Source organism: Rhinolophus hipposideros (genome assembly GCF_964194185.1).
Source record: "Rhinolophus hipposideros genome assembly, chromosome: 9".
Taxonomy (NCBI): domain Eukaryota; kingdom Metazoa; phylum Chordata; class Mammalia; order Chiroptera; family Rhinolophidae; genus Rhinolophus; species Rhinolophus hipposideros.
In genome coordinates this window covers 87,465,525-87,537,613 of record NC_138055.1, presented here as the reverse complement: position 1 = coordinate 87,537,613, position 72,089 = coordinate 87,465,525, and positions in this window count along the sequence as shown.

Genomic DNA, 72,089 nt, shown 5'->3' with positions numbered 1-72,089 from the left:
TGTGGGCTGTCCTTCCAGAAAAAGGAAGAAGGACCCCGGAGGCAATTCAGAGATCATCAGGGCTGCCACTCCCACAACAGGCCCAGAGGGCACAGGCTGGGGGTCTGGGGGGAAGTGGAGGGTCAAGGCTGTCTCGACCTCTGTTTCAAAGGACAGGACCACTGCCCCCCAAAAAGAGCCACAGCATGGGCTCTCCCCCACCCCCCAGAGTGCTGCCACTGGGTGCGGCCCCACTGGGAACCACTGTGCCTTGGACAGCCTTGGGGATGACCTTGCCTCCCCAGTGGGCCTGCAAGGCAAAGCACTGAGCCAAAGAGGCTAATTCTCAAGCCCAAAGGTCTCATGGAATTTGTCTTGCTAGACCTTGGACTTGCTTGGGATCTGTTACCACTTCCTTTTCTCCTATTTTTCTCTTTTGGAATGAGAATGTCTATCCTTGTCCCACCATTGTATTTTGCAAGCTCATATCTTGTTTGGTTTCGCAGGTTCCCAAGTAGAGAGGAATTTTACCTGAGGGTAAATATACCTGAAATCATCTCATTCATATCTGATTTTCAGGAGACTGGACTTTAGATGTTAGAGTTGATGCGGGAATGAGTTAAGTCTTTGGGGGTCACTGGGATAGACTGTGTGTATTTTGCACAGAAGAAGAACATGATTTGGGGGTAAAGGGGTAGAATACTATGGACTGAATTGTGTCCCCCCTAAAATCATATGTGGAAGTCCTAACCCCTCCCTCGTGATAGTATTTGGAGATGGGGACCTTTGGAAAGTAACTAGGTTTAGGTGAGGTCCTCAGCGTGGACGAAATTAGTGTCCTTACAAGAAGAGAGCAGAGCACGTGCAGAAGACCTCTGCACGTGCCCTGGAGCGGATGCTTGCCTGGAACGGAACCTGCCAGCACCTAGATCTTGGACTTCAGCCTCCAGAACTGTGAGAAATAACTGTCTATTGTGTAAGCACCTACTTGATGGCATTTGTTACAGCAGCCGAGCTGACTAACACAATAACCAAAAGGGTTTTGCTGGGGGCATCACAGAGAAACCACTGGCTCTACAGCTTATAGTAGATAAATCAACAAATAACACAAACGGGCAGAAATCCACAAAAACAAGTGGATCCTCAAATAGAAATCAGAAACAGAAGTCATGATTTTATGCTAGCCTCTTTATAAGGGTCAGAGACTCTTATAAACTGAAGTACTTGAGTTTTCAGAAGTGCGGTTAGTGCCGAGAGAGCAGGCATCGCAGATGCTGTGCAAAAATCCCTTCCTTCAGGATGTCTTCCTTGGCCTCCCACTGGTGTCTCCTCGAAGATTTAGCAACTTAATCTTCAGAAGTATTTCCAGTGACAGCATCATCTACCAAGCCCTGTCTGTGCAGGGTAGGCATGAATGCATATCTTTTCCTGTCTCCAACTGAATGCCAGGGAGAGTAACAGCAAAATATTCATTTTCATCTCATTCCAGGCTACTCTACAGGTACCAATAAACATTCACACTTTTTATTGCACGTTATCGCCATTGATCCCCATAGCAAACCTTGTGACATGGTTGGTATCATCATCCCATTTTACAGACAAGAAAATTGAGGCTCAGAAAGATTAAATAACCTGCCAAAGATCATTCCAATCAATAAAGGATAGAATGAGGATCCCAGTCCAAAGCATCTGCCTCCAGAGGTTATACACTTATCACGACGCAGACCATCTCTCCAGACGTGTGTGCCCGTGTGTGTACACACGTGCACAAGTGACAGGCGTGTGCTGGGAGAACGGGGGAGTCATTCTTTCTGCCCACTCAAACTCTTTGTGTGAAAGTTCCACACCTAAGGGGTGGATTGCTACTGTTTATTGATATAATAATTTTTATTAATACTTGTGTTTATAAAATACTTCTTATTTTAAAAACTTCTTTCAGGAGTGAGGACTGGGGAAGGGGTAAGACACAGAGGCAGTGGCGTTGGCCATTGTCATTCCCATTCATTCATTCATGCAGCAAGTGTTCGCTGAATCCCTTTCCCATGCCAAGCATGGTGAAGGGACTGCCGGCCTCCCTGCACGTAAAACCTTGTCTCTGCACCCGCTGCCACCATGCTCAAGACCCTGCGCTGGAGGCAATCTTTCCAAGGCGCTGACTGGCAGTCTGTCAGGGCAGCCTCCAGCCAGGACTCCCTGGTACCTGTGCAGACAATCAGTGCAGCGGATGTAGTCTTTGCCCTGGCATTCAGCCGGCAACAAGAAAAGAATGTGCTCTCATTCTTCCCAGGCTCCACCTGGGCGTGGCAGGTGCTGCTGTCACTGAAAGGCACCTGTAACTAAAGCCTGGCTAATCTCCTTAGCCGGATGGGGGTGTCAGGCAGCTCAGGCCGCAGGAAAGCAGCACCATGCTTTAGATTCCCCAGATTGTTAGCGGCAGTGGGTGAGCCACAGCAGATCCCACACAAACAGAAGTGCCTGAGCCGGCTTGCCTGAAGAGGGGGGTTGAGTTCAGACTTTCTTCTTGTCTGCTGCTCTGGGCATGCTCTCTGAGGCTTCTTTACCAAAGCAGAGAGAGGCTGAGCAAAGTCAGTCCCTGGAGACGAGGCACCTGGGCAGCGTACAGGACAACCAACATCTCTGCTCCCACCCCGACTGGACAGCTCTCCAGGCTGACAGGACAAATCTGAACTCCTCAGCATGGCCCATGAGGCTCTCCACCGCACGGCATACCTGAGCTGTGTATTAGTGGGTCTCCGAAGCTTATGCAAATTGTGGGACTCTCTTTAAGAAAAGAATACAAAGTAGCTAGGGCCTTTCCCAGGGTCTTGGCAGTGAGAGGGGTGAAGCTTAAACTTCATTAGGGTCATGAAAAGATCCACTTTTGCCCACATCTATCTTTTCTGTCCTCTTTCTCCTGACTCCTACATGGGTCCTCCATTCCCGCCAACATTCTTATTCAGTGAGCACCTTCCATATCCTGTTTGACATTCCAACTTATGCTTCTGTGAGCTAAGTCTTTGTGTAAGATGACTGTAAGCTCCCTGAGACACTAGATTAACAATAATTGTTATTGAGCAACTATTTTACCGAGTGCCTCCTATGTGTCGGCACTGTGCTACATTTATATCCTGCAAGGTAGGGAAATATTAAATACTACTACTTCTGTGCTGTGTACTACATCTCAAAGATGTTACATGACCTGCTACTGCTTCCATGGCTGACATCTTTCTGACTCCGAAGTCTCTGCTCTTTTAACTAAAACAAACTGCCTTGATTCTTCTCTGTGTCCTCTGTAATGCCCCCCATAAAGCACGGTGTCAGATGTGATGGAATTATGGTATCCATAGTCACTGAACCACTTATACCTGGACGAGAATGTCCCTTCAAGGGAAATGAAGCCAAATATTTGCAAACAGTTCCCCGAAAATTCAAGACAATGTCACTGCCATACTACACCTTCTAAACATTTACTATTTAATGCTTATGACTTGACTGTTTTATCAGGCATCCCATTTCTGCTTTTCAAATGCAATCAGTTATGTGTATCAGTTAACTACACCACAGTGATACTATGGAAAAATCACCCTGACATCCATAGGCACACATTTAAAAACATTTGCTTCTTGCTTAGGTGTTCATCTGGAGCTCAGCTGACCTAGGTGGTACTCAGCTGACTTTGCCTTGATTTCTGTCTGCTCCTGGCATCTCTCATACTCCTTGGGTCAGTGGTTTCCCAGAGTAAATCCGTCTCAGGGCAGATGGTACCCAAGGGAGCCAAACCAACCGTCTAAGCATATTCTAACCTTTTTTCGTGTCATGTCTTCTAATATGCTGGCCCAACAAAGTGTTACGGCCAAGCTCAAAATCCAGGGCATGGAAGTACACTCTGCCCACCATTAGGCTATGGCAAGGGCAGAGGTGTATGGCGTCACTGTGGGGGCCGAAGAACTGAGACCAGGGATCAACCCACCGAAGTGTCGGGTCTAAGAGAAATATGCCCCCAGCTCATCTTCCAATCCACAAAACGGGCTTCCAGTCAATTCAAAGTGTGTCATGATACACTTTTCAAAACTCTTCAAATCACTTTGATTTCAAATGCAACTAGATATAGGCTGTGTAATAAATATTCAGAGGAGAGTAAGAAGGACATGGAAAGCATTGAAAAATCAAAAATGCTTCCAAGGAAAAGCAGGCCATGTAAGTGAAAAACCACTTTTCAACAGGACTATAAAGACAAATCTCTGAGAAGTAAGCTCAAGCTCATTTCCAGGTCTCCTAGCCTCATCCTGAGTAGGTCTAACCGTTGTTAGAGAAGAGACCCCCCACACGCACAAAAAGATTGTTAGGGAACTTTTCTAGTCATTTGATATCAAGAAGTGAGGAAGTGTGCATTCTTTCTTTGAATCATACTGTGATTAGAAGTTTGGTGTCTCACTTATTTTGAACTAACTATGTCTGTTAAATTGGACTAAGTCTAGCCTGGGGGAATGTCAGGTAAACAGAGGAAAGCAACTGGAATGCACCCACAATAAGACAAAGGAACAAAAAGTTGAAAGGCACATTGGATTTCTTCAGAAAGAACCCCATACTTAACTTGTCAGGAAATGCATTCTCCTTTTAACACTGTTTTGTCATTGTCACTTGAAATTAATGTCAATGAGCATTGAAAAAAATATTTTTAAAGAAATATGTGTAGCGATTATACATTTTTTAAAAGCCCAGAAATGGACGCACCAAAAATAGTAAGGAGACTATTTCTATATAGTGCAATCATAAGCAGTTTTTATTTCTCTTTTATTTTATTTTTATTTTGTTTCTTCTATTGACCGCATGCCAATTATGTGATTAAAAGGGGGAGGAGGAAGGTTCAAAGAAGAAAAGGAACACACTTAAAATTTTTCTTTTCTGGAAATGGCCAGTGATGGAAAAAGTGAGTTTATAAAGTATCCCCAAATATATTCTATACACACTGGTTCTCCATGCTGTTAATAGTTGCGTGGTCGTGGTGATGGGTTCCACAATGAATAAATTTGGGAAGAGCTGCCTTAGACAAAACTGAAGCCCTGGGATGGAGAAAGGATACGGGGAGAGGAGACAGAGCAGGTCTGTCTCCTCCTAGGCTGGGAACTCCAAAGGGAGCAGTGGGTCCTGTTCATTTCTGGCCTTGTATGATCTCTACCATGTCTGTGGAACAAATTTACAAATAGTAAATAAAGAGAGAGTGAAAGGACTGAGGTTAGATAGAGGAGGAGCCAATGCCAGATGCAGTCAGGTAGTCAGCGTCCTCAGTTGTCCTCCTGTCCTCAGTGACCCACTTTCCTGGTCTGCCCAGTCCCGCCTCTGCGACTAGCAGTGGCTGGTAGCAGAGAGCTGACCCCCCCCACACACCTCTGATGTTCCATCTGTGTGAAAGTACCTGTATGCGGAGCTGTCACAAGACATCCCTGAGTCCAGGCCACTCCATGTCCCCTCATGCACTCTATCACAGGGGAGATGGAGCAGTGTATTTGATTGGCAAGTTTGGAAGGAAAGAAGGGACAGCCCTTTCCTCTCTTTTTCTCTTGGGAGTCAGCTGCCTACACAAGCTTGCTTTCTGCCCTGCTCCTCCTGTATTACATGAGGTCTGCCCCCAGAGAAGGCAGCATGTCCCGGTGCTGCTGAGATTAAGTGAGTAGTCTGCCCAGTACTGGTGCTTTATATTAGTTAGCCCTCTTGCCCGTAGATACAAGTCACATTCTCCAATTTATCAATGATAAAAGGGATAATTTAGCCCCTCTCACTTCTCCTACATCTTATTTCTCTAGTGGTTCTGATTTGGGATGGGAGGGACGAGCGTTGTTTATTGAGCACTCTCAGAGACCTCTCCATGGATGCCTCCGCCATCCATCCTAAGGACCACCACCGTCTGGGCTGCCAGCATTGACTGGGTCACCTGTCTGTGACCTCCAGCTCAAAGCCTCACTACTCCTTGAGCTTCCACTTAAACTACCTATCTTTCTGCTTTAGTCCTTACTGGAAGATCTGACTCTCATTCTTTTATTCATGTATTTAATAAGTAAGGTAGAAAAGGTTCCTTTCCCCATGGGGCTTACAGTCTAATGAAAGTCAACCACAAGAAAGAAGCACGTTAGAAGATAATCTCGGAGAGTAATAACTACTATAGAAATAATATAAGAAGATGTGATGAACCATATCTGTGGGCAACTTCAAACTGAGTACCAGAAAATAGTATTTAAATGGAAACCTGAGTGACGGAAAGGAAGTAGTCATGCAAACATCTGGAAGAACATTCTGGATAGAGGGCACATCAACAAAGGCTCTGAGGTGGAAATGAGCTTGACATGTTTGAGAAAGAGAAATAAAGATGTTATGGCTGAAGCACAATGAAAGAGGGGAGTGTGATGCAAGTTGAAATTAGGTCAGCAGGGGCCAAATCACATGGGATCTTTGTGGGCTGTGGTGAGGACTTTGGAGTTTTGGTCAAAGTGCAGTGGGAAGCCTTTGGTTGCTTTCTTGACTGGAAACTCCTGGAACTTTGGTGTTCTTGACCTTAGATTAAGCTCCATCTACTTGGAACCCTCTTTTGTAATACATCAGGAAGAACCCAGGGCTTTTCTCATGATATTCACTGTTCTTGTGATAGGTCATCACTCTTGTCAAGTAGTAAAGTAACGTAATAAATCATTAAGAGCTCCAAGTTTAAGCTCCACCTTTTCAGGAATATCCATGGTTGCTTTTGGGGGGTTTTACTTGTTCATCTTTGTTTTGGTTTTTGATAATTACGGTAAAGGGTCAATGCTAAACCCAAAGAAGTGAGTCATGATAGAACAACATCAGGCAGTTCTGAGGAAAAACCTTTGAGATCTCTGTAGGTCTCTAGAGTAGGCAACCCCTCATTCTGTGTATGCATAATTCTAGAGTCAGGGACCAGCTCTGAGAAAAGACCCAGTATGAGTGGGAGGGAAAAGCAAAAAAGGAGTGCCAATTATTTCAGTTAAAAAAAAGAAAAAAAAGAAAAAAGAAACGGAAGTGCATCCCCCAAAGAGAGAAACACATTGCAACACTGATGGGGAATCCCCTCCTTAACCAATTGAGCACATTGAAAAGCAGACCTGAACAGAGAAAAGGGGAAAAACACATTGTCTTGAGTTCACTGTTCAGAGCAGATGTTGTTGGGGAATATGGGGGGGGGAAAGATTCTCATACTCAGCTGGAAAACATCCCACCCAAATGAAAATTTCCATTTTTCCCACTCTGTCCTGCCAAAAACCAAACTCCAGGCACTGCAAACACATGGGAGAGAGGCACCCACCGGGAAGCCCCCAAACCCTTAAAGCAGCCACAGATTAGCTTGACACCTCACTAACCTGATTGGCTGTAGAGCCTGCAGACTCACTTGTCACTTCCTGGAGATGAGGATGAGGCTTTTGTTTCTAGTAACCTAGTCCCCTAACTGGGAGAAAGCTTCAGAGGTCATAGTCTATCTCTGTAACAAGACAATTGGAATTTCCCCTGATCTTAAAAAGTCCCAGGATCACGGGGGTCTCTAATTAACACATGTTCAGAGAACCTCAGTGAGGTGCAGTCCCCTCTTCTCTAAGCTACTAACCTTCTAGATTCACACACTTTACAAATAGTTGTTGTGCCACTGGAGGCCAAAGGTTTCAGTAGTATTTGGAGCACTTCTTCCTTTGATCTGAGTGCCATGCTATCAGCAGCAGAAATCAGAAAGAAACATTCTGCTTTGCTATGCAGCCAAATGAGGAACCACTAAATCCCCTGGAAGGCCCCCCTCGCTTTCAGTGCCAGGGGGGCAGCTTGGCAGGCAGCCCAACAGAGGAGGCTGTTAGCTTCATCTCCACTTCAAGATCTCTATCTACACGTTGCAGTCTGAAACCTGCCAGGTAGAGATAGTGAGAGAGATAGAGCTCCTGGGGGACCTGGATAAGCCAGGTACCAGGGCAATCAACAGGGAACAAAACTATTATGAGAAGCAAGGGAGGTATGCAGGAAAGCAAGAATGTCTCCTCCTTATTTGAGTTCAGTTCCTGTCTGGGCTTGAGGAAGGAGCAGGATGGTGTTTCTGAAAATGCCCCCTTCTTGTCCTCCTTTCCAAGTTCAATTCATTTCAATCCAACAAACTTCTATTTAGTGTCTGTGATGTGCCAAACGGACTCTGATATGGTCTCTGCCATCACGATGAGGTGGAAGAATCAGCTAGTTAGAGCAGGGGTTGGCAGGGCCAACCAGGCGAAATGTGGCCCACGGCCTGGTTTTGTACAGCCTGCAAGCTAAGAATGGTTTTCATCTTTTTCCTTGGCTTTTTAAAAATAAAGAGAGGAATTACCTGTGGAATGTGAACATCTTCCGAAATTCAAATTTCAGTGTCCATAGATAAAGTGTTATGAGAACACAGCCCTACCCTTTCATTAGTCCTCAGCTGCTTTTGGCCCGAAGTGGCTGAGTTGAGTAGGCCACATGGCCCACAGAGCCTGCAATATTTTCTATCTGGCCCTTGACAAAAAAAAGTTTGCTGAGGCCTGGGCTAGCGTTGTATTCCCAGCAGCTTTTGCACAAAGGGTAATAGATGTAAGGTCATTTCCAAAGTTAAGAAAAAATTTCATACTACCAAAGCATTCTTGTGTATTCTATTATTTATTACAAATGACTTAACAACTTGGTTTAACTGCCACTCTTCGACGTTTGTATGGAGGTTTTAATATTCTGGGGTGGGGGAGATCCTCAGGCTCCCCTCAGAAGGTTCTGAAGTGATGTTAGAATAAACATGGGGTGAAGCAGCGAGTACTGGAGGTGACAGAGCATCACGGGTGACACTCAGAGTTAGACCACATGGGTTCAGATGGGAATTCCACTGCTTACAGCGTGTGACCATGGGCAAGTGGCTTAACTGTCCTGTATCTTAGGTTCATGATCTATACATTGGGCATAATAAAAATATTTATCTAATAGATTTTCCCTAATGATTAATGAAAAGACATAAAACACCTAAAAGGGCACCCATTCTTACTAGTGTTCGTCATTATTACTAGTGAGAAATGTCACAACTCTTACATTCTTTAAAGCTTATGTACGTGCACACACTATCATTTAATGGTTAGTGATAAGTGATGCTGGCTAATGTTTATGGTGCTCTCCTAATGAAGTCGGATTGCTTGTTTGTTTTAAAACAATCTTTGGCAGTAAGTTAAAGGGAATTTAACTGGTTGTAAAATAAAGCTGAAATCTCTCTAGAGAAAAACCATCACAAAGACATGACGTAACTTCATTTTCTAGAATGTAGACACAGATATGGGCCATCTGAGAGCTAAACCCAGCGAGATAAGCAGGATGTGTTGTTCCATGGAACATTAAAAGAAGATTCTTACGGCAGCAAATTATACAGCAGAGGGTTAATAGAGCTACAGACACATTAACCCTGACAAACAACCACAATAGAATAGAAAAGCTAGTTAGTGGTTATTAAAAATAAATCTGGACACCACCCGTCAGTGAAAATTTTATTCAGAACTGTGTGATAAATGTGAAATTAAATAGCAAGATACTTCATGTTTTCTCTTGCATCATATTATTTTCAACTTTGATCTAATTTGCACAAGTAGAAATTACAGAGTGACTTAAACGGGTGTTAAGAATTTAATAAATGGGCTTCTGGCCAAGATTGTGGAGTAGAATATTATATATGCATAATTGAAAACCTGAAAATTACTTTTAAAAGAATGTAATAAAGAATTACATTTTTTGTAGAAATTTCACTGAAGAGCCAACCCTACTTTTTTAATATAATTTTTTTTTGTTTTTTAATTACAGCTGACATACAATGTTATTTTTGTTTCAGGTGTATGTCATACTGATTAGACACGTATATACTTACGAAGTGATCACCCCAATAAGTCTACTACCCATCTGACACCATATGTAGTTATTACAATATTATTGACTATATTCCCTGTGCTGTATTTTACATCCCCGTGACCAGTTTGTAACTACCAATTTGTACTTCCTAATCCCTTCCCCTTTTTCATCCACCTCCACAACCCCCCTCCCATCTGGCAACCATCAGTTAGTTCTCTGTATCTATGGGTTTGTTTCTGTTTTGTTTGTTCATTTATTTTGGTTTTTAGATTCCACATAAAAGTAAAATTATGTGGTATTGTCTTTCTCTGCCTGACTGATTTCACTTGGCATAATATGCTCTATGTCCATCCATGTTGTTGCAGATGGCAAGATTTCATTCTTTTTTTTTTTTTTTTAAGATTTATTGGGGAAGAGGAGCAGGACTTTATTGGGGAACAGTGTGTACTTCCAGGACTTTTTTCCAAGTCAAGTTGTTGTCCTTTCAATCTTAGTTGTGGAGGGCGCAGCTCAGTTCCAGGTCCAGTTGCCGTTGCTAGTTGCAGGGGGTGCAGCCCACCATCCCTCGCAACTTTGTGGTTGAGACCCCTCGCTCCAACCAACTGAGCCATCCGGGAGGCAGCTCAGTTCAAGGTGCTGTGTTCAATCTTAGTTGCAGGGGGCGGAGCTCACCATCTCTTTGCGGGACTTGAGGAATTTAACCAGCAACCTTGTGGTTGAGAGTCCACTGACCCATGTGGGAATCGAACCGGCAGCCTTCAGAGTTAGGAGCATGGAGCTCTAACCGTCTAAGCCACCGGGCCGGCCCCAAGACTTCATTCTTTTTATGGCTGAACAATATTCCATTGTATATATGCACCACCTCTTCTTTATCCAGTCATCTATCGATGGACACTGGGGTTGCTTCCATATTTTAGCTGTTGTAAATAATGCTGCAATAAACATAGGTGTGCATATGTCTTGTCAAATTAGCATTTTGGGTTTCTTTGGATAACTACTCAAAGTGGGATTACTAGGTCTTCTTTGTCTCTTGTTATAGCCTTTTTTTAAAAGTCTATTCTGTCTGGTATGAGTACTGCTACTCCAGTTTTTGTTATTGTTGTTGTTTCCATTTGCATGAAATATCTTTTTCCATCCCTTTACTTTCAGTCTGTGTGTGTGTTTCCATCTGAAGTGAGTCTCTTGTAGGCAGCTTATGTAAGGGTCTTGTTTTCTTATCCATTGAACCACCTTATGTCTTTTGATCGGACCATTTAGTCCATTTACATTGAAAGTAATTGTTGATAGGTATGTAGTTATTGCCATTTTATTACTTTTTAAAGTTATCTTCACCTGTAGGAAAAACTTGAGACCTCTAGACCCCTGGGTAGGCATCAGTGTTGTCTGATGTGCAAATCCCCTGAACACGCAGAGACTGCTAGCAAGAATTCATCAGCTTCTACAGGGCTAGCTTTTAACTGCAATCTTTTGAGTGACTGTCAGTATCACAGTGTGACAAAGAGGGTGAGGACTCCTGGTTTAGAAGTCATGAACACGCGATCTTTCACCAGGTGCTTGTGTGACATTCAATAAGCCACTTTACCTCTCTGACCTCAATTTTCTCATGAAGAGCAGACTGGTTGAACTTTAGGTTTCCTCTGAATTATTAGATACCATGACCTTTAAGTTGCAAACTGGCAACATGACTCTGTCATCTCTGTTACTATATTTGGTCAGCTCTTGAGGGTCTATAGCAGGGACCGGGGCAGGTGCAGGGGAAAAGAATGGGTAAAATGACAATTTACAGATATTCTAAAACTTTATTTTCTCCTTGTGTGAAAGAAACTCATAAGAAACCAAGAGCATTGGTTTCAATGTGACCTTTTTACCTTCTATTAAACATCTGTCATGGGCCGAGATGAACATGGCGTGGTCCCTGATGGGAGAATTGAGCGTAATTTTGTCTATGATGATTTTCTGTATTAATCAATTGCACGATGGCCAGGAAGGAAACAGGGAGCACCTGGGAAACCCATGAACAGATCCCTTCAGTTATACAATCTGTGGCATTTATGATTTTTGGTTTTGGAATCACAATTTGGCATACACCATTTCTGTTCCCATTCTCCTCTCTTCCTGTTTGAAGGGCAGACTATCCCCCCCCTTCTTCCACCACCCCTCCCCCACTCCAGTTCAAGCCCTAGTTTCTCAGTCTAGTTGTGTAGGACACAGCTCCCTGGCCCATGCTGGTATTAGGAGCCTTGTGCTCCCCTCCGACTGAAGCAGTCGGTCGCCAGTCGCCGGTCGGCGGCTCACAGCAGCTCACGGCCGGCCGCTCTCGCTGGCTACTGGCTGCTCATGGCAGCACACGGTAGCCCACAGCAGCACTCAGCAGCACTCAGCAGCACTCGCCAACCTCCCGCTGCTCATGGCAGCCCAGCTCCAGGGAGAGTCCTTGTTCACAATCTTAGCTGTAGAGGGCGCAGCTCACTGGCCATGTGGGAATTGAACCAGCGACTTCGGTGTTAGGAGCACGGTGCTCCAACCACCTGAGCCACCGGGCTGGCCCCAGACTATTTTTTTATACATTAGGACATGACATTGACCCTGTGGGGACAGAAGGAGACTGGAGCCACCAGTTGCAATTATATTGCTTTAAAAAGACAATAATAAAGAAGTGCCTTTGGGTAGGCGCTTACTATAGTCTTGTTAGAGCTGCATTTCTCAGACTTGGGAAGCCTATCACACCTCTACTTTGAAACAAAAGAAAGAAAAAGAATAAAACTACTGCCTCCCAGATTGTGTATTGGGGGCAATAACTGCACAGGGTGAAAGTAATCAAAACGCAAATCAGACCTTTAAAGGTGAATTATTATTTCATAAAAGAAATGGAAAGTGGAACTTGTATCCCTGAGGGGAACAGTTACCTCTAGAAAAGGGAAGATGGGCAGCTTAGTGCAGGACCGTCCTCTTTGAAGAAGGATGGTACTTCACCCTCGATAACACTTTTAAACCCTATCCTTATTCTGTCCACTCCACAAGGGCAGGAATTTTTTTTCTCCTTTTTTTTTAGCTTTGTATTTATTGGTATTACCCAAATGCTCAGAAGAAGGCCTGGTATATAATAGGTGCGCAGTACGTTTTTTTGGCTGGATAAATAATGCTAATACCCAGGAAACCATCTCTTTGAGTTCATCTGAGGTGTGACAAAACCCCAAGTCACATGAAAGAGAGTAAGGTGCCAGCAGATGCTGCTCTTTCTTGTGGACCAGTCCCTGGGTGGTGTCTTAGGTCAGTTCTTCAGGATACACTCTGAGATGGAGGATTACAGAAAGTTTATGGCAGAGTGATTGTGGAAATAGTACTTGTGGAGAAGGAAAGGAAGTAGGATAATCCCAACAGCCTCAGATAATCCTATGGGGAGTTCTGGGACTGAGATGGCTTCTGGGAGTTGTCCTGCCCTGAGGAAAGAGGACCAGGCTTGTATATATCTCCAATCCATCTGTCATTGGATATAGACTGCCCCCTGTGGAGTATGTGACTTAGGGTAAAGTGGCTTTCTTCAGCAGAGGGCGATTGCTAGAGATGGACCAGCCACCTACACTTCCAGCAGGTGGGAAAACCATCCTGAAGGTGGGTTCTGGGCAGGTATCATGCATCCACACAGTGAGTTTTCCCTGTGAGTTTGGGGAAAGAGAGATTGTCTTTTCCTTTTTTTTATTAGTTTCAGGGGTACAAAACAATATGATTATTAGACATTTACATCCCTCACAGAGTGATAACCCCCCTCCCCATCTACTACCCCTCTGACATCGTATGTAGCTGTTACAATACCATTGGCTCTATTCCCTATTCTATGTTCCACATCCTGTGACTATGGAAAGGAGAGATTTTCATCATTTGTATACCACACACTGGAGGTGGCTGTTTCATCTTGGGTTCCTTAATAGCAGGCCACAGAAACCAATTCTGGCTTATTTAATCTATCCATGGGACAAGATGGAGGTCACAAAAGCATAGGAAGCTGCAAAACGAGGCATGGATACACAAGAGGGACCAGAACTGACATCAGAACAGCTTTTAGACACCAATTCTGGCCTCTGACCTGGGAATTACTGTACTGTAAACTTTCATTGTTGTTTTTCATCCTCCCATCACTCTGTTCAAGGTCTGAAGAATTGGGAGAGAGAATCTGATTGGCTTATTTTGCTTTACGTGCTTATCACTTAGCTAGGCTAGACAAGGAATCGTTCCACCAAAATTGCCCACAACCGGGGAGGGGTGCCATGAAGAATGGGAAATGTATGTCCACACATGTCCAAAATAGTGGCTGGTAATTAGCTCACAGGATTCATCCATTTCTCCCACCTAACTGAAAAAATATGATCAATGGACTCAGCTACCACTCTGGGGCACAGAGAGGGGGTGAAACACACCTCACAAGAATCACATCACACCTCCAGGTCACCAAAGGAAATGACATTTTAAAATTAGCAAGATGAAGGTCTAGTAATCTAAAACCTAAAATCCTTTCCTACAGAAGGAAAAACGGGCAATGTCTTCTGACTGGGAAGATTCACACATGGTTTTCTGAAGAATGAAACAAACAAAAAAAGTACTTTTTTAAGGAAAGTTCACAGATTAAAATGAGACTTTCCCAGCAATTTTTTCCATGCCCTTTTCCTTTTGCCTTGTTCGCTGAATTATCCCATGGAGGTTGAGACTAAGTAAGGTGATAAAAGTGGTTGGGGTTTCTGCTCCTTGCTCACGAGTGACAGGCGGGCCAAGGCTCGCACAGACATGGTCTTCAGATCACTTTTTGGATGTTGTAAATTCCATTTCCTGCAGGTGTTGTCCCAGGAAACAGAGACGTCATCACCAAGCCTAGCATAGTGTCAGGCACACAGTAGGCCCTCAGTGTGTGTGGAAAGGAAGGGAGGGAGGAAAGGAGAAAGGGGCAAGGAAGGTTACCTGACTTGCCACCGCTTAGATTGCAGGTGGAGCACCCATCTTATTCAGACATAACCTGCTCTGACGCGTGACCCTGTGATGCGGAGAGGGAGGCAGAAGTATGGAGGAGTTTCCTTCTGATTAGCAGAAGAGTATGGGCTTTAGTCAGGCAGAGGGCAGGGCTTGCTCTGAGAGTCTTCAGAAATTGGTGACTTATTCAAAGAACTAATTATTGAAAGGCTAACAGTTTGGATGGGGAAGATGTGGAATAATAAAAATTTATCAACCACTTCTAGTGTGATGATCACTTCTGGCCAAAATGGAGTATCAGGGAACACATTTACCGTCCCACACGAAACAGACAAGATCCCTCTGGATCAACATTTGCTGCTCTTTTTTTTTCAAAAACCAACTGAGGAATTGAGAGCAGGGCTGGGCCTGGGGTGAGGCAAGTGGGACCTAGTTGCGTGACTCTGAGGGCAAGTGCCTCCTTAAATCTAGCACCTTTGGTGTTTTCCCTGCCTCAAGGGGAGCATTTTGTGTGCTTGACAAGAAGCTCCAGGTAAAGATGTAATGATCTTAACTGAATGCTCAGAGCTCCATTTCTCACCTGCTTTGTCTTTTATGTGGTTTTGGCTTGGACTCTCCCTACCTTTGGTAGAAACGTACACTCACACCAGCCTCCCTGGCTCTTCCCAGGCCTCCCCACACTCATCCGCTTCTGCTCAGCTGCCATCATTCAGACGCCCCAGCTGTGGTTGGGGTCAGCTCCCCGACACATTGTCCCGCTGAAACTCACTTTCCTGTCTTCCTGGAGCATTGACCACCTCGGCTGTCCTAGAATCTGTCCTACGTCTCCCCCCACCCCCCCAGCATTGCATATTGTACTCATGGTCCCGGTCATTCCTGTCAAAACTCTGCCTTTCTCCTTCTGCAGCAAGTACACCACGTATAGAGAAATTCCGAGCAGATTGGACTGGACTAAACTTGTCCATTTTTCAGAGACTATGATGTGAGCTGACCGGGTGGAGTCTGGGAAAGGTGTGAGTGGAGGGAGTATGCTAAAAGGCAAGCCCAATGCCACTGTGCTTAGAAGCCTGTTTTCTAGCAATCATGGGACAGTGAGACTGCCCCTCTCTGCAGAAGTCAAAACAACACTTAGAAAACCAAGAGCAAATAGCCTTTCTGTCCTGTATTTCCCAAGGCCCCCTACTGCTTTGCTTATAGCCCAAGTACGCCACAGATCCTGCTTTCTAGCTGGTACCCTGGGTCACTACTCCCCCCAGATGGAGGGTGACCAGATGCTGTTCCCTTATCAAAGTCAAGGACGTGACTTATGATTCCAGAATCTTGGGTTGGGAAGGCCCTTTAGGGTTCATTTCCTGCATCCCCCTGCCTCCAGCTACGTACTTCTCTGCAGACAGAGAGTCTCGACTGTCTACCCTGCCCTGTCCTGACGCAGCCCCTGCTCTCTCACACTCATTCCAGTGGTGGGCAACTCCATGACCAGGGGACAAGTGGGGAACACCTTTTTGAGATTTGGGTTAGACATCATTATATGCTCTAATGTAAGACCAATTTCTCTTGTCTTATCTCTTGTGAAGAAGAGAATGGAAAAGGCAGCAGGCTGGAGGAGGATCAGAGGACCAGAGGGAGGAACAGAAGTGAAAATTAAGACAATTGAGTCCGAGGCTGGGGCACTTGGCTCTGTCTAAACCCTTCCTCCTCAATGTATGGTGCATGGACCAGCAGCATCAGCTTTACCTGGAAGGTCAGTAGAAATGCGGAATCTCAGGCCCCACCCCAGACCTACTCCTTCTGTATTTTTATCAAGGTCTCCAAGTGACTCATTTGTACAATAGTCTCTCCCCTTCTCCATGGTTTCTCTTTCCGTGGGTTCAATTACCCATGGTCAATCTTGGTCTGAAAATATTAAATGGAAAATTCCAGAAATAAGCAGTACATAAGTTTTCAATTGTGTGCTGTTCTGAGTAATGTGATGAAATCTCACACCATCCTGCTCCATCCATCCCAGGACATGAAACATCCCATTGTGCAGTGTCTCCACACTGAATATGCCCCTTATCCCTGCCAGTTAGTCACTTGGTAGCCATCTTGGTTATCAGATGGACTGTCCCGGTGTCACAGTGCTTGTGTTCCGGTCACCCTTACAGTAGCCTAACACTACGTCAATGCCTGTGTCACTCACCTCACTTCATCTCAGCATGCAGACGTTGAATCAGCTCACGTCACCACAGAAGAAGGATGTGTACAGTACAGAAAGATATTTTGAGAGAGAGAGAGACCACATTCACGTAACTTTTATTAAGTGTATTGTTCTAATTGTCTTATTTTATTATTAGTTACTGTTAATCTCTTCTTGTGCCTAATTTATAAATTAAACTTTATCATAGGTATTATGCATAAGAAAAAACAGTATCTATATGGTTCAGTATTATCTGTGATGTTAAGCATTTACTGGGGGTCTTGGAATGTATCCCCCACGGATAAGGGGGCACTACTGTATATTAAAGTTTGAGAAACACTAGTCTAAGGCTTATTCTCCATTACTCACTATGAGCTTTGGGGCAAGAACCTCAACCCAGAGCAAGACTGGGTGTTAAATTGTCCGAAACTATTCCTATACCACACACTCCTCGGCTCAGCTCCAGGATTATGCAGTGAACCAACCCCAACCCTTTGGCTTTGAAAGAGCCAGGGAAGTGTTCCTGCAAGTGGCTTGATCTAGCTGTCTTTGCTCACCCTAGAGAAGCCCTCCCTATGGACGAAACTATGGCCCTGCTGGCCGCACCTCCAACACCACCCCACTTGAGAGCTCTTTTTGTGCTTAATCCAGGGAACTTCATTTTGTTGGGTGGTGATGTTTTTTCTTTATGTGTGGATTGCTTGTTTTGTTTTGTAACAAGGGGTGGTTTTTGTGTCTCTGAATGACAAACTGGTGGCCCCCCCCATTACTCCAGCCCCTCTTTGATGCAAGGCCTCTGTTTTTCAGCATTAGGGTTCTGCCACCCAGACCTGGTGAGGCATATTTAAAGCTGTTTAAATTGACAGACCAGGCAAACAGGATTAACTCTGTGGGCCCAGAAGGGGAGGTGGGGGCAGGGGGAAGACTTGCAGAATGGTTTACATGGATGAGCAGGAGGACAGCCGGCTGGGCTGGGAAGGGGCCTATCCCTCGAGCCAGCCAAGAATTCTCGATCTGGGAGGTAGGCAGAGAGCTTGCAATCTGCTGGTGATTGGATTAGACATGGTGTGAAATTCGGAGCAGGGCTGCACGGCTGGGGCTGGGGCCCAGGCTGCCGAGGCCCTGCTGAGGAGACTGTGTGGGGATGGCTGTCCCTGCCCCAGCGGGCCTTGGAAACAGCCTTAATGCCGCAGCCCTGGGAGGCTCCCCCACTGCTAGGCCCCAGCGTCTCCCCTACATTCTCAGGGAAAGTGGGGGCGGCGTCAGCCCCTATTCACAGGGATCCTGTACCCTCGGCCTCTCAGCAGCAGCCCTCGCTGCCTAGAAGTGAGAGCCCTCATCTTACAAGTCTCTGGGTCCTGCGCAGCTCTCTCTCGTAACTTCCTTCGCCTTTTCTTTGTCTCTTTTTCTGGTCTGCCTCCCTTTCTCTGTCCCTCTTGTGCAGTCTGGACCATTCCGCTCCATCTGGATTTGTTCAAGAGCCCGATTCAACTTGTGTTCTCCTCTTTCTCAGGGATTTGGAAGTTCTGATTAACATCTTTGAGGATTTCCAAACTTCTTCCTGAAGCCCAATCAGGCAACTGGGGCTGGGGGAGCGGGTGGGTGGGTGGGATTCATCATTGCTGAGAAGTTGACAAGGTTTAAGCCTCTCTGGCAAAGGCAGTAACACCAGGTGCTGGACTAAAAAGGGGGTGGAGGACTGACAAGAGGAAGAAGTTGTGGGGATGGAAATGGATTGTAATGGGTATTCCCAACCCCCACCCCGTAAAAGGGGTTGTTTTTGTCAGGAGATTCAGCTTCTGGCTGGTGTTGGTGATACAAGCTGCTGGCCACCTGGATCCCGGGCAGACAGCTAAAACTGGTCATCTCTTGACCTCCCTCTGACTCTTATCATAAAAAGCAAATTAAAAGAAAACAAAATCTCTTCGCCTTCATGCCCACCTGGAGAAGTCTTCGGTTCTAACTGCCTCCTTAGTTACTGCCCAAACACACCTTTGGTCAAGTGTTCTTTTCTTCTCAGTCCCCGTTTCACCGTGTATGAAGCAAGGAGGTAAGTGATCACATCCCCTTCACCTGTCTTGAAAAGTCACCAGTCACTTGATATAGGAAAGACCTCCAAAGTTCATCTAGTTCTATGAGCATAGCATCTTAGAGCTAGAAAAGGTAATAGAAGCAAGCTCCATGACATTACCTTATGGTAATGAAATTGAAAACCCTTGGGCTCAGTATCACTTTGGAGTCCAATCACCTCACCAGCTTCCCCTACGAATGACTCATCCTCTTACTGGTTAGGGGAAAGCTTGAAATAGAACCAGGTCTCATGCTTCCTATGCGGTCTGCCTTCCTCTTCTGCCTGCTGTGTCTATGACTCTGCCTTCAAGGACACTTGAGCACGGTTCCCAACAAACCACAAAGCACCCACCTGTCACAAGGGCACCTTTCTCCCTCCCACTCTCCTCCATTCTCTCTTGCTTTGAGTGCATGCTTATGGCCTGACCTTGCCAGGCCCAGGTGCAGCCAGACATTATCCCTAAGTAGGAGACAGTGAGGCCTCCTGGATGCCTTTTAGAATGGATAGCTAGGACTTGTCGAGAGATTTCAGTGCATGTGCCAATTTGGATCCATCTGTGTTTTCTACCCAGGTTCTGTGTTAAGAAGAATTCCAAGCCCAAATCTGGGTTTCACAAGGGAAGAGCGTTGGCACTGGGTGAAATGTCTGTGGATGAGGGAAAATGGCAACAGTTAAACTGTCAGCCCTGAACTCGAAAGAGAAAGAGGCAAACTGATATGCTCCTGGAAGAACATATATCCCTAAATCTGCTTGCACTCCACCCATGTTTCCAAAGCCAATCCCTCCTTTCTTAGCAGGCTTCTTCCGTCTCTTGCTATAGCTGCAGCAAACATACTCAGGGCTTCCCCAGCTTCTGCATGGCCACTGGGATGAGTGTTTTTCCAATGGACAGAAAGTTTTTTCAACCGTTCAATCCCCAATATATAAGTAAGTAAGTAAGTAAATAAGTAAGTAAATAAATGGATAAATAAATAAATAAACAAACAATTATAAAGAAACTGACAGCCCGGGGGCTTTATTCAAAATGTCCCCAAATTCTGTGGGCATCTTCTACCCACAGTGCTCAGTCCACTGTTTGTGGCAGCAAGTCTCCAAAGTCAGCCCCAACAATTTCCCCCTCCCTGTACCTGCATATGTTCCTCCCATCAAGACGGGGAGACAGAGTTTCTTTTCCTCCCCCTTGATTTGGGCTGTCCTTTGATTTACCTCGACCCGTGGAATTTGGTAAAAGGAACATTCTGGGGCTTCCAAGCCCAGGTCTCCAGAGGCCTGGTAGCTTCTGCTTCCTCTGTCTTTGGGGTGTGTAGGAAGTGCAGCTAGCCTGAGGTCACATGTGATGAGAAAGCCCAAGGTAGCCTCCTAGAGACATCCCCTAGAAGAGCACCGAGGCACCAGACACATGACGCAGATCTTCTTGCATTTTGCAGCCCAGCCCAGTGGTCGGCAGAATGCAGCCAAGTGAATGACCCCAGAGACACCTCACGGTCAAAAGAACTGGGCTGAGAGTCCCGCCCAAATTCCTGACCCACAGAATTGTGAAAAATGATAAATTATTGCAGTTTCAAGCCACGAAGATTTGGGACAGTTTGTTACACAGCAATAGATAAATTGAAACTTTGTCTTTTGTTTTCATGGATATGGCCCAGTATGGGTGGCAGCCGTCACCTCTTTAGCCATCTTGTTTAGCTCTCATCTGGGTAAGGAGCTGGGGACTACCTACAAAAAAACACACAGGTGTTAAGCTGAGTCCACAAGTCATCACAACTTGTTTAAAAAGTCAGTTTACCACCCAAATGCTGCACAAACTGCAAACTACCAATGTAACAGCTCCCATCCTTGGTGCTCAGGGAATCACGCAGCTGTCCTGACATGGTGTAGAGAGCACCAGGATAGTGTCAGAATGCTGTGGCACAGCTTTGGTGGAAAGGATACATGGGTCTATCACATTTCTTTTAAGCCCAGTGCCTGATGTTGTTTCATTCATGTCTCATTTCTTTTGTTCCTTCACTGCTCGGGCTTGTATGCCTACCCAAGCACCCTACAGTTTCAATTACCTGCAGGTGATTTCTAGCTCTTCACCAGGCTGTGTCTTCATCCATCCTCCCAGAAAGTCCCATCATTCTTCTCAGAGGTGTTCTGGAGTACAAGCTCTCTTCACTGTGCCAGCTGCCAGAGTCAGAGCAGATCGTGTCCTCAGACGCGTGTTCTGCTCATGGCCCTGGAGAGCTCCCTCCTGCATTGGCAACCCTGGGGATACTCACAGCGCATTTAGCGTGCAGCTGACACTCAAGAGGGAGTCCCCAGGAGTGGCTGCGGTGTGTAATAGGCAGGTACCGCCAATGGGTCATAACACCATAGTTTTTCTTTTTTAAAAATTGAGGTATAGTTGACATATAATATTATGTTAGTAATATTTTTTCTACTATTTATTTAAACAGTATTCAATAGTGGCTAAGGCTTGGGAGAATAAGGAAGCAAAAATATTTTACTAGTATGAGTTCAAGAAAGCTTATTCTAAAAACCTACTTTCCTTCAATAGGAGAAGGAAATTGTGCTTATATAAACCACAATGTTATCATACAATAGAATGATAACGGTTATAAAAAAGAATGAAGAAGTTTTAAAAATGTATTGATATGGAAAGTTATCCGATGTATACTGTTATGTGAAAAGAAAAGGTTCAAAATATATACATAGTGTGCTTCCTTTTTAGCTAAAGGGCAAGGACAATAATAATGTATATTTACATGTACTTGCACTTGCATAAAGAATTACTGAGAGAACACACAGGAAATAAATAACAACAGTTACCCCAGGCAGAGGACAGAGGACAGAAGGACAAAAGGGTAGATCGGTGACATGGTAAGTTGAAATTTACCATAAGCTTTTTTATTGTTTTGATTTTTGGACCATGTGAATTACATTACCTAATCCAAAAAAATGTTGGGGGTACATACTTTGACAAAGGATACATACTTTGTTCATTTGATTAAAGACTAATACGAAGAAAACAAAAAACAAAAACAGGATCAGAAGCTTTGCAAGGAACCATGCCTATTTAAGTTGCCTGAAAGAATCTTGGGATGAACAAAGAGCTTGAAAATCATAGGAAGGAGGCTAGGTGAAAGGGACACTTTATCATGGTTTCCAAGAATCCGAAGAAGCCAGAATGGTGCCTGAGGTCAGAGGTGGAAGAAACAGCCTTCCATAACCTGTAAGATACGTTAGACTGTAAGAATGCTTAGAAGGGGTTTCCACCTGGACTTGAGAATCGCACACTGACTTACTTGAATTTTGACTGACCTTTCAGACCCGGGATTCCACGACAATTATTCCAGCCCACGTGTTCCTTAACAGTAGGAAAGTTCCTTTTTCTTGCTGTGTTTCTGTGTCCTCATTGAAGGTACAAAATGGTAGGTCTGAAGCTGTGCTCTGTAGTTCAGGGGGGTTGTGATTTGGGTACTACACCTGGACGTGGTGAAACGAATTGTGCTCATTAAATTAGCATTTCTTTCCCCCTTTTAGGAACATGATAGAACTTCCTTGAAAGCAGAGGCAGAAGCATCCTACCCAAAATCTCACTTACTACCTGTCGAATAAATGAAGTAATGATTTAAACCTATGAGGCAGATTTTACGTGCAAGTTGTCTGAAAAATTATTTGCACTAAGTATTCGAATTATTTTCAGAAGCAACAAAGGCTCCCGGCGGTTCCTCTCTCTGGAAAAAGAGGCGCGGTGGCCAGTAGAGGGTAGTAGAGCCTTTATCCATCCGTGAGCGTGTGCGCGCACGTGCGTTCGCTGGAGCGCAAACTTCTCTTTTCCTGCCTTCCAAAGTTAGCTCCTTCCTGCTGTTTCTGTCAAGACAGAATGACCTGCTTGGGTCAATCCATACACTTCAGTGATGGACAGTGGAGGTCATGGTCCTTGACCCACGAAGCCCCCTTGCCTCGACTTGGCAAACCCACTGTGCGCTGGAATGAACTTGAATTCTGCATTAATACCTTCTTAATAACATGCAAAAACCGTGGGGGTTGTTTTCTGGGACAAGAAGACACCGCCTCCTCCCCTAGGCCCCTCAGGGCCTCTGACCCCGCTTTATCTCCTGACAGGCACCGTATCTAATCACCGACTGAGGGGTAGACTCAGCAAGACCCGGGCTCTTTCCGGGTGGAGGGAGCAGGCAGCGACAAGCACTGGGCCATGATTGTAGGCTGCTCAAATATTTCAGGGTACAAAGAAGCAGCTGGCGAGCACTTGTGCGCTCGGGGAGGGAGAAGCAAGTCAGACTGATAATTAGCTGCGCCGGTCTTGTCCTGAGGACTTCTCATCCCCCGGGGCCCCTCGTTTCCAGACCTACTGCATTCAAATCTGCGCTCCACGCGGTGGCTTTCCCCTCCATTCCTTTCCTCCAAACTCGGGGAAATGAGACTTTCTGCTCTAGAGTAATAAATGAGTGCTCCATAGACCTTGGCAAAGTCCTTTGACCCTGAGCTTTTTTGAACTGCCCGTTATTTTATCTGATAAATGGGAGAACTGGATTCACCAATTTGTCACTTCCAAACCTGATAACGGATGTGCGAGGCCCCAGTGGTGCACATAAGTGACCAAATCGACTGGCTCCATGCGCCTGAAGGGCACAGATCAACAAACTGGTGAGTCACGTGGTACCTGGCAGAATGCAAATGGGGACACACAAGACCACTGCTAATAATTCCAGAAAGTCAGGTATATGTAAAGTCGGATGAGGCTTAATGAGCTGAGTGCACTCTGGGACATAACGAGGGCATGAGAGAAGCAACAGAAAGCAAAGGGAGAATTATTTCAGTATCTAAATAATAACCATCCTTTACATCTGTGTAACTACTTACAAAGTGCTTTCATGTCCAGCACCTCACTACAACCTGCCTGGGTTGTGATGTAGAGAACCCCATTTTGAGAGAGGAGAACCCCATTTTAAAGATGAAACTGGTACAAACACAGGGTCAGCAACCTCCCTATGGTTATGCAGTTTGCTTATTTCAGAGCCAGTTCTCCTGTAATGAATGGGTAGAAGGCACTTGTGCAAACAAACAAGGTTCCCCTGTTTCACAAGAGATGACAAAGCTCAGTTGGGGGGGATCTGAGTAAGGCCTTCAGGCCCCTAGAGGCACCCCACCACCCTCAAACACTGTGGATGGGAAGGTAGTCACTACCTGTAAGCCTGTGCTGCTGCAGAGCTGAAGAAAGAGCCGGAGAGGAAGAAGCCATCAACCTTGCTTTTCAGGGGTACAAACTGAAGGCCACTCGGTCTTAGAGCTCATTTTACTTAAACATTGCAAATGGCTACAACCCTGTATGTGCTGAGCCTAAAAGACACTACATAAAGGAGGGCCAGGTACAAAGCAAGTATCGTCTACTGCCCTCCTACCCCCCAGCAGTGAAGAACACCTCTCCTCTTCTTGGTGTTAGATTGTCCTCACCAACAGTCATGATTGGGAACCTCTAGGATTATTGCTGGAAGCATCTGCTCATGGTGACCTGGGAGCTGGAAAGGAGGAGAGCCACTGAGAAGATAGGTGGAGTCAATGTATAGGTGGCTGCTGCCAATCTCTGTCCTAAGATGTTTCAGAAACACTTTAGGACATAATTGCCTGGGTATACCACTACGCTCAGGTAAGACATTATTGAAAATGGTAATAATTGTATTATCATGCCTTGATAAGACCTTTCTTAGCTAAGAGTTTTCTTATACATATTATCTCATTTGATCCTCCAAATGCTGAAACACATATAAGGCAGGAATCACTCCTGTTCTTTTACAGATGAGGGAGCTGAGGCCCAGAGTATGGAAGCGATTTGGCCAAGTTATGCAGCGGTGCATCACTCTCCTGAACCTGAAACATGGGGCTTTTGACTTCATGAGACGTAGTTTTCCTTTCAGGATGAGTAATGTTGGGAGGCTGGAGAGCCAAGTGGGCAGCAAGGGCCTCTAGCCCTCTGTGAGTGCCCTGTGGGGTCCAGATCCAGTAAAAGTAGGACTGCTATCTGCACAGGCCGCGGCAATGACAGAAGCCCTCCATGACCTCAGGGAGCCTGGCCGCTGCCCTGGAGCAGGAGGAAGAGGGAAGGAATGGTTGGGGTGCTGGGGCAGGAGAGGAGTATGGCGAGAAATGAGAGAAAAAGCAGTCGACTGAGAATCCACGGTCTTGGAGTTCAGGCCAGACTATACTTTAGCTGTAGCTTGGGGCAAGTCACTTCATCTCTGAGTCTCAGGTTCACCCTGTGTAGAATACGGTATTAGAGCAAAAGATTCGAAGGTCTCTTCTACTCGCTCTAAAATGTTAGGGTTAAACATTCATCTTGTTCATGCACACACACACACACACACACACACACACACACAGATGGTGACTGTTAGCACTGATGAAGTCATTATGTAGTTATTGAATGCCCCTTCTATGCAAAGCGTTGGTAGTGCTCAGTACTGGTTTACAGGTGAGCATACGCCAGACGCGTATTTGACTTTCACGGTAAACCCAGCCGTGTGTGTTGGTATATCAGTCTGTGTGCAGCAAGAGGAGGGTTGGACATTTAGGATGGGTTATCAGTGATTCGGACTTGCGGGAAACGCTGAGTCCCCACATTCATGCCAGCTATTAGTAAGCTAACAGAGTATGTCTTGTACAATAGCTAAACCATCTATCTAGGGGTTTAAAACAGTGAAGTTTAAAACAGTGTTTAAACAGGGTTTAAAACAGTGAAAACATAAAACAGTGAAGCCAAATGCATAGGCTCAGTGAACTATCTCACCTGCCAAATTCCCCAACGAGCGCAATTTGCCCTTAAGACACAGATCACACTAAAAGATACTATATAATCTGAACTTTCTCCTGCATCACTGCAACAAAATGATTGGAGAAGCTGAGAAGGGGTTAATAAGTGGTGGTAATTTGCTGGTAGAGATGATTTTCAGAGCCCTGGCAGGGTAAACATCTCTCCTGCCCACTTCCACTTAGTGTCACTGTGAAGTGAGACAATTCCTTCAATTTTCCAATTGCATCTGCCCTCCTGATCCCACCACGGGGTGGAATCCAGGAAGAAGAGAGAGCCAGTTCACCTAAGACACAGAGAGGTTAAGCCAATTGTCTCGGCCCACACAGGAAATCAGATGCAGGGACCCTGGCACAGCCCTGGAATTCATGAGCAACGGGCTTTGCTTCTAGACAGATGTTTGTGTTTCCTCCAATGTTTGTTTAATGGTAGAAACATTTCAGTAGAAACCAGAGACCTGGCTTCCCTGCGGCTCACCTGTTGCTTTGGAATGTATTTATTTGAGCGTGGGGCCCGTCGCAGCAGACTGTTCCTTTCCTACAGCCAGAAGGCTGATGTGTTCACGTCATGGTCTCCACGGTAACTGACTGTGATACTACAAACAGCAGATTGCGCCTCGAGGTAGATAGCAAGTGGCCCCAGCAGGTAAAGTGGGCCAAACGAACTTCCTGTTTCCAGGCAAAGATCTCAAAGAATAGTAAAATGTTCCCTCACTCCTCCCCTGCCCCCCAGACATGCTCTTCTCCTGAGCAACAAATACCTTACAAATTGAGATCTAGTTTTTTCTCTCAGTATTCTTGCAGAGAGGCAAAAGTATTTCTGCTTTCCTTACTGATCACTGCACACACACCCATCTTTCTGCCTCTGAGTTACTTATAAACTTAGACAAAGAAGGAACTCCAGCTCCCCTTGGCATGACTGAGCCTGGGTATTTAAACAGGCGTTTTGGTCATGGTGGGGATGAACCATCATGGGTCTATGGATCATCATCAAAGGAGGAAAAAAGGATAAAAACTAGAACTGTGAAAAGCCATGTCTCCACCAGTCCATATGGCTGTTTACCAGGAACCCAGAGTGCCGGGGGCCCTCTCGTAGTTTGACTCCAGTGTCCCCAACAGCCTGACCATCAGTTTCCTACAACCACCAGGCTGCCCGTTGATCAGACCATCTTACAACCCATCTCCCAGGCACTTTGATCTGCTTTCGGTGTTTCCCATGTCACTTAGCTTAGAGCCACTTCATGTACTATGACATTGTTCTAGAGCACTGGAAATGGAATGAATAATGGAGCTCAAAGCAAGTGGAGGTGACCAGGAGGTGTGTGTCCCAGCCTAACCCCCTTTTAGTCCCCCTTCCCACCACCTGCCTGTGGCCTCGTCTGAGGCCTGCTGCTAGGGCATAGCCACAAGCATTCTCAGAGGGCCTTCTAAGCAGTCAGTCCTGAAGAACCAAGGAATGGAGCCAGGATACAAATCGTAGTGTGTCTAACTCAGAAACCAAGGGCTTACCTTGTCATTCATCCTTCCGATTTGGACCAAAAGTACTTCCCCCAAACCACCTGCATTTCGTACAGAATACACTCTTGCCTACAGCAAACAACCATGTTCTAGGGAGGGAGGTGGTTAGTCATCCCACCGCGAGGAAGTGGACACCTTAGCAGTGGTTTGGAGAAAGATAGCTCCTGTAGGAGGCATTCTCTGTCCCCACCAGTCTTGCATGTCCAATCCTACCCACTCTGCAAGACGACAAAGCTTCCCTGAAACATACCTGGCCGGGACCTCTTCTCCCTTTGTAGACCCACATCATCTGACCTGAACCTCTTCCCAGGTATATATCACTTTATATCATATTCACAGGGAAGCTACGTCTTCCCTTCCCTACTAGGCTTTATAAGCTACATGAGTACAGTCTATGTCTGATTATGGTATCCTCTTTTGCCTTGAATATAATAATTGCTTAATAAACTAGAGTCAATGAATAAATGACTATAATGCAATGGGCTATATGTGACCTCATTACCTGGACTATTTCCATCCACTTTCTCCTTCCACTCCTTAAAAGGCTCTTATCCCTGCCTGCCATACAAAGGTGCCATTTCACACTCAGCTGCTGATTGATGTGCTGAAGGCTTTTCTCCCCACCTTCCCAATCGTAAGTGGGTGGGTATGTTACCTACAGTTGAGTAGACTCTGACTCTGACTCTTGGTGACCCTACGAATGTGTGAGGTCTATATAATGTTCTGTCCTCAACAGCCCTGCTCAGCTCCTGTAGACTCATGCTTCTGGCTTCTTTTATGGAGCTAAACCATCTCATATTTGGTTTTCCTCTTTTCCTGCTGCCTTCTAAGTGAGACACAAAAGTTAATGGTACCCAAGCAGATCCTTGGGGCAGTGATTTTACAGGGGGGGGAGGAAGGAGGAAGGCATTTCTTTTGTTTTTCCAATCAATAAAATCAGAGATTCCTTTTTGAGATTTTTGCTTAGGGTTCTAGAATCTATCCTGAGCTTCACACAAGAGACTTCCTCTTCCAAGATTACTTGATCTTTTCTTCTACACAAATTAAAGTCAATTTTAATCTAGCTTATCTTTAGAACTGACTATTCCTTCTCACTGCACCATGTACTGTGCTCTGATAAAAACTAATTTCAACTTTGTCTGCAAGTGACAGAAACCCAAGATATTATTGGCTTAAACAAGATGGAAACTTATTTCTCTGTCTCATAGAGGAAGTCCAGAAGAGACAGTGCAGCAGTGCTAGGGGAGTTTCTTAAAGTCATTAGGGCTCCAGGATTCTTCTATCTGGTCTGCTGTTCTCAGAACCTGGCCCCTACCTCATGATTCAAGATGACTGCTGAGCTCCAGCTTTCACGCCAGCACTCCAACCATCAGAAACAAGGAAATAGTGAGGAAGAACATACTTCTTCCCTTTAAAGACACTTCCTGGAACTTTCCCAGATCACTTCCCCTCAATCCCACTGGGCCACAAGGGAGGATGATAAGTGTTGTCTTTCTTTTGCTTAGTTTATAAATCGTAAAATTTGGGATTCTCTTTCTAAGGAAGAAGGGCATGATAGTTCCTGGGGACAGCTAGCAGACTCAGCTTCACTTTCTGTCCTGAACATTAATTTTCCATCTTTGAGAGACCACTTTTCTCATTCCTCAATGGTCAGGATTGGCAGAATATCTACATCCACTTTTGTTCGTCATAAACCAGGAGTTTAAACGGGGCTAGGGGGATTCAACGCCTAGCAGGTCAGGTGACTTTCTCACAACACACAGCTAATTACAGTCCAAACAGAAGGTACCCGCCAGTCCCAGAAAAATCACCGCTTTAGGAGGCTCAGCTGGGTCTGTGGCAGGAGCAGAGGCTGTCACTGCACAAAGCGATGGGTGCTGGCGAATGCCAGAATCGGGATAGGTGTGGGAGTCCCTGCCAAGAGCAACCCTGGGAAGCGGTAGATAAGGCATCTGTGCGGTGGCACTGGGTTCTGCTGTGCTCTTTCCAGGCACATCACATGGCCTGCAGCAGGCCTCCTGGTGCCATCTCGCCCCTGAGTGCACCACCCTCCTCTCAGGGCAAGAACTGCAGGCCCTGGCCCAGCCAGCCGCCCTCAGGAGGCATGGCACTCTCCCACCTCTTGGCAGGTAGTTGGGGACCAAGAGAGGCAAACCACATGGCTGCTCCCATTCTTGGGGGCCCTGAGTTTCCAGGCAGATGAATCCCTGCCTGGGCTGGTGGCTGCGTGCAGATTTCTCGTTATCGTTCTGAATCTGGCCCAGGCCCTACAGCTCTGAGGCTGCCTCCCTCAGTGGGACCTGCCCTCCCACGAATGTTGTCTCCTCCACAGGGCCGCAGGAAAGGTATTTGGGCTGGCAGTTTGCCTACCTCCCCTCCCCGGGGGCCGGGTCCTCTGAACGTCCCACAGACTGTGGGGGTGATAGCTCCAGCTTTGAAACATCTTGTCCACACAGGGCTGTCGTATCCTGGGGAGGCGAGGAAGTGCCAGGAACGGGACTATCTTGGACGGGAAGGCAGGATGCCTGGGCTCCGATCAGAGTTAAGTGGACCCACAAGCGAAAAAACTCTCTTGCCTCAGGTGCCTTTGTGAAGGAACAGGGTAGCTGGCATCTGTTCAAAGGGAAGGGGCAAATGGAAGCTCTTCAGGTATCCATCCTTTAGAAATGTATGCTCCCTCCCATGGGTGGGATGACTACCTTTTGTTTTTAGATAGTAAGTTACTCTTATCCCCATTTCACAGATGAGACCACTGAGGCCCAGCTATTAGAATGGGATGGAATTTGCCATTCAATGTATGGATTCTTGTACAGTTCGTATACCATCTCTAAAGGGGTGGCTGGCCCACTCTCCAGTCCAGCCCCAGTCCTGGACCTGCAATGTTGGATCTCCTGGTTTTTGGCGGGGAGGGGGAGGGGGAAGCCCAGGGTTGGAAAATCAACCCTTAACAACGGTTGAGCTAAGCTCCTTTGTTATCAAACGGGGTTCTCTTCCTCCTCTTTCTCCTTCTTAAAAATGTCATTTTTAAAAAGTTAAATCGTTACCTATAAGCCTAAAATCTCCTCTGCTCCCCCGCCCAAGGGCTGCTCCTCTTTCCTCTCCCCAAAGGCAACACCACCACCAGTCTGGGGAGCAGTGCATGTAACGTCCTCTTTTCCCTACAATGTGACAGGGCTGGAGAAAGAGACAGGTGTTTTTTTCTTTCCTTTTCATTACTTTTTTCCAGTTCTAGTTGACATTCAGTATTATTTTACATTAGTTTCAGGTGTACAGCACAGAGGTGAGACATGTATGTAATTTATGCAGTGATCCCCCGATTGGTCTAGTACCCTCCTGGCACTATTAGTGTTGCAACATTACTGACTATATTCCCTGTGCTGTACTTTACCTCCTCGTGACTATTTTGTAACTACAATTTGTGCTTCTTAATCCCTTCCCCTTTTGCACCCATCACCCCAATCACCCTCCCTACTGGCAACCATCAGCTTGCTCTCTGATCTACAAGTCTAAGAAAGATACAAGTTTGAGGGCACCCTCTCTGCACCAGACACAGTTTTTCCCCTCTCCTTTCTCTCCTCAAAGGATTTGAATAGGTTCACTGCAACCCCTACTCACTGTGCTTTAACTGAGTTCTCTCTTACACGGTCTTCTTCACACCCCAAACCATGGGGGCCAGCGACAGGAGGCCACAGCGAGGAGAGTAAGTGGGCATTCGCCCAGTACCTGGGGAGGAGGCCTTTTCCAGGGTGTGGTTGAGGACCACAGAGGCCTGAGCTCCTGCAAAATAATATCCAGGAAGGAGGCAGCACGGGAACATTCGCGGTGTGCTTTGGAGACTTTATCCCAGGCTGAGAGACCGCTGCATCTAAGTCTTCTTTTCAGACAGGTGAAATCAAACAGAGAGAAGCAGACCCACCTGGGGACATCCTCACTCTTGTACCAGCCAGGACCCTGCCAGGGTTCCACAAAGAGGCGGGCTGCTAGGGACCATGGTAAGACGGAGTCTCTAGTTTGGTTTTAGGAAAACAAAGTACAACCGAAACACCATTAATGGTTGCTATTGGGGCACTGGGGTTCTGCTCTTCTCACACAGTTAAACCATAATTAAGAAGTTTCCAGGCAACAAAAGCAAAAATAAACAAATGGGACTACATCACAATAAAAAGGTTCTACACAGCAGAGGAAACCATCAACAAAACAAAAAGGAACCTACTGAATAGGAGAAGATATTGCAAATCATATCTCTAATAAGGAGTTAATATCTAAAATATATAAAGAACACATACAACTCAGCCACAAGAAAACAAATAATCCCATTAAAAATGGGCAGAGCATCTGAATAGACACTTTTCCAAATAAGACATACAGATGGCCAATAGGCACATGAAAAGATGCTCAAAATCACTAATCATCAGGGAAATGCAAGTCAACACCACAACTAAATATTACCTCACACCTATCAGAATAGCTATTATCAAAAAGACAAGAAATGGTGAGGTTACAGAAAAAAGGAAACACTTGTACACTGTTGGTGGGAATGTCAATTGGTGCAGTCACGGTGGAAAACAGTATGGATGTTCCTCAAAAAACTAAAAATGGATCTACCATATGATCCAGTGATTCCAAATATGGGTATCTACCCAAAGAAAAGGAAAACACTAATTTATAAAGATATGTGCACCCCTATGTCTGTCTATTGCAGCATTACTTACAATAACCAAGATATGAAAACAACCTAAGTGTCCATCAATGATGAATGGATAAAGACTATGTGGTACATATATAGTGGAATATTACTCAGCTATAAAAAAGAATGAAATCTTGCCATTTGTGGCAACATGGATGGACCTTGAGGGTACAATGCTAAATGAAATAAGTCAGACAGAGGAAGACAAATACTGTATGATTTCACTTATACGTAGAATCTAAAAAAACAAACAAACAAAATAAGACAAAACAGAATCAGACTCATGAATAGAGACCAGATTGGTGTTAGAGTTGGGGAGGTAGCGAAATGGGTAAACAGGATCAAGAGCTACAAACTTCCAGATATAAAATAAACAAGTCATGACACATCATGGGGATATAGTCAACAATAGTGTATCGACTTTGTATGGTGACAGATGGTAACTAGGTTTATTGTGGTGATCATTACACTATATATACTAATGTCGAAACACTATGTTGTACACCTGAAACTAGTATAATAGTATATGTCAATTATACTTCAATAAAAAAAAGAACTTTCCATGTCTTGTGTTGTCTCCATACGAAAGATGAATGGGCAATATATCTTATTCCTCCCTGGGATTTCTAAGTTTAAAAGATTCAAAATTTGGAAGGAAAAAGCTAGGAAAATAGCAACATACAAGAGAAGAGCATGGTCTTCAAATCCTGGCTCTTCTACCTACTAACTGTGGTCCCTGGGCAGGATTTTTTTTTTTTTTTTTTTTTTTTTTTTTTTTTTTTTAGCATCTTCAGATATCAGTTCCTTACTTTAAAGTTATTAAATTGACCTAACAAAGTGGTTCTGAGGATTAAATGAAATAACACTTATAAAAGGAGCTAGTTTGATACCTGGCTCATGATGAGAATTTGGTAAATAGTGGTTTCGTAACCTGTTTCCCTTTCTTTGAGAGAAGCATTATCTTACCCCAATTAGTTTAATCCAGGGGACTTCATGCATTTAAAAAAAAAAATGAATTCTTTCCACACTTCCAAGTCTGTGGACCATCACAACTCCCAATCTTAGTGGCAGGCCGGAAGGGTTTTAAAAATGTTTGTAACAATGGTTCATTGAGCAAGCACTGAAAATGAAATGGACAGCTGAGGCAATTTTCCAGATAATCCCCACCCCAAATCGGGTAATGCCTGGTCTGATTGACTGGCACAGTTGTCTCAAGTTTCTGCCTCATCTTGCCCACACCAGACCAAGTTGTTTCACAGATTCTTTGGTTAATATTTCTTTTTTAAAAAAAAAAAAAAGTTGATTCACTACATATTGCAGACTCAACGATTCTTTGAGAGAAAGAGAATGGTTGTGTCTCTTAGTTACCACATCAAATGCTAGTTTGTTTGTTTGTTTGTTTTTTTAATATACGTGTCACAAAATCGCCGGTGACTTTTTTTTTCTTTTTTTAAGGAGGGTGCAGTTCACAGTGGCCCATGCAGGGATCAAACCGGCAACCTTGGTGTTACCAGCACCACGTTCTAACCAACTGAGCTAACCAGCCAGCCCTCAAATGCTAGTTTTTAATAGAAGTAAAATCTGGAACAATCATCATAATAGCCTTACTAGTAGTCATCTTTCGAAAAGCCAGAAACACAGCCCTGTCTGTTGGCTCCTACATTGCCTCATTTGCCTCATGTCTCCATACATGAGTATTTCCAATTTGCACAGAGAAAAATAAAGCTCAGCTCATTGGTCCATGGTCAAAGAAGGAGGCTATGGTCAAATCTGAACCACACTCCAGGTCTCTAGATTTCGGGTATGTTTGAGGTGGTTTGAGCCTCCTCCCATCCTTTGAGGAGGGTCCAATCACACAAAAAATAGCTTTTGCCCTGACAGCCTGATGCAATTTAAGGAATGTTGGAGGACCACCCTTCCTCCCTCTCTACCCAGTTCAGCCAAAAGAATTCCTCCCACTTAGATGCCTGCAGTGAATCATTCCTTGGAGGATTCCCAATCACAGGCCCAGAGATAATCTGGGGCTGGTTCCACACCGAGTCAGTATGCCTGGGTGGGACCCAGCGATTCATTTATGAAAAGTTCCCCACGTGACGCACAGCCAGGTGTTAGAACCACTGCTTTATTTTTTCCCACCTATTTAAAGTGTACAATTTAATAAGTTTTAGCTTATTTACAGTTGTGCAACCATCATCACAATTTTATGTATGTACGTATGTATGTATTTATTTATTTTATTAGTTTCAGGTGTACTGCTTCAAATTAAGCCTTGCCATCCCAGCTGTCCTAATTTGAAAAGAAGGGACACCTAGGAGGAAGAAGACACAGAATAGCTGGAAACTTAGTGCAAAATTCTCCTAGTCCTGAGAAATGGCTCTCAGTAAAATGTTCTCTGACCACATACACTTAGCAATACTAATCACACCTTTTGCCTTCTTGCAGAATAGCATGGTACAGGCTCTCAGAATTCTGCATAAAACCTAGTTAGCACAGCGTTTCCCAAAAGTAATTGGTCCAGAAAACTCCCCCAATTTCCCCCTTAACACCTGTTAGTATTCCACAGAACACATTTTGGGAAATGTTGACTCTGTGTAAGCCATTTTAGCAGCGTTTCCTCTGGGTAACCTGGAAAAATCAGAGAAGAATAAGGGAGCTGAAAAAGCTCCAAAAGGTTAAAAAACATTACCGAGTGAAAGCTTTGTCTATTTCATAGTTGTGCTTGGGACCAGCTTGATTTTAAAGTTTTATGTATGTAACACTGTGCAGAGAAATTTCAGACTTGGATGCAAGCTTTCTCTATTTTCCCTGTAAAGTGAGTTTTTATACATCAAAACTGTTTCTTAATTAGAATATTAATATTATGCACTTGTAGGCAGTTTTAGAGTCTACAAAGCCCTCAATATGTTGATGTAATATACTACTTGGAGGTGAATATTAATATATCCATTTTATGACAAGAATACTGATATTCATTAAGCTTAAACAACTCATTTGAGAACTGGAAGGGCCTCAAAACTAATCTAGCCCAGTGGTTCCTAAGCCTGATTCCACGTCAGAAATGTTTAGTGTCCTTGATAAAATCACTGGTCCTCGGGAATTCTGCTTCAGCAGTTCTTGGGCAGGGCCCAGGAATCTGTCCTCTTAGTTAACCCAGGTGATCTAACAATGATTGTCTGTGGACCCACATTTGGGTCTAATCCTCTTTTTCTCAATTGAGAAAACTAAGTCCCGAAAAGATAAATGGAGGGACCCAAAACCACAGAGCCAGTTCTCAAACATGGATTTTTCTCATTCCAAGTGTATTGCTATTGCCCCTGAATCCTTCGTGCCGCACCTTGGAACCAAGGACATCATGGCTGGTCATTGTGGTTCATGGAGGTCCAGGTAAGATATTCAGTTAACTGGAGGCATCTGGAGGCCAGAGGTGAAGACATTTTGGAGCGTCAGCTAATCTTCACCAAGTATGTAGGAGCCGTTATCTGTCCAATACTCCTCAGGACAACTCAGGAGGTGGATGAAAATAATTTTCCTAAATGAATGAAGATTTTCACACTTGACATATAATTATTTTTTCTTTAAAAGTGACTGAGCCTCTCAAAATCTTTGTACACACCTTCCTAGAATCATCCAACCCTACTTGTAACCCTTCCTTTGATCTTATTCCTTTTCTACTGCCCTTGAAGACATGCTTCTACCGATAATGTTGGTTGTAAATGTTCCTAAGACCCTTTCACGGCCTTCTCCACAGGTGAAATCTATGTTGTCTCCTAATTCTGTGTCCCCGTTGGGTCTATATTAAGTTATTGAACATCATCAGTCAGCTGTCGAAGAAACTCTGGCTGGGTCAGGAATACTAGTCCCAGCTCTGCCACTAACTTGCTGGCTGCCCTCAGGCACGTCACTTCCTCACTCTGTGCTTCAATTTCCTCATCAATAAGTGCATGTATCAGACTAGATTAATCATTCCCCAGGCATGCTCCGAAGGACAGTTCCTCGGGAGGCTAATGATTGTTATAAGAACAAAGGCACTCTGTGGCTAACTATGATTCAGAAACACTAGGTTAGGTGGGTCTCTGCTGCAGGACGTGCCAGAGCCTTCAGCATGCGTCATGGCTCTCCACTGGGGGCATGGCCTGCTTTTGCAGGACGCATCTCATGAGGTTAATGTTCTGCAAAACTCACTTAGTCAAGGCTGGGCAGGATGAGCTCCAGGGTCCCTTCCAGAATGAATACATGTTCATAGTGGACTAAGCACACGGCTGGAAGTAAGGAAATTTGAGTTCAAAACTCTTCCATGTACAAATTGTGCAATGGAACTAGGCCCATCACCTCACCTGTTTGAGCCTCAGTTTCCTCAAATGCACCTCATAGGGTTGTGGTGCAGGTTATGCCCAGCATCTCACATGTGCCTTGAATGAAATAAATGCTTAAATTCTATTCAAACCTGGCTTTCTCGCTATCTGGCGTTTGACGTCTTGTTTTGCACCCCTGTCTTCGTCAACAGTGCCACTGGATTTCCTCTGGTGCTAGTTCTGTGTGTCAGCCCCTAAAGTACACACTTTTAAAGAAGAGTTTTAATATGGCCTTGACCACTGACTCAGGCTTTGAGTTCCCATACTCTCTAGGAGGGAGATATTAGATCAAGACCTGGCATTTAACGAGGCCAGGTAGGTGATTTAACGACAGGTGTGAGAGTTTGAGCACCCTGAAGCTCTTCTAACCAAGGTGGGGGCCGTGGGAAGTTTGCTGGGATGACTGGTTGGATGAATGAATAGTTTCAGGCAGTGAGCAGAATGGATTGCTGCCAACACATAGTATAGCCCACTCAGGCCTCAGGAATGTTATCACCTTTCCTCACCGGAAGGCAGGTGTTTGTCCAGGTTGACCCAGGGTCAGGCATACCTGGGCTGAATACAGCCAGTCTTCTCCCCGGCTGAGCCTACACATTTTGACCCAATCAGGGTCAGGGGTCACTGGAGATAAAGGTCAGAGTTTGGTGATAGTGGTAGGGGGTAGATTTCCAGTGCATTTTGCATTCAACGAAAAGCTAGAAAAAAATGACTCGATTAACAGGGATATTAGCATGGGTTGTTGGGAACCAATACCTCAGGTACTTAGGATTATAAGGTTGTAGTTCTGAACTCAAGGATTTCGACGCTTTCATCGTGAAACAGTGAGCAACACCAGGCACTATTCTAAGAGACTTACATGTGTTCAGTTCTTTAATCCTCACTATTCTATGAGGTAGCTTCTATTATTTTCCTCACTTCCATGTGCACAGAGAGGTTAAGTAACTTGCTTAAATTTACACAGCTATTTGATGGTGATTGGGGTGAATTTAAGAAGTCTGGTTCTAGAACCCGTGATCCTATGCACCTTACTAGATTGCCTATTTGAAGTTAAAAAGGGTCTCACTCTTTGAAGCCCCAAATGGAGCTATAAAAAGCAGGTTTGTTCAAGCTAGTGTTTCACAGAGCAAGGCAGTGTGACCTTACAAAAAGGATAGGCCACTAAACCAGAAATTGGGGCCCAAAGATTAGCACCCCTGTAAATTCCACTCAGATAAATGGTCCTCCGATTATTTTACTTCCTGGATTTCATTCCACGGGACACTGCAGTCTTCCCTACCTGAGATAGCTCACACACATGACCAAAACAGGTATTTGAGGTGCTTCAACCTTTATCTCCATTCTCCTGGTGTACCTTCTAACCAAACAGCAGGACTACAGAGAAATAGCTTGAAGAGATGAGAAGCCAGCACATGCGGCGTGGCCATCTATGTCTTCATTGAGTCAGTATTTTATAAGCACCTCCCACGGGACTGGCAAAACTAAGCACTCAGCTGACCGAAATAAACGACCTCAACGTCCTTCCCGTTACCAGCTTCATAAAGAAACTAACTGTGATAATGAAATGCAAAAGAGAGTATTAAGAGTTCCAAAAAGAAAAGAAAGCTCTATAGGACTTGGAAAAGGAACCTCCAGCTGGGGTAAGCTCAGAAGGCTCACTGGAGGAAGTGGAATTTGAGCTTTCGCCATCACCAAGCAGCTGTTCTGAGTGCCAGAGCCGCCTCTGAGCCCTCCTGGACCTTCTTACAGGAACCATCTCTGAGTTCTGACTCCCAGCTGAGTAACAACACGCTTGGGCCAAGCCAACCCAGAACCCAGCCAGCCATCGTCCCCAGCCACAATTCCGAGGGGCCTGTCAGAATTTCCTGAAGGAACAGCTGCTTTAAAGCATGAGGGGTGGGGGGGATAGCTTTGCAAGTTAATCCACCCATATTTCGCCTGCCTCTTCCCCATGTTGCCAGGCCCTGGCCCTGGGAGACAGCCTAGCTGTGCGGGAAAGGAGAATGGACCCTGTCCTGGAGACAGGGCGATAATGAAGTCAATGAAGCACAACAGGAATGAAGATAAAGGAGCTTTCTTGGGCCTCACTGCCCCGGAGTGACTTGTCCACTTAATTTTTCCCCCTCCTCCTCTCCTTTTCCCCTCCCTCAACTCTGCTTGCTTGAAAGGCCCCAGAAAGCTATATGACGATATTCACACGAGACTAGTGTAGGAGGTTGCCTGAGGGCCTGTGTCCCTAGTTGTGTCTACCTTATGGCACTCCTGTAGGAAGATTGGGGATTATATTGCCTTTAGGCTCAGAGAGAGGGGGTAGAGGCAGAGAAGGTAAGAGACACAGCAAAGACCACACAGCAGGCTGGTGCCCAGGTCCGCGAAAAGCATCCAAGCCCCCCTCAGCTCAGATGAGCATTGTTCCCGTTGCTGATGGCTCATTTTTCTCAATCATTCATCCATTTCTCCACCCCATAGGAATCTATTGAACATCTACCATAATACAGATGTTACAATAAAATTAAGTTTCATCAATGACCAAAGCTATTTCTCAAATATTAATCTCCCTGAGAACTAACCCCAAATAAAACAGGAAAATCTTGATGCTTTTTTAGGCCCGATTGATTGTCTTCGGCCGTGGTTTGCATGGGCCTGGTTCAACTCCTCCCCACACGGTGATATTCCATAATCACTGAGCTGATTTGTTCTCAGAGAGCAGATGCCCACATGTATTTGCTGCTGTTAGCAAAGCATTTATTCATTGATTCATTTGGAAACATTTTTCAAATGTTTCATGCTGCTCAGTTCACTCTGGCAGGGAGAGTAAAGTCCCTGATGGGGAGGAGGACAGACATGTGGCTTCAAAGCGGACAGTTACTGTCTCTCCCTGTCTAGTCCTTGACATCTGCCCTCTTGTTGCAGTTCCCTGTAGCCCTACGCAGGGTGCTGTAGGCACTTTTGTACAAAGGGGAAAAAAATGGAGTTTAGGTAACTGCACCAGGGCCCCACAGCCGCAAGCAAGTGACAGACACATTGACAGGAATTCCCACACAACGCTGGCATGCGAAGAGTATGGGGAGGAAGAGGAGGAAGGAGCAAAGACTTGTGGGTGCAAAGGCTGGTGGATACATCCCTGAGATCACAGAGGCCTCCTATTGGACAGACACTCAAGGCCCTTGTGCAGACAGGAAGTTATCTGACCGGAGGAAGGAAGAGCCCGATGACACAGCCATTCACAAGCATGTGTTTCGAACCTCTCAATGGCTTGTTTCACCATCCCTGGAGGGGAAATTGCACAAACCCTAAGGGTTCGTAGAAGAAGGAGGTAACTAGAGGGAGTACAATTTGCTGGTTGAAATGGAAGCCAGAATTGCACCATAGTTCTCTTCTTTGTACCCAAAGCAGGACGGAGGAGGAAAAGCTTTGAAATAACTTTCATAAATAACCCAACCCAGGGCATTTAGGTAAAAGTATTGGCGGTAGGTTAGCAGGGGACACAACGCTGATTCCCCTGGGGGGTAGCAGCAGCAGCGGTGACAAAGAGGAAATAGCCTCCTGGCCTTGGCCCAGGCTTCAGGATGGATGAGGCCTGCCCCAGCAACCTCAGGGTCAGCCCAGTGCACGTCCCAGGATTGCGCACAGACAAGGCTCCCAATTACTCATTAGCCAGCCTGGGTACTGGCCCCCATGTCCCTGTCCTTGGCCACAAACAGAGATGAAAGTGGAGCCGCCAGCTCTGGGAGAGGCGGGCCTGATAGTTCAGTAGCTATCTCACCCTCTGGCATTATCAAAGCCAGGGACAGCCAAGACAGAGGGGGAGGCTGGGCTTTCAAACACTTTGTGCCCTTATAACTACTCCCCACCTCCCTCCCTTCACCCAAACAAACACAAGCAAAAAAAAGCATCATTTGTGGAGAGGCCATTTTAGCAGATGGCTCCCAGGGCTGACTCCTTGAGCCAGCTTCAGCAAGGACACACCAGGATGTGCTAACGAGAGGGAAGAAATCCTTCAGAAAGTTTTTTGACCAAACCCATGGAAGGGACTACTCTACACTTCAATCAAGGCTGAGAGAAAGGCACCTCGGATTCAAGTTCAGGGTGCAGCCAAGGCATTCTGATCTTGTTCTTACCCAGCATTTACCTTCCCACCCTTCCCCTCACTAAGGGGCTGTGGGTAGCTGCCCATGTGCCCTTGCCTACCCTGCCTTGTTTCTCCAAGCTTCTCTCACCTATCCCTTACTGACAGAGATCACAGAAGTCTACAAAGGAGCATAGTCCTTCCCACACGTCGTCTGAGAGAATGCAGTTGGCCACCATAAGTCCCCACTAGCCCACTCTGAACCCAGCCCTGAAATCAGTCACATCACTGGGCTGCTGTCTTGGCCCTGGGTCTTTGTCCACTGTCCCTAAATGGAAATTGGAGTTTGATTCTACGTAGAGAAACTAAAGCAGAGAGAGGAGGAGAGGGCTCGTTTTTAGAACCTCCAAAGGTCCTTATTCTTAACTCTCAAGCTTCTTGACTAATAGTAATGAAATGCCAACAAGGGCTAAACAAGGAAAGCAATAGAAGATCTTCATCTGTTCCATTTGCTCAGCATTCAAGAAACTTTGTCTTTTTTTTTTTTAAGGAGGGCGCAGCTCACAGTGGCCCATGTGGGGATCCAACAGGCAACCTTGGTCTTATCAGAACCATGCTCTAACCAACTGAGCTAACCAGCCACCCCGTCAAGAAACATTTAAAGAGTGATTATAATGTGCCGGGCATGAAGCAGATGAGTGGGGTACAGACAAAGACATGGGCCCCGATTTCAAGGAATTCCTAAACTTGGAAAAGAATAACTTAAATCCACCACAATTATAACAGTGAGAGCACCTACAATGCTCTGGGTCTCACAGCAAGCATAGGATCACACTCTCATCCCCCTTTTATGAAAGAGAACACTGATGCTCAAAGAGGGCAAGGCCAGGTGGCAGGGCTGGAAGCCACACCCCAATCTGACATGTGTTCCTGGGCTCAGAGGAGAACACATATGTGACACCCTCAGCCACCGGGGAATTTAATGTTCTCTTCCCTTGGTGTCCGAAGTTGCTTCTCCTCTTACCCCACCCCCACCCCCACTTCTCTTCTGTCTCCTTTGATTTTCATATTCCCTTCTCTGACATTTGAGTTTAGATTTGATCTCTGCCTCTCTTGTCTTCTGTTATCACTGTTGCTTAAATCCATTTCTAGGATTTCAGTCATCACATTTTTACTTGCAGATTCCAGCCCTGTATCTCTAGCTCACACCCCAGTTCATGCTCCCTATCCCCATTCTCCATATCCCCAAATCATTTCAGATACTTAATATCACCTTGCCATTCTCAGGCTACTTTTTTCAGGATCTCTTTGCCCTTTGCTTAGATTTCAAAGGCCTTAATCTCCTGTATCATTTTATTCTCTTCCTATTCCAGGACTCCTTACCTATGTCTTCTTGAGTTTTTTTCTTAAATAATGTCTTTTCTTACATTACTATCTTACCAAAAAAATGTTCCATCGTCCCCTAACACCTACAGAATATGTCCCAATACCTACAGAGCCATCTGTGTTTTGATGCCAACCTATTTTCTACCCTCTTCTTCTCAGATCCTGTTCCCAGGATGACAAACTATTTCCCCAGTGCATCTCAATGCTTCTGTCTGCTGCCGATGCCCTCCTAGACAACTCTCTCCCGGACTCCTACCCGCCTTCACGATACAGCTAAAACAGGTATCATTTATGGAGCTGGGGTTCTGATTCTCACAGCTAGATGTGGGCCCTCCCACACTGAATTCTCATAGCACTTGGTTATTTCACATCCTCGGGTTTGGCTTTGCCTCATACTTTGGTGCCAGGGAAGGAGCTGGGACCATGAAGTTCAAATGAGTGTGAATTCTGGCTCAGTAACTTCCCAGCAATATGAGCTTGGATCCTTTAATATGAGCCTTCTTTGTCCTATCTGTAAAATGAGCCACAGTATATAACCTTGCGGTGAAAGTTAGAAATAACACATGTAAAAACACCCTACATGAGCAAGTGATCGATAGGCACTAATTAATACTATGGTGCATTTATTTTATTTCCCACTAGAACAGAAATTCCTTGAGGTTTAGGCTAATCGACTTCTATTTGTTTTTGCCTCAACCTTAGTCACCAGCATAGAGCCAGGAATATAGAACTCTTTCAAGTACTATTAGTTGAATCTTGACTATACTGGAGGCCTCAAGATTTCCACTTGTCTCCTTTGCTGCTGCTCTGTTTGTCTAAGTCCCTTGCCACCCTAGAGTCCAAAGCCTCCAAGATGGTGACTCCAGCCCTTTCTCACTGTCTGCCTGTTTTCCTACCCCAATATCCACCCCCCCCCACGCCATACATATAAGATGTTATTTAGGGTCGTTGTGTGGAAGAACTCAGCTGTAGGTGGAAATGCATGTTGAGAGCTTCTCAATGAAATGGGAATCATAAATCACTCTGAAGTAGAGAGAAAACCCTAGGAAGCCCTGCCATGCAGACCACAGTTCCCTAAACCTCTGTAAAAAGTGGTCCTGAAACCCCTGGAGACCTGGCAAGAGATTCCTTTCCCTCTGTTGCTTGGCACTTGGCTCTTCTAATTCTGGCTGAACCCCAGCAGCCCAGAGGCATATAAAAACTAAAAGCCCCAACACCCACGGCCCAGATGAAAGTGAATAAAATCAGGGCCCCAAGTCACTTTCTCCCTTCATTAAAACTCTATGGGTCTTCAGGTTATAAATAGGAAATACAAGGTGACTAGGTATCTGGAGTGGCTTCTTTATCCCATCCTCCTTGGGGGGCTTTTCCTAGAATCAAGGCCTGAGATCATTCATCTTATGTGGGTGTCCCACCTAGGGGTGACCACAGCAAACCCCAGTCCCTGGCCTTTGCAGTTGTGCTAGGAAACGCTCAAGGCCAAGTCCCTGGAGCCTGGGAGGGAAGATTGCATGTTGCAGATGCGAGTTTGCAAGAAGCTTTGATGTTCCCAGCAGGATTGGGAGGCGTGGGAAGTGAGACTTCTGTTCCCTCAAGCTCTCACAAGGCAAAGCCTTTCCGTTATCTTATGGGTCTCAGTATAGCCTAAAGGTGCTGGCTAACGTCTGTCTTGGCTGAGAGTAAATCAGGCCAGAACCAAAGAATGCACTTGAATCAAACTGTAAAATTAGACACTGTGCAGGGGAAAGCTCCCCTCTCCAAAATATATATGCATCAAAGTGTACCCCTGTCTTGCTGGGACAGGAGCCATCAAAATGCAAATGTGGGTTTTGAGAATGCTAATGTTGGAAGTGGAGAACAATACTGAGACAGACTTCTTGGGGCCAGGGAGAGGGCCCCAGGGCAGAATGTGGGAGCCGAGTAGGGGGCAGGGATGAAAGGGGTAAAGGAAGCTGTGTGAGAGAGGCTAAAGATGAGAAGACAGCAGGAGTCAATTGAGGCTGAAAGACTGCTGGGCAGACCGGGGGTGGGGGAAAGGGGAGCGCAGAGGAGTACTGGAGAAGCCGGGTCAGAGGACCTGACTGCTGACCGCTGACCTGAGGCTGCCTGCCCAGGAAAGAGGAGGGTGAGTTCAGGGAAATTGCCCTGAGTGGCAGCTCCTGGGGGTGGAGCGTCAGGATGTGCATAGGGTCCGGGCTTAGTCTTGTGGTTGACGCCTGGAGAAACAGACAGAAAGATCCATGTTTCTGTAAGGGCAGTGAAGCCAGGAGCAGGGTTCTGCTGGTGTGCAACTGGCGAGTGAAGCTGAGAATGAACAGACTGGAAAAGAGGAGGGTGATGGGCCAGAGCCCAGTTTGGGTTGGGGGGCTTGCCCTGAAAACGTCTTCATTAGGTTTAAATTCTGTTCTTTCCACTGTAGATGAGTTGCTTTCTCTCCGTGCCTCACTTTCTTATCTGTAAAATGGAGATCACTGGTGCCGGGAGCACTGAATAAATTAAAACAGCCTGGCACAAGGTAAAAGCCGTGGATGTTTGTTGTTATCTTTGTAGATTAAGGAACTGAGGCTCGGAAGGCCGGATGGCTCAGTTGGTTGGATCGCGAGCTCTGAACAACAGGGTTGCTGGCTCAATTCCCGCATGGGACGGTGGGCTGCGCCCCCTGCAACTAAAGATTGAGAACCGGGACTGCAGTTGGAGCTGAGCTGCGCCCGCCACAACTACACTGAAGGACAATAACTTGGAGTTGATGGGTCCTGGAGAAACACACTGTCCCCAATAAAAAATTTACAAAAAAGAAAAGGGAGAGGCTCAGGACAGTTTAATAACACGCACAACTTTAGACAGCAAGGCACTGATGGAAACTGGATTGCCCCAAATCTGTCAGTCCTGCGCCAGTCTACTAAGCGGCACAGCCTGCCAATCCCCCTGTGCTGAAAACAGACACCCAGAGGTGGGCCGTGCGATTCCAGAGGTGGAAGAGTGGTCTAAGCTATGAAGCCAAGAGCTGGTACAGAGGAGGACTGAACCCTTGACTGATGGGGTAGGAAAAAAAGAAATCAATGCTAGGAGTCGGCCTTACCTTGGAGGGGTGGGGTCCTTATTTTTGGTTTGAGGGCCTGTTCACTCATCACTTCTCAGCAGTGCCCCCTCCAGCCCTGGCCCTCAGTTCAAGCTCAATAAATCACCACTGTCTCCCGACCTGGAGTGTACGTTCTTGGAAGGCAAGGATTTGTGTCCCATACCTGTTTTGTATCTTCCAGGACCAGGCCCAGCAGTCAGTGCATGGTCGTTGAATTGGTTCATTCACTGAGGAGTGTCTCTTGTGGGAGGCTCTGTGCTAAGAGGTGGGAATACACCTGTGAATACGATATGATCCCTGCCCTGGGGTAGCTCTTCTTAGTCTGGTGAATGAATAAAGGAAAGAAAGAGTGAATGGAAACTGGAAAGGGCCTGGCCATTGTGCTAACTGCTCTATGAACTGGTAGATAGCACAGAGATAGACCCCTCAGATAGCCTGCTTTCTCTCCGACACCAGACCCAACTATGCCGACACACTTGGCCACGTTGAATGTTGATACATGACTGCTGTCGGGGTCTCAGAGCTCTGAACAAGTGCTGTCTTTTATAGAACAGACAACTCACTTCCCTGCTACACACACTCCAGGAGGAGGGGTTCTGAGAGCAATGACTAGATGCAGAGTTGTTCATTTTCTCACCTAGGCTCTCTTGGGACCAAGACCTGCCAGGGTCAGCAGGCCTGGGAGCTGGGATGTTGTCTGGTGTGAAGCTAACTGGCCCCTGAGGCAGTACTCTAGGGAATCATTGGGATTCCTATGGGGACAGCCAGCCAAAGGAGTTCTGTGGCCCAGAGCCACCCAAACAAAACTCTATCTTTTCAGATGGAGACACCTCCCCTCGGAGGTCAGTGGAAGTGTTCAGTGAAAATGCTGGGCCTTGTAAAGCAGAGCAGCTTTGCAAAGCAGGGCAGCTTTGCAAAATATTCAAGAACACAAGGCTCATTTCGTATGAGGCTAACCACAAGGAGCAGGCGATGCATTCCCTCTTCAGTGGAAACACCACAGACTGAGGCATGCCAGGGAAACCAAAAGTGAAACAGGCCAGAGGTATTCTAGGGCTCACAGGAGCAATAAGCAGAAGGGGGGCAAGACTGGCCTGGGGCTCCCAGCAGTGACTGGCAGGACTCAAGCAGAATGGTTCTGTACATGAAGGGGCCCTGTGTGGAAATGGAAAACGGCCTGTTCACTACACCCTTCCCCACCAGCTTTGCCCTCAAGAAGTCCACACTGCAGGCTCTGAACCTCCAGTGTTAACCACAGGGGGAGTCAAAGGACCAGAGCTGTTCAATGGAAAGGCCAAGACACCCACCAAAATATGGTCCACAGAGGTGAGGACATACGACGACCGATCACAGGAATGGGGAGAATGAGAGAAGATACAGCTACATTTAGAAGACCATTTAGAAGACTTAAAAGTGCTATGATCTACATCATATGCCCATCTTCCAGAATGAATGAGAATAAGTACAAGCCAGTGTGTGTGCGGGGTAATGAACAAACTGGGCCTTGAACATAGATCATTATCAATGAATCCTCTCTCTCTGCTGTACCACCCTCATCACACTCCAGGTTCCCATCATCTCTCACCTCCTAACATGCCTTCTTACTACCACCCTGCCTCTCCTCCCCGCTGCCTCAGTTAACGAACCCCATGCCTCAGCTAGTAATATTTTACCAATAAAAACTGGAACAGACAATCCTCATCTTAACACACCCTCCAGTGGCTTCCCATTGCTTTTAGGATTAAGACTGAAATCTCTACTGTGTTCTCCAGGGCCCTCCAGGATCGTGGTCCTCCTCCCCTTCCATCGCTCTCCTTCAGCCATGTTGGCTTTCTTTGGCTCCTGAATATGCATGAGCCTTCCTGCCCCAGAGATTTTTGCACACTGGTGTGATCACCCTTTCGCACTCATTTCAGTTTGTAATTTTATGTGTATGGTGATTTTGTTTAACTGGATTGTTTGATGGTTATATCAGACCTTCGCCCGTTGGACCGTAAGCTCTCTGAGGACAGACAATGGATAGTTTTGCTTCTGTTGTAGTCCCAGTGCTGGAGAGAGTGCCTGGTGCATAGCAGACGATTAATAAATGTTTGCTCAATAAGTGATGGAATAAAGTAATGGAGAGAGTTCTTCACTTCATAGATGCTTCATTGCTGTAAAGCATTTGGGCCAGGTGAGGAGCATGGAGCTTGGAGGGCAGTGACTAGCCAGAGATCACATGGCTTAGCTCTCAAGGGATAGCTGGGGCTTGGTCCTGAGTATTCCCTGTCTTCCCTTGTGTGTCCGTTTGATTCAGCTCCCTGGTGGTGGGGGGTGGGGGTGGGGGGGCTTTGTGCGTGGTGCCGCTGATGGCCAGACCAGCTTCTACATCACAGCTAAGGGAACGTTCCCAGAAAAGTCTCTTGCCATAACACTTTCCTGCTTTAGTATCTTTTTTTTTCCCTTTAGAAATACCGTGGTTGGCTATCAGACCTCATTACTAATCCAAACAGCCGTATAAATTAAAAAAAAAAAAAAAAAAGTTCTGCCTGATGTAGGAATGAATTTTCTAATTTAACGAAAAATATAGGCTAAGCTTACCACATATCAGTACAGACACTGAACTCAATGAAACATCAGAATAGATGACTAATAGTTTTTACTAATTAGACAGGGTAGATTGTGCTTGTTGGTAGACAAGGCTGTAGTTTGTGGTCTCTAGGTTCACACCACTGAGCTCAGGAAGGGAACTCTGCTGTTTACCATTGTGTTGCTGGGCTCATAACAGATGCTCCAGAAATATCTGTTGACAGAATAGTGAATGGAACTTTCATTGGGTTAGAAAGAGCCCTGGATGGCAGAATCAAAACCACAGTACTCAGAACCATCTGGTCTAGCTTTCATTTACTCCCTCTTGGGAGGCCTAGTATTTTAAAATGCAATTGCCTTACGGAAGCAGAAGACCAGAGACGGGTTTAAACACCTTTTGGCTATTTTGAATGTAGTTAGTTATCTAACCTGTCTGAGCTTCCTCAGCCCCATCTGTTAAATGGGTACAATGATGCTTCCTCTGTTGAAGGTCATATTTTAATGAATTCAACCTAATAGTTATTGAGTGTGGGGCTCTGTGTTAAGCACTGAGAATGAGGTACAAAACAAAACAGAAGTGATCTCTCTTTCCTAGTAGAGAAGACATTCAACAAATAAATACAAACTGATAATATTACGGTTTTGGATATGTGCTTTGACGGAAAACCACAGGGGGCCACAAGAGAGAGCATCTGGGACATAATTCAGATCCGGGTGCCCAGAGAACCTAAGAAAGCACCATTTACACTGACACCTGAAGGATGAGTTAGGAGTTATCCAAGAAGCTGAGGTTGCAGGTAAAGGGAGCAGTACCTGCAAAGCCTGAGGTTGGAAATCGCTGGAGGAGGGGCTGGGGTGGGGATTGTAAGGAGTTAGAGGTTGGCAGGGATGAGTTTGGGTGGGGAGGGAGATAGATGATACGCAAAGGTTTTAAGGAGGGTAACGACTTGGTTCCATCCACTTGTTAAAAAAAAGCATTTGAGCTGATGGGTGGGAAATTATTTGGGACTGGGGAACCAGAACCAAATCTCAATGTGCCCCTCAGCCTTGCGATAAGAGCCAGTGTCTTAGAGCCAAGGCCTTGAAAGATGATAGGCCCAACTCTCACACGTTAAAGATGAGAAAAAACAAGCACTGCAGTTGTGGAGACTTAGCCGGGGCCACGGGTTACTTTAGCCGCGCACAGGGTGAGAACCCTGATCTTCGGCACCTCTTTCAACACCTCTTGCACTATTTACGCTTCTGTGGCTCTCCTCGCCTCCTGCCGCTGGGGTAACTGAGAACGACTCGCGGTAGCGGAGCTCGGAGGCAGCCCGCGGCCGGGCCGTCCTGGGCCCGCGGGAGCGCGCCCCGCGCTGGGCCCGGAGAGGGCGCTCGGAGGCCGGCGGGAGCCTCCGCCGCGGCCGGCGCGCTGGACCCTCCTGCAGGAAGGAAAGCTGGGCGCTCCCAGGCCCCAGGCGGCCTCCAGCGGAGGTGGCGGCTCAGTCCTTTCTTTTCCCTCCCCTCCCAGGCCATACCTGCCTAAACAAACAGCTCCAGCCTCCCACCCGCTCACCCCCGCCCCCGGGACAGGAAACAAGCAGTGACAGCTCCCCGCCCGCGCCTCCCTCTCGGACCCCGGAGCAGCCAGGCTAGCAACGCGCCGCCGCGCCGCTCTGATTGGCTGCGCCCCAGCTCAGCGGCGCAGCGCTCGTCCAATCGGGGGCCGGGCCGGCCGCCGCCCCGGAGTGCTCGCGGCCCGGAGGCCGCGGGGAGCGAGGTTTTACATGCCTGTGGTATTTGCTCAGAGGGGCATGACCACTTTGGGCAAGTCTTTAAATGTGAGTCAGCTTTCGGCCGATCCCTGGGAAAAATTCCTCGGTGTTGTCAGGCAGGGTTCGCTAGCTGCAGCTTTTTTTTTTTTTTTTTTTTTTAAAAAAAAAAAAAAACAATTCAAAAGGGATAATCCTAGTGAATGAGGAAAGGCATTCGGACCCTGTCCCCGGCTCCCCAGAGACGGGGCCGCAGGGCGGTGCTTCGCGTCCAGGCATCTCAACTCTGGGGCCGACGCCCCTTAAGTGGCAGGCCCCGGGGAGCTGACTTTCAGGAGGGTCCGGACACCTGCCCTCCCCTGCGCCCTGTCCCCGGGTACACAGTGCGCACAAGCGCCAAAGGGTGCACAGAGTGCCGCCGGAGCAGTGCCCCCTGCAGTTGTGCAGCGTCCCTGCCCTGGCGCAGGAAATGCCTGCTCGTGGCCTGCTGCCCTTGCTTCCCGAAGCTGCCCCCCTGCGCGCTCACTGTGGTCCTAGGTTGGGTCCCGGCGGTTAGGACATGTGTGATCTTCGAGAATCTGCTCACCTCTGTAAGCTTTGCTTTCCTGATTGGCAAAGTCAAAGGCCTTTGGTGCAGGAAGTGAACTGCCTGGGAGTGTGGAGCCTTGCAGTGTGGTTCTAGCTTGGGTTCCCTAACTGCCTGGGCAAGTGCCTTCTGCACTCCTAGCCTCAGTGTCCACATCTGTAAGAGGAGGCAGTTGTTCCAGAAGAGTCCTTAAGAGGCGCTCAGCTCTGAGTGTAGCTCCCCCAGGCCATCCCTGTAAGCCCCCCTTGCCAGCCCGCTCCAGCACAACGCCATAGAGGCCCCTCTCGGCCCCCCAGCTTTCCTCCCCCACATGTCATCTCAGACACTCTCAGCCCACAGGACTGGGAGCACCGAGGGGAAAAACAGACCAAAAAAGGCCGAAGGCGGAGGGAAACGAGCAGGGACTGGAGGGATTTATGTGCAATTTGATTTTAAATGAACTTCGTGTGCGAAAGAAGAGGCCATTTGGCACCTGTTACTGGTGAGTTAATCGCTCAGGCACTCTTGGTAATAGGGATAGGACACTGTGAGGACCACGTGGCTGCGAATTATAAGAAGGGTTGACCAGAGACTGGCTCTAGTCTCTGCCCGGGAATCTTTTAAAGATAACACGTAGGCACCACGCCGCTTCCTTTGAGGGGCTTTGAAACTAAGGCTGAATGAAATGGTGAGAGCCCTCTGAATCAACATGAACATGGGAACACTAGAAGTTTCTGTGCGAAAAGCATGGTTTGATAAAAAGATCACTACTCTCTGCTCCTAACTCAGGGGTGTGACCCTGGGTAAGTCACTTGCCTGCTCACAGTCTCCTTTTCATTTCCTACAGGATGAGGGATTAGACTAATTGACCTTTTAAAGTCCCCTCCAGCTCTAACGTTCCATAATTAAATGCAATAATGTGTCCCCAATTGCTTTGAAAACTATAGAGCCCTGGGGGTCTTTTTGTTGTTATTTTTGTGTAGATAAAGGTGACCTGGGAGTTCATTAAACTCTGTGACTGGTTGTAACTCAGGCCATCAGCTGCCTGCAGTCTGACACTGCTGCTGGACATTTGTTTGGCAACAGGGTTTCCACTGTGGCCTGTGAATCCACAGTTTTTATTCTGTTCCTATTGTCATCCCCTGGTTTTTTAGCCTGAGCCAGCCACACAGTTCTCACTCTGCCTTGGTTTCTCCACTTCACCTTGCCTTTTCATGATTCAAATGAATTGTGTTGTGCTTCTGCCAAACTTGCTTTCCCTGGAAACAGAACTGCCAGTCTGGAGGAAAAAACCTTGGAACTAGGTTGGTTAGCCCCTTTCCCCCAATCTGATCTGCCCATTCTCCTGGGGTTGGGGGTGTCTGACCTGTATGGAGTTGGGGTGTGGGGGAGTGGGAATAGGTTGAAGACAGAAAGAAGGTCATGGCCAATTATAAAGGACAAAAGTTTGTTTTTTCTTTTTAAATTATTTCTATCAATTCAACACTTGAGGACATCTAAGCTATGGTATGGAGGGTCAGGTGGTCATGATATGCTTTGCAAAAAGAGAATTCGTAAAGGCTGTGGGAGCCTAGTGGAGAGTTTGATTCTGCTTCGGCAGGCCAGGGTCACCTTCAGAGGAGGAGACATGTGGGAAACTTCTGAAGGATGAAAAGAAATTTTTCCTGCAGTGAGAAGCGTGTCTAGGCTGACGGTAGGGCATGAGCAAGGCAGGGATATGGGAGAGTGCGTAGTTAGCTTGGGTCTCCTAGGAAGGTCAGTGTCAGGGGTGTCCGGTGCATAGGGTGCTTGGGTGAAGATGGAAGGACTGCAGCTGGAAGATAGGGAGCATTATAAAAGATCTTATCTGTCATGTTAAGGAATTTGACTTTATTTGGTAGGACACGGAGAGCAATTGCAGGCTTTTAAATAGATAGGAGAGATCAGTGGTGAAGGACATTGTTCAAGCTTCCGGTTATACAGTGAAATTCAGGTCATGAACACCATTTTCAAAATGTAATGGGTGAGTATGGAATAGAATAGAAACTATAATATCAAAGTTCATACACACAGTACGTATTGTTTCATGAAATAAATGTATCTGTGTGTGTGTTCTGGGTCATGGTATAAAGTGTACTAATTCCTGTGGATCATGGTTAAAAAAATCTGAAATCCATTGGGTTTGCAGACCCTTCAGGCTTCATCAGGGAGGGTGGGCTGAAGGGGAAGAGACAGAACAGCCTTGCAAATAGCACAGGTGACTTGCAGTCCCTCCTACCTCAAGTTCTTGAGAAGGAAATTGCTTAAGTTTTTTTTGGCACAGTTCACAGTGGCCCATGTGGGGATCGAACTGGCAACCTTGGTGCTACCAGCACCATGCTCTAACCAACTGAGCTAACCAGCCACCCCCAAGAGATTGCTTAAGTTTTGAAGAGAGTTAACTGATCTCTGCCAGGGCCTCCTCTGCAGAGGAAAGATGATTGTATTTGCCCTGCAGAGTGTGGTACCCTGTTCACTGGCAGGGCACTTTGTCCAACAACGTACCGAACAGGGCCATGAGTTAGAATTCGGTTTCTTCCAACCTCTGCCACAGACCCACATGGCCCTGGTACAAACCATGATCCTGTGACTTAAAAACCATGGTATTTTTCCATTCTCCCAAGGAAGGCTGCACTTTCTAGTGCCGGTATTTGGGGCCAGCAAATGTGTGCATTTACCTGATATCATGTGACTGGTGTCCAGGTATCAGTTCAGTGAAGATGGGAGACATCACCCCCCACATGAGTGATGGCCTTACATTCAACGCACTTAAGGAGACGATCTCATAACATTCCTCGGTCAGTAATACCAGTGTCTTAACAGACCTGAGTGTAGGAAAGCCTGTTAGGGATAATGTACTTCCCTTTTGATGCATGTCTCCCTTTCTGCTGGCCTCAGAGCTGCTGGCTACCATCTGCTCTACCACAGACCCATTACTTCAAGACGGGTTCTAAAAGTCTACGTCTGCTGCCCGCGTTGGCCTGCTTCCCAGTGCCTGGCCGTGTGGAGAATGTTGCCCTTTTGCTGTAATACGACACAGTCCGATCTGTTCCTTCTTAAGTTAACCAGCACGTGCACAGACTGCGCCTACGCACGTCTTCCTCTCCATACCCAACCAAAACCCTGCAAGTGACGTAGATACCCGTTTATTGACAGGACTCCAGACTCACAGCCTCTTGCTTATTTATACCTTTAGGCGAACATAGCCACACCACTCTTCAGACTCCATACATTTACATCTCCTTCCTATCTGAGCTGGGATTTTTACAGTTCCTTTGTCCCTGAGTCCTGAATGATACCAAAATCTGTAATAGCAAAAGTGACCTATGGTGTTCTGAATACCACCCACTATGTGCCAAGCCCTATACTGGGCACCTTACATTTGCAGCAAAATTCCAAGAGATGTTATCTCTCTTTTACAGATAAAGAAACGGAGGCTTGGAAGTTTGTTTTTTTTTTTTTTTAATTTATGTCTAGTTCATGGTCAAGTTGTGTTTCCACACCAAGTTTCTCTAGATTGTAATCCCATGCTGTGACCCCTGGGATACAGCACTTTCCCTGATTCCCTTCAAACGCTTTTCCTCAACAATTAGGAATACCTTCTCTCTTGTCCCATGTTATCTTAGAAAAACCCTGAAAACTCACTGAACTCCTTTTGTGAGAATGCTTACATGGAATTTAGTTTTGCATGGGACTCATATAGAAGAACAGTTTCCAAATTTCCTGGCTGTGAGGTTGTTCTCGGTGTCACACAGAGGAAGAGAGGGAAGGAAAGTGCCCCAATTACACAGCACCTGATCTAAAGAGATTTGAACTATGAGCCAGCTGTGCTCCACTGTACCCATCCTACACCCCTTTCTTCATCACATCCATTTCTTATTTACAGCTTTGCCCTCCATCCCTCCCTTCCTTTGGACAGCCACTATTGTGTCAGAAAGAGCAATCCATCATTCCACAAGTATTGGAGTGGGTCTGTATCAACCATCTTTGATGTGAATAACACTACCCTTGGCAAAAGGTAATTATCCAAGGCTTGGGCACCAGCCATTCTATGACCAGGATAAGATCAGCGCTGGCCAGAAGCATGGGGAGCATATAACGCAGGGGAAGTGTATGTGTCCACAACTGCCAAGTTGGAAAACAGACCATCCTTTTGAGCAGCCTGACACAACAATGCTTTCCCTTTATTTTTTCCCCTTTGCTTGCAACAAAGAATCATAGCATCCCCTGGGTTGGAAAGGCTCCTGTGGGCCGTATAATCCAGCCCTTCCCACCTGGTGCAGGAATCTGAATTACAACTTCCCTTACGCTGCTCATCCAAGTTCTCCTTGGACACCCCCCAGATATGAGCTAACTTGGTATTTTACATGGACTGCTCACTCCATTTTTGGAAAGCTTTAATGTTAGGCAGTTCATATTTTCTAGCAAGCTTGATTTGATTACCCAATACTTGTCCTATTTCTACTCTTTGGGGTGACAGAAGCCCTACTCCCTCTTCCAGGTGATAGTCCTTCAAATATTTGAAGGCAGATATGTCGTGGTAAGCCTTCTCTTCCTCAGGCTGAGCATGCCCAGTTTGTGCCAGTTTGGCAGTTGTGTTGATGCTGGTGGTGATGGCAATCTCACGTGTAGGGCAGACTTGTGTAAATGAGTGAATAATGAGCTTTTACATGCGCCAACTCCCTTGAAAGACATTATCTCATTCAATTCTGTGTCCAGCCTCTGAGAACACTTTCCATTTCATAGAGGATAAAACTGTAGCTCATGGGGTTAGATGTTTAGGTCAAGGTCACATAATTAGAAATTGACAAGAAGTGGCCCACTAACCCGAGCCTTTTCCTAAACACATGCACATTATTTTTTTTCCTTGATAGATGAATTTCACCAGGACAAGGATTGTACACTACATTTAAGATACAGTCCTTTTCATCCTTAACTAAATATAAGCATCGAGAAGAGGTGATCTGTATCTCGGCAATCTCCAGTCTTACTTGCTAGAGCCCTTTTCCACGTCTACTTCTCCCCCACCTTATTCTGACTATAGATTGTAGCAAGATACGGGCAACCTCTCCATTTTTGCAGATAAAGAAACAGCAGAGGTTGATCGTTTCTTTCCATATTGACTCAGGGACACAGTGTTGAAATTAGAATGGAACCTCCAGCTCTCGGGAGTTTTAATATACACATGAATAGAAATTAATTTTACAGGTGTACGCTTGAAGTGGAAAACATTGGAGACATTTGTGACTTTTCCATAATATTTTTGGAATACAGGAGCCCTCTGGTGGCCAAAATAGCAGGAAGGTGCCCTGGGAAAAGGTACTCTGAGATTTCCTGCCAGCGCTTCCATTAGTCAGTGATTTGTGTGGCATTTTGAGGTGACTGCTTTGCCATTCAACCTCTTTCTTCCTATTTTCATGGAAAGTCACTCGCTTTTTGCACATCCTTCCCTCTTTTCCCCTTGTTCCTCTCTGCACTTTCCCCTCCAACCTCAGCTGTCACCCCCGATACCCCTGGAATCTCTCCTTCCTGCAGTCTTTGGCCTCAGAGGACTCTTTCTGAAATCTGGCCAGTTCCCCTGTGGCAGGTGCTGAGCGACAGCTGCTGCTCCGTAGTGTGGAATCCAAATCCCCAGGGATGTTTCAGGCCTGCGAATGGATTAACTAATGATGCCTGTTCATCAACAAACATTTGCAGTGTCCTGCTAAGCACACGGGATGCCGGTTATCACCCAGAACCACGCTTTCTTAGAAGAGCAGATGAGCTTCCTCTCCCTTAGGTACAAGATGCTGACCGCACATCACCTGGGCCCTAGGGTTGGCCAAGTGTTCAGAGCCCCTCTATTCTACGTTTCTGTGCACAGCTCTCAACCGTAGAAGTCTGCTTTCCTCGTTATAGTTTGCGTGGAATGTCCTGTCTTCTGTAAGTCTGTGCCACACCACAGCCAACAGCCAGTAAAGACAGATAAAATAGCTGTTCCACGTGGGTGACTGAGAATTGACCATCGATCTAGAGGCAGAAGTTACAATGGTGGCTGCCGTGGACTTCAATGAACCACATAAGGAGAAAGAAAACCAAGACAGAATAAGGCAGAAATTTTGGCTGGGATTTTAGACACAATCGTTCTGGCTTTTCGTGCAGTAAGGTGATGGGGGCAGGGTAACTCTTAGAAAGCATGCTGGCCTCTTGAGAAATCGAGCTCCCGTAAAATGAGCTGGTGACTTTTACATCACGATGCATTACAGTTACCGGCGTACTCGTAGGGCCGTTCGTGAGGTAGACCACTTAATGATTCTCACTCCAGAGACAATCAGAGCAGCCGTCCACTGGAGATTACACTGCAGGAGGGTGGCCAGGACTGAACTCAGCAACGGTGTTTCTGGGCTTATTAGAGAAGGTGAAGCAAGAGAAGGGCTCTGGGGGGAAAGCTGCAGGTTTCTATCTTCTGCGGGAGAAATGGCTAGAGAGGCTGGAGAGGGTTACAGAGGGCAGAGTTCCTATGGTCCAACCCAATGTCGGCATTGTACAGTTGTGACAAAATGCAGCCAGGTTTCTGCTTCCACGGCCTCCCCAGCAAAAGGGAGCGGCCACTGGATGAAGCATGATGAATGTATGCTCCTAACTGTGAGGATTCGGGTAACACTGGAAGGTGTCACCCAGGAGCCTGCAGAATTCTCTTCTTTCTAGGTTTTAAGGGAGTGGGGATTAATCTTTTTGGAAGCCTGCAGGTGCATATGGGTGAAACCCCAGTGGGTGGACCGGCTGGCCTCTGGGGACGTCCTTCCCAGGCCTGTTTTCTAGAATCGCCTTAGGCTTCTTATTTGCCCCAATTTTATGGATTGTTACAGTACGTCATGTGTAGGGGTTTGGAGCGAAAGGGTAATGTTGGGCCGTGTGCTAAGTCTGTCCTCTGAATCCAGTTTTTCTCAGTATATTGTCTCCTGGCCCTTCATCAACTCCCGCCAAACCACACTCTCCCAGCTTTCGCTTTCTGACATAACTTACAAGATTCACTGGAAGTTTGTCATTCCACCATGAACCCTTGCAATAAAGCCAGTACATGGTTTATTTAATTTCTCCCTTGGTTCAGTTTATGTGCACGTACCATGGTGTCCTTTTAATAGAGCTGTCAGCATTGATGTGGTCAGTTCTCTGTTCTCACACTAAGCTTTGGGCAAAAAGCCTGGACCATGTCTATTAAATGTGTTTTTTTTAACAGCTCATTCCAAAGACAGGTGCTAAATAAATTATTTTTTATAGTGATCCTGAGGACATAATGAAAAGCATGCTAGATCAGAAGATAGAAGCTCTAATTGAGTTCTGCCCTGCCATTATTGTCTCACTTTGCTTCCCCAGGCCTCAGTTTCCACATTTATTCAAGGAGGAGATTTGGACCAGATAATCTTGAAGGACACTCCCAGCTCTGCAATTTTCTCCTATAACAATAGTGCCTCCTTCAAAAAGACTGTAAGCTCCCTGAGGGAAGGGGAGAGCCTTGTCGGCAGTGTTTCCAGAGTGCCCAGACAGACTGTGGTCCTTGAAGACGGGGATAGAGGGCTGGGGAATAAGGAGGACTCATCTGTCTGTTGATAGATTCATCATAGCCAGCCACCTTCCGGGAGAAAGCTAATGGTACTTCAGGAGTAAGAGGCACTGAAAAGAGGTGGGAGAGATTGGTTTTCCTTCCGAAACCACCCCCTGTTTGCGGGCCTACTGTGCACTCCGTTCTTTACCTCCATTCGTAAGGATCTTCTGAAAGCCACCAAGGCCCCAGATCTGGAGGAGAACACATCAGTCTCAGGCTCCAAACCGGAGGTTGGCGCTGGGTTTTCAAGAGCTGTCGAAAAACGCTCCTCATCCCAGTAAGAGCTGAGAGAACTCTCCTTTCTGATGACAAGGCAAGATTTATGCTTTTCTCTGAAAATGTTCATGTAAATAGGAAGAATAGGCTAGAAAGTTTGGGCACAGAGCCGAGGCTTTTGTGAAGGGTAAGATTCCTCAGCTGTCATAAATATCAGTGGAAGGGGAAACAGGTGGTGAATCCCTGCTTTCCTTGCACAAATATTTTAAGTGGATCACAAAACCCCTCTGTTCTCCCAACCAGCAAGTCCTCACAGTGTGTTACTGCTCGCAGCTTAGAACGCCAGAAACGTCTTCCCAAAGCAAGCGGGAACATCGCTCTGCTCGTGACTGCCGGGGTTTGGGGTAAATAGACTGGTTCTAGGAGGTTGGCTTGGGTCCTACTTCCCTTACTGAGATAACTGACGAAGCAGCTGGCTCAGCCTCCTGGGATTGACGGACTCAAGGGTTGTCAATGGAAATGTGTCTTATTCTATTTCTGATAACGAGCCCTAGCTTTTATAAAAGAGTTATGTTTGCCAGACAGGCAAGGTGGGAAGTCTTGGCAGCAGCTCTGGGCGAAACCAGCAAGAACATGATGAGGCCCATTGAAAGAGGACGTCACTGGTTTCTAATGAGGGGGTGCATGTCAGAGGAGCAGGACCTTGGGGAGAAGCCTCTCCATGAAGGAGGAAGAGGTACAAAGGGGATGATATGTCCTGCTCAGAAAAGGGAAATGCTCTGACAAGTGGAAAGGGCTGTAAAGTGAGGAGACGGATTAGCTGGGGGTCTTTTAAAGAAACGAAATCTTGCAGAGATAGAGGCAGACGGTAGAGCTCATTATGTGAGCTTGGGACAATTCAGCTCACACCACACGGAGGACCTAGAATCATGGAACTTAGAACTGCAAAGTATCTCAAAGGCTTCTTGGGCCAGTCCTTTCATTTTACAGGTGAATAAACTAGGGCTTATTCCAGTAGTAACTGAGGAGGAAAGGCTTGTTCTAGTACAGGACATTTTTAGCCCAGCAGTGTCATTTGGGGGATAAAGCACGGGGTTTAGAGTCAAGCAGACTTGAATTGGAATACCAGTATCCCAGTTACTAACTGTGACCGTAAAGGATAAGAATACCTACCGCTTGGGGCTCTTGAGAGAAGTGAATAAGAAAACGTAAGTGAAAACCCCTAGCCTGAAACTTGGTACTGTGCCCACCAAGTACTGATGAATAGTCATATCTCTTCCTTTCTGATTATGATGTATTTGGCTAATCAAGTCTATGCTGTTAGGCGGGTGAATGAGCAAACAATAATCCAGTCAGTGCTGTATGCCAGGCACACTCCTGTTAGGTATGGACATTTAATTAACTATTAAAATCATATTAGTCTACTGAATAATTGTAAAACTATTAACTGTTATTCTAATAAGTAAATAATAATAGTGGTGGTAAAGGCAATGATGACAATAACTGCTCTAGACAGAACAGATGAAGTGAGATGAGTTCAACGGAAGCGTTCTTCTGGGGCCCAGCCTTGTAGTTCGCTTTGGCTTTGGTTGTTGATTGCAAATAACATGAGGAATGGGAACTCTCTGTAGTCATTCCTTCACTGAGCAGTTATTGAGGGCCTATTATGTGCCAGTCACTTTCCTAGGAACTGGAGACCTATTACTCAACAAAAGCAATATTCTTTCCTTAAATGGAGATTACACTGCAGTGGAGGCAATAAATAAACAAGGAAATACATCTATTGTTAGGTAGTGAACAGAATTAAGAAAAAAAATAAATGAGGGCAAGAGGGTAGAGAATGATTGGAGGGATAACTATTTTAGATAAAGGGATGTCTCTCTGAGGAGGTGACACTTAAATGAAGATCTGAATGGGGAGGGAAAGTAGTCACGTGCAACCATGGAATGAGGGGGTGGGGTGGATTCCAGGTAGAGGAAAAAGTCGTAAGGTGGACCAACAAGGAGGCCATGTGTCTGGAATGCGGTATTGATCCATGGCTGGAGATACATGTCCTATTTCTGCCTGAATGCAGAAAAATGGAGGATTCACTGTATAGTTATTTCTCTGGAGAACTTTGAAATCATGCCTGACTAACAGTGAAGAAGCTTTCTAGAGGGACCATGCATCTAGAAGCCTTCCAAGAAATGAGAAGAGTCCCTGAAGACAGCCTGTGACTTGGCAATGAGAGTCTGCAAAGTGGCACCTGGAATTAGATAGAACACGGAGCCCTGCGGCTCTGGACCAGGCCAGGACTCTATTACCGTCCAGTGCCCAAGGTATGTCTGATGGAGGGACTGCAAACCCAATAGCAGCCGCAGAGGACTGGGAAACTTTCCCCGTCTCCTTATTGTTCCACGCTAACCTATTTGGGATCATCAAATATGGATTTTCCCAGTTGCCTTTAAAGATATTTACATTTCCCAGTACAATTGTCCCTTAAAGTAGACCGCTGAGGGCAGGGATCATGTCTAATTCATAGAATTCCCATGGGAAACAAAACAACTAGCACAGAGCTTGACACATAGACTGGATGAATCCTGCTATTTGCTGCTTAATAAACACCACAAGTTTACTACTCACCTCATAGAAGGCCTGCCTTTTTACTTCTTCCACATTTTATCTTATTCATGCTTCCTGGGTTACCGCAGGTTTTAGGTTTGTGGGGGCAGTGAGCAAGCCCTTTTCACTTGTTCTGATCCTATGTGATTTGCTAAACGTTACTGGTCTCAATGTGCAGCCTTCCCTCTAACATTGATGAACTCTGATAGCTCCGCGGCACAGTGAACAGAGCCTTGGGCTGGGGGCCCTGTTCCTAACCTTTACTAGCTCTGCAACCTTGTGACTAACCTCTAGGAACTCAGGTTTCTTGCCTGAAAGTGCCAGACCACATTTCTGCATTTTACAGGGTGCTGTCAAAGATGTTAGGAAGACTAAGTCCATCTTATAAGCACTGTAAACTCTAAAGTGTGCACGGCAGATGCAGCCACACCAGTGACCTTCTCTCACCAACCTCCTCCTGATCATTCGAATGGTCTCTCGCCAAACTTTTCCAGCTGTGAAGTTTTGATTTATTTATTTATTTTTTTTATGAACAAGTGAACACTGGATTTGTCCAAAGACTGAATATTGTTCCTGCTGATTCTGGTATATTATCTTGACTCATCTTCCCCTTTGCCCTAGAGCCCATTGGGTTAATGGCTTCAGGGAATAATCTGTAATAATCCCCTGGTTTTCCCCAAGGACATAAATATTTGGAACCCATTTCCCTGTCATTCAAATAATTTCAACTTAGTACACCTGGAATGCGCTCCTGTGTGTTTTGCGTATGATAGTAAAGGCCACGGAATGAAAAGGTAAACAAGGAGCACGGGGCAGATGGGAAGGGTGGGTGCGCACATGACATGTCACTAGAGCAAATTGTAATGGGCTACAGCAATGAATAATGAAAAGTGACCCAGAGGAATGGGGTCACCCCCTCAATATGGCTGCTTTGCCTCCTGGGCACCAAGTGTGGCTCTTCTGTCCTTACCTGCAGCCTGGTCAATGCTGATAAGACTGAGCCAGGAGCAGTGTCTTACCCCATGGGGAGTGGGTCACAGAGGGAAAGTGTACCCCAACCTGAGAGTAAGAGGCCTCTGAGCCAGTGGCTGGACTAGCAGGAGGGAGGGGAAGGAAGGTTGGATCAGGGCTTAGAAAGCGAAGCGAGTGTGGCCTGGCAGGGATTTGTCTTGTACCAGGGCCTTTCCAGGTTTTACCCCAGGGCCTAGACTGTGACACTGTGCTGAGCACAAGGCCTGGCAGGAGGCTTTCACTCACCAGGACTGAGCCGTGCCTGCACCCTGTCATTGAGACCATCCAGCCGGGCTCTCTCTGTCCTTTGTCAGGGCCTGGGAGGCTCCATATCATTCCTCCAGAGCATTCTGCTTCCCTCCGGCCTCATTACGCAGTACATTAGCTGTGGGAACTAAACCCATTACAAAAAGGAGGGGGTGGAATTGGCACACGCGGAAAGAGGCCTTCTCAGATCAAGCTAACAACTTGTGCCTATTAACTAAAGAAGATCGTTAGAAAATTCCCATCTCCTCCGCTCCTCTCCCCCTGCCTGGCCTCCACCCTCCTCACTTGCCATGTGAGATGTGGAGAGAGAGCAGGGCTCACACATGAATTTGCCTGTTGCTTGCACACACACCCAACCTTAAAGGGGCCTTGCTCGGGGCTCTGTAGGAGAGTAAGCTTGGGCTGGCGATGAGGAATTGCTTTGATGTGAGTCAGATTTTAAATGAACAGATCTTTCCTTCTTTCTCAAAGATAGTTCTTTTTGTCTCGGTGGAGACCGTGATGGAAATAAATTAAGTAGCACTACATGACTAGTTTTTATCGTCCAAAATAGACAAAGGGAAATGGTGTGTTTCTACTATTCAATAATATGAGTATTAGAGCTGGAAAGTCACTCTGAGAGTAATCGGTTTAAACCTGTTTTTACAGATGAAGCCACTGAAGCCCAGAGGAAACAAGCGCCCCACCCTACAAGAACGACTGGATCTTGTTTGCAAGTCTAAGGCTCTTTCTTCTACGACAAACTTTCTCCCGTTTGCTCATTTTCTCTCAGTTTTCCTCCCTCTTTGGCTCTATTCCCTAATGAGAGGTTGGAGAACATCCTCAAAGAAGTCCAAGAAAGCACTCTTGATATGAGACCACATGGGCTTGCAGTATCCGTGGTGTCCTTACCGCTTGTTCTTTCTCTCTTCCATGCTAAAAACAAAACAAAACAAAACCCAACAAGAACTAAAAAAAAATCCTACACAAGTTATGATTCATGTTTCTGGTCTCAGGGCAAAGGTCTGACAGCTTTCTCTGTGTGCTCTGTGCTCTGACTGAAATCAAAGAAGCTCACTGCCCCCTTCTTACCTGTAAGACCTCCGCACACCCATTTCTATTTCCACTGGCAATCTCTCCCCAGATATTGACCTGGTAAATGTGTCTTCAAGTCTCTGTGCACTTTTTCCCTCTGAATGTTTGAGCTCAGTCTAAAACTGCTCAATTAAAGAGGGGAACGTGGAGAAGACAAGCCCTGCACTGCCTCCCCACCCCCCGCCTCCTCAGGACACTGGAGGAAGCATATTTTGGGGGAATTTCAGAAACTGAACCATGCTAGTCATGTGGAATACTGAGAAAAAATATTTTTCTCTTTCAATCAGCGTCCTTTCTTACTTGTATGTATGTGTGTGCGCGCGTGTGTGTGTTTTACTGTGTTCTATAAAAAGGTCTGATTAGCATTTCCTTTTCAGTTGCTCCTTCTCCATCCCAGCTGCACCAATTGTGGTCAGTAAAACAGAATTGGTGCAATAGCAATTCAGGAAAGCAGCTGAAAGGGAAAGAGTGAAGAAACAGCAAGGGAGTGCGTTTTCTTAGAGCTTGAAGAAACTACTTCAATTAAAAAGATAGAAGAGATGGAATGAGATATTTGGAGGGAGTTGACACAAAGATTCCAAAGAAACAGTAACCTGAATTAAAAGATAAAAAGGGAGAAAGGTGACTTGAACTAACTACATAGAAATTAATGACCAAAAAATGTAGAAAAACGTAGAAAAGTGCAAAGAAAAACTTTTTTCAGAACAATGAATGGGACAGAAAATGTTGGTGTTTTAAAAAATGAAAAAGTAAAGATGGAAATTTTCTTATTTCCTTTCCCTGGTTTTTCTTTTTATTAATGCTTCTTTTAATATATTTTTTTCTAACAGAGGGAAATGAAATTGTCTGGTCAGCCACAGAAGGTATGTGGCTTCTGCCCTTCGGGTGACTTACGCGGTAGAGTTAGGGTTGATCTAACCATCCTTGCTTTGGGACTGGATCTGGAGTCTTTTCCCAAGCTTCCCCCCGACCTTAAGTGTACTTCCTCCTGCTAAGTTGCCTTCTCCTCCCCTAATGTTAACACCCCTAACATTATTGGGTGTTAGGGGACTTCACCAGTTCATATTGTACAAGTACTTAGAGCTCAATATAATAAAGGGTGAACAATGGAGAAAAGGTGTACAACGTTCCTAATGATGATTCTTTAAAAAGACTGCATGCAAAACATTGCCCTGACTGCTCATCTCTATAGGCTTATAACGTACCCCTCAAAGTTACCTAATTGGGACTGAAATATCTCTAGCTGGTTCTCAGCCCCAAGGCGGTTGTTCTTGGAAAGTGTGACTTCCTAGTGTCTATTTTAAAACTTGGAAGAGATGCAAGGGGATGTGTACTTGATTGGGAAGTGTCAGTACTGGAGTCCACATTGAGAGGACGCTACCAGCCATCAGGAAGGGCCTTGGAGTGAAGAATAGGATAGTCTCCCTCTGCTCGTTATCACAAGCCGAAGCAAATAAGGTGTATTTGTGGGACCTCAAAATGGTCCTAAACCTTGTTCTCTCTTAGAGTCCAGGTCACCCAGAATAGTGTGTCAACAGTGAAGAGTTTAAGATCTTGACTCAAACAGACAGCCCTGTGTTTGACTTTCAGCTCCACCATTGACCAGCTAAGCAAACTTGAACAAGTTGCTGCCTTCTCTAAGTTGCTTCATTTTAAAAATGGGGATATATTATTTGCTACAGAGAATTGCTGGGATGATGGCTAAAATGCATATAAAGTATCTGCCACGTACAAAGTTCTCAATAAATCCTAGAAATATTATGTAATGGACCAGAAGATAGGAGATTCTGTGTTGGAATACATGAGTTCAAAAACTGGCTCTGTCACTTTCCAGCTGTATTAGGCAGGACAAATTAATTAACCTGTCAGTGCCTCAGTCTCCTCATCAAATGAGGCAAAATAGTTATCTCATTATGTGGACTAAATTAGACAACTCGTAGAAAGAGCAAGATCCATATTAGGTAGATAAGGCATGTTGATGATAATTCTTATATTTATTTCCCAGACTCTGGTCTTCTTCCAGCCACCAACTATGGATGTGACCTTGAACAGGTTACCTAATTTTCAAAGACCTCAGCTTCCCTACCTATCAAAAAGGGGTAGAACTAGATCTCTATTGTCCATTTCCACTCTATGATTATATAAATTTTCATTTTTACACGTTTTCCGTTTCAAAAATACCTAGTAAGTAGATAATTGAATTTCCAGAATTCCTGGGAGAGCCTATAGAAGCCCCTGTTGCGTGGTGCCCATCTCCTTGTAGCCCATAACTCACTGAGCTGCCACTGGCTTAGACAATGAGCAGAGAATCCCGGAAAGAAGAAATTGTCCCTGCACGTGGTAAGCCTACGTGCAGTTGAAGACAGAGGATAGCCAGCTATGCAAGAAAAAGATTGAAGTGCAAAGTTCCAATCAATGTGGTGAGTATATATAATTGGAGTCTGACCTGGTGATGGGTTCAAATTCTATTTCCATCATGTACAACAGTTTGGCTTTGGGCAAATTCCTTTTCTGTTGCCGAGTTTTGGTTTCCCCTTTGACATAACGAAGCTTTAAAAAATGGACTAGTTCTTGTGAGGTTAACTAAGATGATCCATGTAAGGTGCTTAGCACTATAGCTGGCATATTATAAGCCTTCACAGTCTGGACTGTTATTAAGTATTACTATTGATATTAACATAGTTAGCTGGAAAAGCCTCACAGAAGAGATATATAAAGAACTGGATGTTGAAGGTGGAGATGGAGAGTTTGGCAATAGGGCGGGGTCAGGGAAATGGTCAGTGTGGAGCAGCGTGTCTGTGTGAATCTCCTGGGGAGGAAGCCAGGAGCTGTAAACTTGCAAAGCTTTCCAGGTAATTCTGACACACAGCCACGGCTCCTATGAGAACAAGACGGTCACAGGCAAGATTCATTACGTGTGACCACCAGACAAGGAATTGAGATTCCTGGCTCTGGCTCTGCCTCTGCTCCTAACTAGCTGCCTGGCCCTGGCAATTACTTCACCGCGTTGGATTGTTAGTTCCTTCGTTTATAAAACAAGGAGGGATGACCTAAGTGGTCGTTAAGTCTCCTTGCAGCTCTAATGTTCAAGGATCTTAAATGGCTTTTCTTGGCTGAATGAGAATCCATGTTGAGGCATCATTACTCATCTTTCCTTTCCATTTCATTTCTTGGATGATTTTCTCAAACCAACAGGCTCTTGAGAGAGCCCTCTGGGTCTTCCCACCACACCCTTCATCATTTGGGTTAGACTAGTTCACTTCCCAGTCTGACTTGGCCTCTACCTAATACCATGGAGAGAGGCCAAATTGGAAGGTAGTGTGCAGGCACTTGGGTGACAATCCAGAGACTGGCTCACTGAGAGACTTGGAACTTTGTAATTGTATAACTTGGGGCTCCTGATCATAGCAATCGCTCACATTTCTTGAGCATTTACGACATGTCAAGCACTGTACTAAGAGCTTTACTCTATTATGGTTTAATCCTCACAATAGCACTGTGACGTCGGCATGATTATTCCCATTTCATAGCTTTACATATAGAATCTAAGGCTTAAAGATGTTAAATAACTTGCCCAAGATCACACAACTAGTATGTGAGGCAGGCAGGGCCCACACCCCAGTCTGCTGGGCTCTAGCATCAAAGCTTTTCTCTAGCCTACCAGTTACCTCTCGCAAACCATAAATCACAATCATTCCTTTGTGTCAACGAATGGATCACACAAGAGCGATGCAGGCTTGCCTGATGTATAAGGCACTGCATTTATGTTAGGTCAAAGGGATTTCTCGAAGCCATTTACTCCTTCACCTGCCCTTAGAACCTTCGCCATCCTACCCCCAGCTGACCTTTTCAACCTCAGCACACTCAGACCATGTGTGGTCAACCACCTATTGGGGAAGCAGCATTGCTGAGTGGTCAAAGGGACAGTCCCTGGTCTGGCACTCTGCTGGGCAATGTGATATCCAGTGGCCATGTGTGGCTATTAAGAACTTGAGATGTGGCTATTCTGAATTGAGAATGTGCTGTAAGTATAAAGCACACACCAGATACCAAATTAGTATTTAAAAAGGTCAAACACACACTAAAACTCTTTATGTTGATTACATGTTGAAATGCTCATATTTTGGAAAAATAGGTTGAGTAAAATATTAAAATCAATTTCACTTCTTATTTTCATTTTTAATGTGTCTACTAGAATATTTAAAATTTCATATGTGGCTAACATTTGTGGCTCACATTATATTTCAGTTAGCACCAGTCTAGAGTAAAACCACCTGTATTTGAATCTCAACTCTGCCACGTCCTATCTGTGCAACTCTGGGCAAGTTAATTAATCCCTTTGTGCTTCAGTTTTCCCATCTGGAAAGCGGGGATGATAATAAAAAGACCAAGTTTGTAAAGCCACATTGTTTACCTCTTTCTTCCTTTAGATTTCAGCTCAAATATCTTCCCTGATCTCCGTTAACTCAAGCAGCGCTCATACTGGGAGTCATTTTCCTATCCTAATTCTCTGTTTATTTTCTTCATAAAACATTAAACTATCCACAGGTATACTTTCGTTTTCATTTGTTTTGCCCTTTCTTGTCTGTATTCCCAGCAGATAATATCTGGAAACTATAATCTCCGTGATGGCAGAAGCCTGTCTATATTGTTGACTCATACTTTGTAGAGTACACGAAGCCCAGTACACGTGAGATGATCACTGAATGTTTTCTGAACTGAGTGACTCTGGTTCAATGAAAAAAGTAATATGACGATGCAGTTCCTGAGAATAAGACTTCTACTGTATCAAAATTATGATTAAAGACTAAATAATAAAGTAAAACTTCCAATATTTAAGTGCTGTCTAAACTAGACATGGCATTATTTAAATTTGTTAAATTTGTATGGAATTTCTAAACTTTCAATTGGAGGGATTATATGTGTATGATTGGGACTAATTTTGAATAAAAGATTTATGTCTTTAATTAATAAAAATGATTTCATGAGGTCTCCAATATTTAATATCAGTTGAGTAGGATTATTTGAAAGCTCATACTACCATCATTTGAATGAGGTTACCAAGAGATCAGATAGAGGGATATATATCATGTGAAAAGTAACTAAGTCTTCATGACAGAGGCAAGGATAAAAGCATAAACTCCCTTATTCTACCATATTTCGTGACTTCTCTGGTATTTAGGAAGCCCAATAGCTTATATTTACTCTTTTGTCTTAAATAAAGTTTATTTAATTGTGATGAAATCTAATCACAATTATTCTTTCTAATTAAGCACTACATTCATAATATGTTTTCACTGGTTTATAACTTTCATATTTTGAGAATAAATATTCTCAATAAGAAGTTGGATGATTAATTTAAAGGTGGAACACAGTTGGGCGTCATGGTTGTCAGGTTCTAAGTGCCAAATGCTTATGGTTAGAACTTGGACATTACGAATACCTGGCCCAGGCTGAATGAGTAAAAAATGAAGGATTTGATAAGAGTGAATATCTGAGGCAGAGGACAGAGCTAAACCCAGAAGAAAAGCTGTTGTTTGGCAAATCGTTGCCGAAATCCTAAACCTTGACGATGAAGCAGGTGTGCTATGTAACTGAGTCAGGAAAACACCCACATCAGTGCCTAGAAGAGATAATAGAAAAGGCAAGGAGCTGCTCTGAGACTCGATCTGAGCTGGAGTCATCCTTGTCAAGCAGTTTATACTGCTACATCCTGGTTTCTTTTGCGGTGGTGATTTCCTTAGAGTTGTACTTATAAGTTATCACCTGTCATGTGGGGCGGCTGCGGGGTCTCTGGTCCTGCTCCCCACATAAGAATGCAGGACATGGTGAGGCCAAAAAGGAACACCCACGGAGCCATAGATGGGGGAGTCACACCACTATATTCTCGCTGGCGGCTGGGTTGGAGACACAGGAAGCAGGAGCCACACTGTCCGCAACCTGCCATGCTAACTGCAATTCGTGCTTGCCAGCCACCATCTTCTTGCTAGCCCCCATTTTCTGCTAGCGTAGCCATGGCAGTTATATTAGTGGCCAATGGCTCACTGGTTACAGCTGACCGCCAACTAGCCACAGCTGATGGCCATCCAATCACAGTTGACGGCCATTTACTACCTGAGCCAGCACCTTTCTATGTGAGGCTGAGAGCCTGGAAACTGCTCTCTGGGGCTCTGTCCCCACATCATCACATTCTAGTTTTATTATCTATCTCTTTACTTAAATTTCTGGAGCGGATTGTATTACGGGTCCCTAATTCTTCCCCACCTCAACCCCCTGTTAAGCTGTTGCTTCCCTGTGGGAGGAGCGTATTTTGTTACCCCATTGACTCTGGGTGGCGCCAAGTGACACCTGCATTGGCTAATGAAATACTGCGCAGAAATGAGCATGTGCCTATTCCAAACTGATGCCGTAGGGGCAAGTGTCAGCCAGTCCTCTTGGAACCTTTTCCGTGAGAGGAGTATATCTCGGGGAGCTATTTCTTCCTCAACCTGGATCCTGAAATGAAGACCCAAACCATTCTGAAGCCCATGATCCAGCCTGGCTCAGCAAAGACAAAGCAAGCCCCGCTGAGATCAGCCAAATGGCAGATTGTCCACCAACATGTCAACATGGAAAACAGGATTATTTTTGTAAGCCATGGAAATTTCATGGATGTTTGTTATGCAGCATGCTTACAGCAGAAACCTGACTAATTCACCCACTCATAAAGTATAGTTAACAAAATAGCAAATGCACTGAAGAGAAGGTAAACTGGTTAATTGGAAAATGGTTACAGGAATTGAAAATCATATACAATGTAATCGACAATAAAATGATGTCATCATTATTTATTTTAAATACCCGGCTAGATCTCTCTAGGTTGACTCCAGTGATTTACTTGCCACAGTATCTAAAAACAATCCAGGTTGGATAAGGCAACTCTGGCTTTTGAGCGGCTATATCTCTTTCTTCAAGCCGGAAAGCAATCCTGGGGCTAGATTCTATTTTATGGAAGGACCAGCAGTAAACTTGCACTTGGACACTGGTATCTGTGCACTGTGATTTTCCAAATTGGGTTTTCCCAGTGAGCTCTTTAGAGGAACACAGTATTACCAGCTTGACTAAACCATGCAGTCCACGTACAAAGTAATGTGTGGAACTGCTGATTCCTCTGATGTGGAAAGCCTCTGTTTATTCCTCTGTATTAAAAAAGACAGTGTGGGGACAGAGCCAGCAGTTCAGTTTCCAGGCTCTCGGCCTCACGTGGAAAGGTGCTGGCTCGGTTAGTAAATGGCCATCAACTGTGATCAGATGGCCATCAGCTGTGGCAAGTTGGCGGTCAGCTGTAACCAGAGAGACATTGGCTACTAATATAACTGCTGTGGCTATGCTAGCAGAGAATGGGGGCGAGCAAGAAGACGGTGGCTGGGCTAGCCAGAACGGATTGCAGTTAGGACGGCAGGTTGCAGATCGTGTGGCTCCTGCTCCCTGTGTCTCCGGCCCAGCTGCCAGCAAGAATACAGTAGTATGACTCCTTTGTCTATGGCTCCGTGGGCGTTCCTTTTTGGCCTCACCATATCCTGTGTTCTTATGTGGGGAGCGAGAGCTGAGACCCCTCAAGACACCCTGTGTGACACTCCACGTGACAGACAGCTAGATCCTGTCATTTGGCTTTCCCTTCCGCATTCCTTCCTCTACTGTACCACTGGGAACATGCTTCTGATGGTGGGAGCTCCGGCAGCTTCCTCAGACCAGGAGAATGAAGGCTACAACTGAGGGATGGTGGGATGGGAAGTCCAAGGGGCTTGGGCCCCTGCCTTTCTGGAGTTGCCACACCAACCTGGACGCTGTCCTTCTGATCCTCTTTGATAAGCCTTTCTTTCTTAAGCCACTATTATTTTTGGCTGTTAAATACAATCCAAACTAAAACTGATGAGTTTGATTGGAAGAGAAGTGTGGTTTAGCAGAAAGAACTTTAGACTTAGAGGCAGAAGATATTGGTTCAAATTGTGGCTCTGGAACTTTGAGCAAATCACCTTAGTCTTCCTAAGACTTAGTTCCTCAACTCTGTTGTGAGTGTTTGATGACTTAAATTTCCGAACGAGTGCCTGGCTCATTTCTTTACAATTTATAATCCCTCAGTGATGCCAGAACAGGCCAGGTTAATGTCTTGCCTATGTTATGCTGTTTTCCTGTTGGAAGGCTCTCCACTTCCTTTCCACCTGTTGTGGTTCTGTATCTTCCTAAATAGCGTGGCTTCTCAGAGCTGGGACTTCTTTATATTGTCGTTGACAAGAAAGTCAACTTGCCTTATTAGTTGTCATTTCAGTGTGCGTATCTGAAGTATAGTTTGAAGTAACCTGTAAGCTCCTTGAAATCCGGAACTGTCTTATTTATCTTTGTATTTTCCTTCCTGAAAGTCCTCCGTGGACCTAACATAGGGCCTGATCAAAGTGGTGTTGCCTCAGCGCTTGTTAATTGCCAAATTGACTAATATGTATCCCCTGCTGCCGTGCAAGGATGATGAGGATTTTCCTCATTCTTTAAAAGGAAGTGGTCGCCTTTCCTCTGGTCACTGTTGATCTCTCTGGCAGAGAATAACCCCATCTCTTTCATCCTGTTGCCCCATCACTTCTTGTGCTTTCAGAATGGCTGATAGCCTTTTTTTCCAGCACATGAACATTGAAATCAACTATAATTCAAACACTGAAAAGAAGTGGCCTGGGCTCATTAAATTCGAATTGTGCTGATGGTTAGGCAAGATAGTTGCTTTAATTAAGGAAGCCTTTCCTTGGCGAATGCCGTGGTTATGGTGGTCATGGCGCCGTGGTACAGCTCCTGCTGCTGAGATGATCACTTATGCTGAAAGGGACTCACAAGCAGCCGTGCACACCCTCAGGCGGCCCGGTCTTCACATCTGCCAAACATCTAACATCTGTCATTACCTTCCTTGGGAACTTACCCAGGAGGGGAAACTTTCGCCAGCCTTGGATCCAACTCAGACTTCAGGGAACATGTCTTCTGGGGAAATAAAATCCCCCAAAACTACATAGCTTTGAGGGGGAAGATTCTGGTTGTGATTTCTCTTTAACAATCTGGATTTTAATAGGCCTGGGCAAAGACCCCTTCTAACACTGATATAGGAGCCACCACTAATGGCCCTTTCTTTTGAATTAAACATGGTATCTCCGTGGACCACTCTTAAAATACTCTCTGACATGTTGGAGATGGCAATGTAGTGAGTTCTGAGCCCTCAGTATGGATTCATACTGAGATATTGAAGCTCAAGTGTGCTCAAAGGAGACGGCATATAAAGGATGCTGGGGAAAGAATGGGAGGGCTACCGTAGGAAAATCCTGCCAACTTTGTTTTCCCAGGTTTAGTCCTGAGGGTCGCATCCAGCTGAGCTCTGAAGTGACCGACTGATAGGTGTAGTCGATGCTGTGTGGCACTGCCCAGATCTCCCTTCAGGATGGAAGGGTCGATCCCGTCACCTGC